The sequence below is a fragment of the Paramisgurnus dabryanus genome, chromosome 6, assembly GCF_030506205.2.
Source record: "Paramisgurnus dabryanus chromosome 6, PD_genome_1.1, whole genome shotgun sequence".
Lineage (NCBI taxonomy): Eukaryota > Metazoa > Chordata > Actinopteri > Cypriniformes > Cobitidae > Paramisgurnus > Paramisgurnus dabryanus.
Genome location: NC_133342.1, coordinates 15,182,866 through 15,254,954, shown reverse-complemented (window position 1 = coordinate 15,254,954; position 72,089 = coordinate 15,182,866). Strand labels below are relative to the sequence as shown.

Below are 72,089 nucleotides of genomic sequence, written 5' to 3'. Positions count from 1 at the left end.
TTCTTCAAAACACTTTGTAAGCTTTTTCAAGAACCACTTGTGATTTCTTTAACAAAAAAAAAAGAGTTTGACTTAATTTAAAATACCTTTCAAACAGGTTTCTGTATAATGTTTGCTGCGTCTCATTTTGTAGTGTCTTTTTTAATAATGTAAAATTTGACTGTTATTCCTTAAGGTGTAAAATACAGTAATTTCTATATTACTTTGCAATTAAACTGTTGATGTGTTTCTATTGCCGTGATATCATGATGGTATTACGAAATTGATTAATTCAGGTAGGACACCACTAGTAGGACTGCCACTGTTTCTTGTATAAGCCCACACTTGCAGGTCACATGTAACGGGGAAAAATTAAATGAACAAATTTAGCACATGGAGTGCGTCACATTTGTTACGTCAATGGCACGATGTGAATCTGAGCAAAGTAGAAGCCAGCAAAGGTAGAAAATGTTTGTTAGCAGATTAGTGTGAAAAGAAATGCAAGTTTATTAAACTTTTTAAAATTGACATAAAGAGCATGCAATGTCAGAAAGCACATTTAACAGCATTGTTTTATGTTACAATGTCTGTGTTTATATGATTCGGGAGCATTAATTCATTTGAGCAATATTCATTACTGTAACGTAGAGCAAGCTACATTTTTGTTAACACTTCAAAGCCCATAATTCTGAGTGTTAAACTTTAAAGTCGTGTGTGCTACAATACCTCCAAAAACTTTCAGTTTGTTAAAAAACAATGTGCTGACACCCACAACACAAAAACTGCAGGGAGGAGAAAACTACATTTTAATATAAACAATATAAAGATTTTTGTTTTAGAACCACAGGATATGTCGCTGGTAGACCAAACAAATAGTCTTTTAAGTCATTATCAACTATCAGGAGCTGCTATCCTAATCTGCTCTTTACTTTAAGATTTTCCACCCTTTATTCAAGGGATGTGACATTTCTGGGCTGTGATTTTTCTCTGAGCTTTATTCATGCTACAGGCGACTGTAGTGAGAATACATCAGCAGCCTGTACATCTCCACAGCTTGACTGACAAGGTTTTCTGCACTTTCTTTGAGGGCCGAGAGAAAAGATAATGAACAAAAACAGAGCAAATGTCACCATAATGTTAAGATCTTGGAATTACTGCCTATGGAGACCTTAGGGGGGGCTTGCATTAGATATGAATGTCATGCGTTTTCTTAATTACTGATTCTATCTCAATCAGATTTGATATCAAAATATTCTTTTGTAAAATAACATTCATGCCACATGCTAGGCATGAATGCAAAATGGACTAGTTAATTTGAATTGATTAGGCTGTGTATATGCTGGGTTAAGGTCATGTCCAACAGAGAAGGTTGAAATTAGGGCTGTCACTTTTGTGAAAAAATCATTTTCGATTTTTAATATATAAGTGTTCATTGAATCGATTGTAAAATCGATTTTCCATGTCTAAAAAAGACGTTTCCATTTTCAACGCCACATAACAGACAAATGTAAAGAGAGCGCCTGAAACGCACAAGTCAGCAATATTTCTTATTCATTGTCATTAAGTTTCGTGCAGAATAAAAAACAGCAACAGTAGTGCAACATTCTCTAAAAAAATATGCAGAGTGGACTGCTGCCATAAATGAAAAACATTACTGAAGGCTTCAACCGGCTGCTTTTATGATTTAGGCAATTCAAAAATTATTTTAAATAATGATTCGATCCATTTCAAACAACTGTTCAAAAATGAAACTTTAAATAGACTTACTTGAAGTTGAGAACATGCTGTGTATTTTTTTATTAAACGTAACCGAAACTTAGGCGGCACTAGGCAGGCATAATGAAATGCGCAAAAAGACTAGAACCATTACAAATTATTGGTCAGGAAAACAAGTCGATCAACATTTTAGGGGTCAAGAGCAGAGCGCTTTTCATTCACTATATGTCCATCTGTTGAGAAGACGCACTCCGACCGCACTGATGTCCCAGGGAAACTCGGGTACTTCGTTACCACTTGCGTATTTCGTACTGCCAATCTTCCATCACAAAAGCGGGTTGTCAGCTCGCAAGGTTGGCACCTTGTCATAACTCATCATCTCCTGTAAGGTCACAATTTCGAAGCTCTCTCGTGTTGCACAGGTTTATTGACGTTGTCCTCCATTTTCTTTGCAAAACACTAGATGCAGCGATTGAAAGCGTGAAACTATAGGTGCGTAAAATTGCTGGGTATTTTATGTCTAGCTTTCGCACACCTACTGCACTTTCGGAATTCTTTATTTTCTTTTTCTGCTTGTTTGTGAGTTTTGATACATCTATATTTTTAACTGTTTAATTCTTTTAAAATTAATAGTGTACATATTTGGTTAAAATCGATTGCCTATTTTCGTTTTCGAAACTTTTTTTGGTTGGTCCGATCGATTGTGCAATCGATTTTCGAACGAAAAGTGACAGCCCTAGTTGAAATGTGTTTCAAGCTCTTCTAGTTAAGCTCAATGCTTTAATAGAGGCGGCACAGTGGCTTAGTGAGTAGCACTGTTGGATTACAGCAAGAAGGTCTCAGAAAAAATGGTACAAGAAGGTACAAAAGTTGTCACTGGGGTGTTAAGGTACATTCACATTATAAGCGACATTCCACAAGACGTTTTTAAGATATTAAATAAATCTTTGATGTCCCCAGAGTACATATGTGAAGTTTTAGCTCAAAATACCATATAGGTAATTTATTGTGGCATGTTAAAATAGACACTTTATGGGTCTGAGCAAAAATGCATCATTTTTGTGGGTATCCCTTTAAATCCAAATGAGCTGCTCAGGTGGGCGGAGTCTCAAGTGCTTGCGCTGTATTTAAGGCATTGCATTCTCTCACGAAAGAAGTTAGTAAGAGATGTTCAGCATTATATATTTGAACAAGTTTAAAAAGTCAATCATCTGTTTTATGCATACTAAATACATGTTTATCAGCAGATGGGGAACATTGTGGAATAAAAATAAAGACTTTAAGGTTTCATGCTGCCAGTGTTTTAAACAGGCACAATGATTTTCAGCATGTTACAACAAAATCCACTTCCACAAACACTCAGAAGTTTACTTTTTGACCAAACCACACGAGCACATTTAAATGATCTGCAATAAAACAACACGTTTAATGCTTAAACTTTAGAGAAACAGATCAAATGACATGTTTAAGTTTATTGTGTACACATATTGAACACATTCACGTTTCTGTCAGTCTCTCACTCTCTATCTTGTGACTCCTCGTATTCATTTGAAACTTCAGAGAAACATTAAACAACATATTTATGCTTATTGTGTATGATAGTGAATACATGTTGTTCGCTCACTCTGTCTCGTGCAGTGCATTAATCCTCGTGTTCATTCATATAAACTTCACAGAAACATATTAAACAACATACTTAAAAGCGAACCGTCGCTTTGCTCTCTCTCTCTCTCTCGTTCGTTCGCTCACTCGCTCTCTCTCACTCACTCACTCGCTCTCTCTCACTCACTTGCTCTCTCTCTCTCTTGCATTAAGGTAAGTCATTCTTTCTCTATGTCTCTCGTACTTGTGAGGCAGCGTCATGGTTGGATAGCGCAGATGAAGGGGCGGTATCATTATAATAAGATCCCCTAACTACGTCATGGGGGGAGCGAAAACCGAATGACCTATATATTCACATGCTTGCAGAGAGAGCCTTACCAAAAGAAAGTTACAGGGTTGCAATTTTTCATTTTTTCTGGGTTGGTAGAAGCTCTGGGGACCCGATTATAGCACTTAAACATGGAAAAGTCTGATTTTGATCATGGAATGTCCCCTTTAAGAATAACTTGTGTATGGATTAACCGGTTCTCGCCATGAATAAATCCATAGATGCTGAAATGCATTAACTCTTTCCCCGCCATTGACGAGATATCTCGTCAATTAAGAGAAAACGCTTCCCCGCCAATGACGAGATTTTCCGTTTTTCTGCAATACCGCTATTATCCACCTTCCGCAACTTTTTAAACCCGGAAGTATTGCCCTATGGCAAGCTGCTGCATGTCCGTGTCTGTTTTAAAGATCGCTCTGAATGGGATCTCTATGAAAAGTCCGTCACAAAAATGGAATTATCTCTGCTTTTTGCTCAAAATATGGTGTTTTTGCAGAAACCTACCCATATTCAAAAGCTGATTGCAAAAGAACCACTAAAGGTAGGATGAAACGTTTTTTTTTTTTTTTTTTTGAAAGCAGAGGGTCTGTTCTTTCATTTGGTATATTGTTATGTTTATATATTTAAAGAAGAACATTTTCTGGAAGGTATTAAACTTTGGTGAAAATCATGAAAAACGCTGGCGCTGGCTGGCAACTTTTAAAAAAAAACGCTGGCGGTGAAAGAGTTAAGAATAAATAAACAAACAATGCATTGATAAAACCAAATTTGAGACATTTAGCCTCTCTACATTCGTCCTCTTTAAAGCACCACTTAAAATTTTAACCTTGAAAAATAAGAAATTAGTTTAATTTATAGGTGCAATTTGGGACTTTTAGGGGCATCTAGCGGTTAGACTGTAAATTGCCAGAAAGCTCAACTCTCCCTTTCGAAACGCATTTGGGTGATTCTCACGAAATCCAGATTTAGAAAATGCCCAGCATCTGAATTTTTTAAAAACCCTTAAAGCCAATTTTTTGCACATAAAAGTCTGATTTTACTATAACCACTATTTTTAGATTAATAAAAAAATATTTAATATAGAATTATTTACATATTTTAGATGATCATTATCAAAAATTATCATTACCACAACATGATATTACATTAAATATATGCATTTACAAACTCATGTTTCGGTAATGAGAACTAAAAAGTTGTCTAGGTACTATGACAAACAAAATTTCAACTTTTATCTGGAGAGAAAAAATAAGAACTGCTTACCTGGTAGCCATCTTGAGTGTCACAGTCAATTATGTCCCTTCCAACTATTTTTTTTGTAAAATGTTAGTTCCTTGACGGCTAAAACAATGATTAAAAATTGTTACGAAGGATGAGAAAATTGGTCTTGGACACATTTATATTCCTTATTATTGTTTACTAATGATCACCAAATACCTCATGTTTCTTTACTGTAAATGTTTATAGAATAACATGCACTGAAGCTTTTTATTGTTTAGATTTTTAATTATAAATATTTTCATGTCAAAGAACCCAAATCCAGTCATGGACACGTTGCGGTAATGAACATTTCCCCTTAAATGTGGAAAAAACAACAAATTGGTTTATATGATGTCATTTGCAATCATGTGCAAAATAGTACATGAAGAGATGTTTGTAACTGTATGCTTCTTATTTTGATGCTCTTACTTTGCATTTACTTTTTATCAAAATGTTTCATGACACCTCATAAGTCCAATTTCGCGAGAATCGCCCATATGGCGCTTTTCCATTGCATTGTACCCCACGGTTTGGGTCGGGTCGGGTCAGCTTACTTTTTGGGGGCTTTTCCACTGGGTGCAGTACGTAGCACCCAATACTTTTTTAAGTACCACCTCGGTTGGGGTTCCAAGCGACCCGAGCTGATACCAAAACGTGATGCGAAAACACTGTAGATCACTGATTGGTCTGAGAGCATCGTCACTAACACATTCGTGACACGCAGGTCGCAAGCCAAAGTGAAGTGAGCTGACATGACCTGACCTGACCCGACCTGACCCGTGGGGTACTATGCAATGGAAAAGCTGCAATAGTGATCTACAGTAGCCGCCACAGGACAAACACGTCATCGTCTGAGACAACGTAGTGATAAAACGCGATCTAGTTTGTCCGTTTAAGGCTACTGTAGAAACATGACAGTGTAAAATGGCGACTTCCATGTAAGGGGACCCGCAGTGTATGTAGATAAAAGCGTCTCATTCTAAGGTAATAAAAACAATACAGTTCATTTTCTAAGGTCTTTATACCCCACTGATGATAGAGGTTTGTGTATTATATTGCATTTCTGTCAAGAGATCCTTCTAAAAGTTACACATCGCACCTTTAACTGAACTTTGAATGTATATATTGATATTGTCTGTTCCTATAGCTCAATGAGTACTGAATGATACGAATGCCAAGATCATAGGTGAAGTTCCCAAGGAGTGCTTGTACTGATAAAATGGCAAAATGTATCTGTTCAATGTTCAGTTTTGCACACATTAAACAAACTAATTTATCTATTTACATTTTTCTCTATTGATGGCCCCAGTTAGGTCAGGTAATAATGGTACTTCATAGTTGAAATGAGTATTATTGATTTCGAAAGTGCATACACACAACAGTCAGAATAGTATTCTGGTGCTGTACTAGCAACCTGTATACTGCTTTATTTACCATTTTTGGCAATTCCATTAAAAAAAGCTTTTATTTTACAGTCACCATTTCATGGCCAGATTCACGGTCTCCAAAACCACACAGCAATGGTGATATAATAGTGTCATGGAAAAATGTTGTGAGAGTGATGGGAATCAAGACAAAAAAGGCAAATAAATCAGGATTGTATCGCTCGCCCAAATATAGGAACACCCCACAGTTATTTAAATGACTTAATAATAGGGACTGACCCTTTCCTTTTAACGGTTTTATTTCGCGTAATTAGCTTATAAAGAATGATCCGCCCGTGGGATTGTGGAAAAATGGCGTATCTGCATTGGAGTCATGTGCAGGGGCCGCCACCCAGAAGGCCTCTCATAAAACCCCTTGCCAAACCGTTATACTGAGAGACGTGATGTGGTGCTGCTAAGAGCACCAATCACAGCCTGGGGTGCCAGTCTGAATGCTGAGCGTCTTAAACGCTACGCATGCACTTTATTGTGCTATTTTCGCCTAATCTTGGTTCAGGAAAATAAAATATCTGTCATTATGGGACATTACAGTGTACTATTAAATTTTCTGGCAGTAGTATTGTGTCTTTCATGTTTTCCTGTATAATCCCAGGCATTCACTTAGTGAAAGTTAATGAACAGTCAATGCATGACTAATGTATTCATGGGAATGAAATTTATGCAAGCTGAACCCATGCCCTGGTAATGCAGGGGATTATTTCATTGGATTATTTCAACAGTGTTGGGGAAGCTACTTTGAAACTGTAGTTAGATAAGCTACTTATCAGAAAAAGTACTGCCAAGCTACCCATCTAAAAAAGTAGTTAGCTACACTATAAATAACTATTAAAAAGTAGCTAGCTACATTAAAACTACTAAGGTTTTTTTACAATGACATTATATTACAAATAATTGTTCATTTCAATCAACAGATCTTGTAAGATACTGGAAAGAAATTCGGCTTGTTAGTTTAATTTGATGTACGCTGCCATCTTGTGGTTAAATCATGGTAATAAGGCAAAAAACACTGACAATTAGAAAGTTTTGGGAAAAAATACATGGGTCAACAACAAAGACTGATGCATAATAAATGTTAGGCCAGATTTTAAAATAATAAATAAATAGCGGGTTTGTAAATATTGATATTATATCCCAAGACTCAGCAGAAATCCAAGCAGTCAGAAATGATGAAAATGTTGCAGATTTTAAACACCAAAAGAAAGTTACAGTTTTAATAAGGAATACATTTTAGGAACAAAAATGTGTGTTATTGTCTTAAATGTTTTTGTTACTGTCCATAAAAGCCCAAAATCATTTTGTACAATGCAAATGTATGGGATTTTTATAAGGTTTTACTGCTAACCAGGCAAAACATTGTACTGTATGTAACTTAGACAAGTAATGTAACACCTTATATCAACAAGCCATGCAATATAAGGTAGCAGTCGCTAATCCAATAGTAAATGTTAAAAAAATGGTCCAAAAAGGTCCTAATTTTTGAGGTACAAATATGTACCTTTGACGTACTAATTTGAGCTAATACCCAATTTAACCCTCAAACGCTCCTCGTTCTCTGTTTACACGTCTGGCCCTTGGGGTCTATATGACCCAAAAATTAAAAGCATAATTGTAAGAAAAATATACATTTTCAATAATACAAATAATATGATTTTTTTTGTTTACTTCTCATCTATACAATAAAGCTGTGTTTTTAAAATATTTGAAGTACTTTTGTAACTGTGTACCACTAAATTCCTCAACTACACCGTTGGCTTGCCTGAAAAATATCAAATTTTTATGTGGCCAACTGCTCAAATCAGTACTTTAGTGATACATTTTGTGAATTTATGTTTATATAAACATTAGAAAGGAAAATAAATATAATTTCAAATAGTAATTTTTTTATAGTTTTTGATGCATTTTGAAATGTCTGTTTTTACAAAATGCCACAGAAATTTGACTGTGTGTGTGTGTGTGTGTGTGTGTGTGTGTGTGTGTGTGCGCGCGCATGTGTGCATGCACACGTGTGTGTGTGTGTGTTTGTATGTGTTGGTGTGAGCATGTGTTTTTTGCATTCCATTTGTGCACAAGAACCAGGCCTTTATTTCTGTGTCAAAATGTTTTGATTTATGCTGGATTTATTGATATTAATTTTTTGATAAATGAAAAAAAAAATTCATTTCCCATTCACTTTCAATTGGGGTCACATTTTTAATCAATGAAATGTTGATTGGGGTCATATAGACCCCAAGGACCGTTTGAGGGTTAAAGAGACTTTGGATCCACCCCAGAGCCTATTCTATTTGTGTTATGCACTCTTTGGTACTTATATGTAGGGGAGAGTGGGGCACAACCTAACGCTTTTTGGCTTTGGGTCTATCATTAAAAAAATATTTAAGTTAGATTAATAATTTTTTACACAATCAACATACACATCTTCGCTACAAATGAACACTTAAAGTTTGTTTGTGGGACGTGGGACCTTACCGTTATCGTACAATTACACCAAAGTGACAGGAGTGCAAACGTTACAACTTACCCCATAGGTGGGGTTAATTATAGCAAACGGAGGGTTTGTTGTAACACCTGCTAGAAATAATTTAATACAATTCTGTCTGTATACTAAAGGTGGATATTGTTTATATATCTGCCTATAATAGATAGATATACGGTACACGCATTTATCCATCCATAATCCTTCATCTAATCATCCTTATATTATGCATCAATGAATATGAAAATATATTTTTGAAAGTGCTGCACAATTAAGACCAAAGAATCATAATTGTCAGTTATTTCCCTTGATATTGTATTAACAGTTATCATTTTGATAAATAGTATTTACATTGTTTTCATTTTATTATCATTGTATACTGGAGGCTTCATTGTAACACTGTGTTACAACTAACCCTGCTGTGTAAAAAAATTATTTCAATCCCAGCTATCAGATGTGTTATGTTTTAGGTGACTTACACACCCAACTCCGAAATAAAAAAAAAATTAAGATTAAGAAATTGACTTTTATGCCTCCAAAACACTCTTTGTTCAATATCTCATCCAAAATACATCAAAACTCTTCACAAATTCACAGGAGATCAACTTCTGGCAGTAAGAGCAAAAGACCAAAAGCACAGATTGGTCAGCCCTGTAGAAATATGTAAAGTAGCTGCGTTACAATTAACCCCGCATTAGTTTGTGCCCCGCTCACCCCTACTTCTGAGGTACTATTATGTACTTTTTAAAGAGTATTTCTGCAGTGACAGCTAGGGACCATTTATTACATTTTTTTTTCTGACAGTCTAGGCAAAGGAATGGGGAACTTCGGTCCTGGAGGGCCGGTGTCCTGCAGAGTTTAGCTCCAACCATAATTAAACACACCTGAAGCAGCCAATTAAGGTCTTGCTAGGCATACTAGAAACTTTTATGCAGGTGTGCTAAGGAAAGATGGAGCTAAACTCTGCAGGACACCGTCTAGGCCCATACTTTCACCATTTGATATATATATAAATGACAATACTACACCACAAGAAAGGATTAATTGGTTTTCTTTATCTGTTGAAACACAAGGCCAGTTTACTGTGTTGTTATACCGATAAACTTTACATTTCAGTGTTTATTGTAATGCATTTAAGTGTTATTGATGAAAACTATAAGTAACCTATTAATTATGCATGCACTGTTAGTAACTTCCTATCTAATCCCACAGAGGACATACTGTTATGTGAAGTGTTACTAAATTCACTGGTAGATTTACTTCACAGTAGTTTATTGTGTTTATCACATTCCAGATTTTTTTAAATAATCATCGCTTCTATGGTGCAAAATTAATCCATTTATTTAAACTACAGTGATTTGGTCAAACTGGCAAAACTGGCATTGAACGCTTTACCTGCACAGCGGGAACTTATTTACCCAAGTTCCTGGATGTAGTCAATGGTGTGGAGGAAGCAGTGGTCCGAAACGAGGGAGTACCTCAGAGGAGCAGCACGGAGAAAGAGCCCATTCAAAGATGGAATGACAAATAGGTGAGTCTGTTTACGTGCACGTTGTTGACACAGGTATGCGTTTGGCTCGGGGGTTTATTGCTGGGTGTTTGGGAATAAATCCACACCTTTTGATAGCTATGGGGTTGTGTAGCACAATACCTATCTGTTTGGTCTATACAGCCAGTTATTTAAAGAGATGCATTACCATACACTCATGCTAAAGTTTAGTATAGAAGCTCCATAGAAAAAGGCCATGTAGCTAAAATAGTTTGTTTTAAAGGGACACTCCACTTTTTTTGAAAATATGCTCATTTTTCCAGCTACCCTAGGGTTAAACATTTGATTCTTACCATTTTGCAATCCATTCAGCTGATCTCCAGGTCTGGCGCTAGCATTTTTAGCATAGCTTAGCATAATTCATTCAATCTGATTAGACTATTGGCATTGCTTTAAAAAATAACCAAAGAGTTTCAATATTTTTCCTATTTAAAACTTGACTCTTCTGTAGTTACATTGTGTACTAAGACCAACTGAAAATTAAAGTTGTGATTTTCTAGGTCGATGTGGCTAGGAACTATACTCTCATTCTGGCGTAATTATCAAGGACTTTGCTTATGTGACATGGCTAGAGCAGGCGTAGTGATATTACGCACTGCCCGAAAATAGTCCCCTTGGTTACTTTCAATGGCAGGGGACTATTTTTGGGCAGTGTGAAATATCACTACGCCTGCTGCAGCCATGTTACAGCAGCAAAGTCCTTGATTATTATGCCAGAATGAGAGTATAGTTCCTAGCCATAGCTGCCTACAAAATCACTTAGTCTTAGTAAACGATGTAACTACAGAAGAGTCAAGTTTTGTGTAGGAAAAATATTGAAACTTTTTGGTTATTTTTTTGTGTGATGCCAATGGTCTAATCAGATTCAATGGATTATGCTAAGCTATGCTAAAAATGCTAGCGCCAGACCCGAATATCAACTGAATGGATTCCAAAATGGTTAAAATCAAATGTTTAACTCTAGAGCAGCTGGAAAATGAACATTTTCAAAAAAAGTTAAATGTCCCTTTAAAGAGCACATATCTTCCGATTCACAAATTTACATTTCCTTTGGTGTGTAAGTGTACATGTAAATGATATGCAAAAGGTACATAACGCAAAGTTAATGATGATGCGAGTTATCGTCTCCAATGTAAATCTCTTTTCTTGGACCACAACAAACACACGGATCGTAGGCAACGGTTTACTTCCTAGGCTTGTTGACGTATACAAGACCGACATTATCACAATTCCTCCCGGAAGTTAACTCTTGTTAGCATTGCATTGTGACCCAATTTTTTTAAACATCTTAAGCAGCGTCACATTTTCGGCTGACATCAGAGGTATTCGGGCCAATCACAATGCACAGATTAGCTGGCTAATCAGGGACACAACGCTTTTCAAATTGATCAGCTTTGTACAAAATCAGTGCGTTTCAGGAACACATTTTATCTAGAGCTACATAAATGGTATGGTATGTGGAAAATACTGTGTTTTTTAACCATAAACCACGCAAACACATTGTATTATACCACACTCTAAGAAACGAAGTGTTAATTTTAACACGTTTTGTGATAAAATATTTAACACTTATGTGTCATTTCATGTTGATTTTGTGTTCAAATAAATAGAAGGGACAACACAAGATGTGTTAAAACAACACAAAGTGTGTTGTCCCTTATAGGGATAGTTCGGCCAAAAATGATATTAAACCCATGATTTACTCACCCCCAAGCTGTCCGAGTTGCATATGTCCATCGTTTTTCAGACAAACACATTTTCGGATATTTTAGAAAATGTTTTAGATCTTTCATTTGATTAAATGTAATCTTACGGGGTCCACGACCTTCAAGTCCAAAAAAAGTGCGTCCATCCTTCACAAATTAAATCCAAACGGCTCCAGGATGATAAACAAAGGTCTTCTGAGGGTAATCCGCACGGTGTTGTTGTAGAAATATCCATAGCCGCCATCTTAGTCGCGTCCGCATTCAGGATGAGAGCTTCCGCAGCCTACGGAGGTTACTCTGCTGCTGCTCTGTGCCCCAGCCCTCCGAATTTGTCATACGTCACTAAGAAAAGTGCGTACACTACGCTAATACTCTCTCCTGAATACAGAGGAGTCTAAGATGGCGGCGCTACCGGAAGGTATTTATTTACGTTAATAAAGTTTTAAATATGGATATTTCTACAACAACACCGCGCGGATTACCCTCAGAAGACCTTTGTTTATCATCCTGGAGCCGTTTGGATTTAATTTGTGAAGGATGGAAGCACTTTTTTGGACTCATCACAATCAACTGAAAGACCTAAAGCATTTTCTAAAATATCCGAAAATGTGTTTGTCTGAAAAACAATGGACATATGCAACTCGGAAAGCTTGGGGGTGAGTAAATCATGGGTTTAATATCATGAACTATCCCTTTAACTATGGGATTTAAATCCTGCCAGGATTCAAAACTGAAAATAAAGCTCTGAAAGGTTGAAATTTAGTGTTCGCAAACTCAAAATCTTACAAAAAAAGTTTTGCAACATCGAAAAATAAAATTTGCAAGCTTGCAAAATTTAAAAAAATAAAAATATATCTGCAAACATTATGTTGTTTTTGAGATTTCCTTTTTCGGAACCGCAACATCTTTTTTACGATGTTGCGCAAACAATTTTTCAGAGTTTCAAATTTGTCAGTGTTCTCCCACTGTATAGTTTGTTTTCCAGGTTTGAAACCTTGTAAATGGTGAACTGAAAACTGGTGTGCAAATAGGTTAAAAAAAGTTTTGAAACTCTGAAAACTGAGGTTTGAAAGGGCTAAACTTATTACATTACATTACATTTGCACTCCTTTGCAGACTATTTTTTCAGAGCTAAGTTTACAACACCCACTTTGCGGAGATACGCCCACAAAGTTGCGAGCTTGCGACTCACATGATTTGTGGCAGCGTTGTCACGCAGCTCTGCTCTGAAACTCTGAAACTCAGACTGAGCGAAAATGAAGCCTCGCAACCTCACAACTTAAAAAAAAAGCGTGGAGGGAGGGCCTTCTGCTCTTGGCCAATGCTTTGCTGTCTGCTGACGTACAGTCCAATCACAAGTCGTGTTTACTGGAAAGGTGGGATTGACCGACTTCTCCGCCAATGACGAAAGCGCACACGATACGCAAACAGATGCACGGCTCTCTGGCCACAAATCGGTCAATTAACGCCACTAAACAAACCAATAAACCAATTTTCTTCAATTTCTTTATTAAATAATCAGATATTAAACATCTGTTTACTCTTGTATTTGTAACTGTGTTGAACTGTGTACCGCTGGTTGCGGTAGCCGAACGGACTGCGTAGCCTACGTGAGCCGCGAAAGCAGCCTGTTAAAGTAACTAAAGGCGTGGGCCCCGACAATACATTTCCGCTCTTTTGTATTATTATTCTAAGGTATGTCCTTTCAATTTGGGAAAACTAATCTATTGCTGATAACCGATGAATTAAAAGGAAATCCGTATTGCTTTAATACATCATTTTACAGCTGAGCTAAGCCTGCTTGCTGTACTGTGGCCATTGTGGATGCGTTTTTGATTGTTAATTAAACATGATTGCCCATACGATTATTTTACTTGTACTGTATACCCTGCACTTGCATGCTAGCCTAGACTATTTTTATAATAGAAAAATCGACCTTATTCTTTTAACCAAAGAAAGGAATGCTGAATGAATGCTTAGGTTCCCTTTTCAAAAGTAGATAGATAGAGATCCAGCCTCTTATGAAGACCTTAGATGAGCCATCACCTGCGGAGAGATGACGCCAGCCAAGACGAGAACTCAAGATGAGCGCGGATCTGGCCCATATAACTGTCATATTAATAGACATCTTTTTAATCACACGGTAATTACTTTAAAATGCACATTAATTCTGGTAACCGTATGGTATATTTTATGTACTGTATAACGGCATCATCTTTTTGGCAAGCCTTAAACATTTAGCGATTTTAACCCTAAAACATAAGGCAAATGCCTCAGTCAAAGTATAAACAGTAAAAAAAAATATTTAAGTAGTTAAATAATTTGTTATTGGGTAGCCTGCGTTTTCATTATTTCGGGTTTGTTTTTGTCAGAATTTGTTCTAATGCATCACATAAATTTACAATAAAAGCAAACGAAAAATCAAGCTTTTATGCTCAAAAAGGGAGGCATAGCATCTAAGTACAGCCACTGGAACACATTAATGTGCCGCTGACAACTGTTAATCATATCACAGTGATGTGACACAACTAAAGACATTATGTTTTGTAATAAAGTAATATGTCATATACAATGTTATAACACCTAAACTACACTGTAAGAAATAATTCAGTGGCTTTATAAATATCACTAAAATAAAAGACTAAAGAAACTTAATAAAATCTCTTAATGTCAGTAGGTGATTTAAGATATATATTAGAAATAATTTGTTGTCTTTTATTTTGGTTTGTCCCCAAATTTAACAGATATTTTTGTGTAAAATGTACAGATATTATTTAGGTTTAGCCTATACATCAAATAAAATAAGATTTTAACTAACACATTATTTCTAATAAATATCCTTATTTATTCTTGTAAAATATGGGGGGGGCAGTGATGCCGGAAAAAAAATAACCACCGCATAATAAGTTTATAGTCCCTTTAAAATTACACCTCATCGCTTTACTTTGAATGTCCGTGCGTGAATGCAGTTCCTGCGCAAGAAAATCTCTCACTTACTGAACCCTGCATGACCATTAGTGAGCATTATTAAAAATGTTGTCTAGACTATTCAATAAAAATATCCATTATTGCTTAACATTTCTGAAGGTGTCCAGTAATTAGCCTGCTTGTTTTGAATGCTTAATAAGCAAACTGCGTCATTTGGTCAAATGGAGGAGTTAATGAGATGTCTCTAAAATACGAAAGCGGATCTCAAAAGAGAAAAGTAGCGAAGTAAAGATGAACGTCAATGAAATTTGTTAGCAAAAATGTCCAAGTTCACGGCATATACAGGTTGAGAAGATGAGGACGAAGATCGTGGGGAAGGGGAAATGTATTTGTTTTCAATGAAAAGGTCGAACATGCGGCTCTTTGTGCATGTGTTGGACGTTATTTATTATCTATAAATATTATTATTATTAGCCTATATATCATATAAATGATAAGAATATAAATATATATTGACACATTAGGCTACTAAATGTGATTTGAAAATGAAAAACAAATTTTTATAGTATATAAGCTAATACGATTATTTCATGTCCATGATGATTTAGCCTCCTTAAAGCCGCTATGAATAGTTTGAAAATAGACCCTGTGACTTCATCACATCAGTAGTATTATTGTGCCTCTGCGTTGTTGCGTCTGTGTTGCTTGCAATCATTTTGCTTCTAAAAAACTACAATTGTCGGCCTGGACCCGCCCAGATTGACAGCTGGCCCGCCCAATCAGAAATGTAAAAATATACTACTCAGTATAGTTAGACATGGATACTACTTCATATGGTGTATTTTATCTATTGCATGTTATGTTAAAAACAGTAAAATTATAAGTAAGCCTGATAACTATTTAAAAACTATTATAAAGAAGTTGAATGTTGCGTTACATTATGGTTCTAATGAGAAAAATATTCCCGAGCAGCTTTCAGAAATGATCACTTTGAGAACTTTTTTTGCAAGCAAGTGGAAAACGTATTTTGAATAACAACACGTTATCAATATGTGCTGCGCCCTTTCCGCTCAATTACATAAACACACAAAAAATATGACAGCGGGGTAAAAAAATAGAAAGAAAAGATCTGATCACAGTGATGTTGTTTGATATAGCCTACCAGCTCTCTAACTCAGCACTATAAGTCACAGCACGTTTATTGCTACACTTTATACAATATAGCCTATTGCTTTTAAGCAACAAATAGCCTATCATAACAACCTATAAGCCTATTGTGTAATTGAGACATTAATTTAAGAAATGCATTAAAAGCAGAAAGACGTAGGCTGCGGAAATATAGCGGGTTCACTTCAATCCACACCACATACGTTCTTGGTTTGCTTCTTATTTATTAAATCAAGGCAATTGTTTGATTAAACATTGATTAATATTAAGATACAATTTATACAAAACGAAATTCACTTTAAAGAAAGTCTTTCTACAAAACAAACCTATGCAGGGCTACAAAAATGTATCTGGGCCCTGCCCGTCGGGCGGAGGAAAAAATATTGTAATGTGTTTGCATTCTCTCAGATTTAGTTAGGTAATTATATTGTATGTAATTCGGTGTCATCTTGTTAGTCATTACTATCCCTACTAACAAGGGAAACTGTCAGGAAATGAAGTGAAAGCATAATTAAACCCATTATTCCTTTCGTGTTCACGTCTGATATGCGCGCTCCTCGGCTCCGCTCTTCACGAGTAGGCTACCCGCTTGCTCTTATGCTCATCAAAAAGTATATTAAATGTTTATTTATTTGTCATTTCGTTTAACCTCAGAGTCAAACATTATTCTAGCAATTCCCTTTTTCTTTCTTTATTTAGTAAGTTAAATATGTGAGAACGAAAATATATTTTTAGTGATTTGCATGAAGAGAATATGATGTTAGCTTCATTTTAAGCATTTAGTAGCTTAATTTATTTAAACAGTTTTAATAGGCTATTTTAAAAAGTATTAGGTTTTTTGTGTTCATTTATATTTCTTGTCACTGTGTGCAGGTTCGTTTTTGTAGGCTATGACACCCCAATAATTTGTTTTTACCAAAAAGGCTTAATGTCATATAGTATATCAATAATGTCAAAAATGTGACGTGCAGTTCGGGTGTGTGTGTATGCTGTTTAAATTAGTGTTCTCACCAATACGCTTGTGATTCCTGAAGTTATGACGAATTTTATAGACTTGTTATAGTTTCTTATTCAAAAGTGACACCCATAGATTCAGGCCCACCCGGACTTAATCCATGCCCACCCATATGTCACGTTCTGCATCCGCCACTGGTACACAGTATAAGTAAAATAATCGTATGGGCAATCATGTTTAATTAACAATCAAAAACGGATCCACAATGGCCACAGTACAGCAAGCAGGCTTAGCTCAGCTGTTAAATGATGTATTAAAGCAATACGGATTTCCTTTTAATTCATCGGTTATCAGCAACAGATTAGTTTTCCCAAATTGAAAGGACATACCTTAGAATAATAATACAAAAGAGCGGAAATGTATTGTCGGGGCTCACGCCTTTAGCTACTTTAACGGGCTGCTTTCGCGGCTCACGTACGCAGTCCGTTCGGCTACCGCAACCAGCGGTACACAGTTCAACACAGTTACAAATACAAGAGTAAACAGATGTTTAAAATCTTATTATGTAATAAAGAAATTGAAGAAAATTGGTTTATTGGTTTGTTTAGTGGCGTTAATTGACAGATTTGTGGCCAGAGAGCCGTGCATCTGTTTGCGTATCGTGTGCGCTTTCGTCATTGGCGGAGAAGTCGGTCAATCCCACCTTTCCAGTAAACACGACTTGTGATTGGACTGTACGTCAGCAGACAGCAAAGCATTGGCCAAGAGCAGAAGGCCCTCCCTCCACGCTTTTTTTAAGTTGTGAGGTTGCGAGGCTTCATTTTCGCTCAGTCTGAGTTTCAGAGTTTCAGAGCAGAGCTGCGTGACAACGCTGCCACAAATCACGTGAGTCGCAAGCTCGCAACTTTGTGGGCGTATCTCCGCAACGTGGGTGTTGTAAACTTAGCTCTGAAAAAATAGTCTGCAAAGGAGTGCAAATGTAATGTAATGTAATAAGTTTAGCCCTTTCAAACCTCAGTTTTCAGAGTTTCAAAACTTTTTTTAACCTATTTGCACACCAGTTTTCAGTTCACCATTTACAAGGTTTCAAACCTGGAAAACAAACTATACAGTGGGAGAACACTGACAAATTTGAAACTCTGAAAAATTGTTTGCGCAACATCGTAAAAAAGATGTTGCGGTTCCGAAAAAGGAAATCTCAAAAACAACATAATGTTTGCAGATATATTTTTATTTTTTTAAATTTTGCAAGCTTGCAAATCTTATTTTTCGATGTTGCAAAACTTTTTTTGTAAGATTTTGAGTTTGCGAACACTAAATTTCAACCTTTCAGAGCTCTATTTTCAGTTTTGAATCCTGGCAGGATTTAAATCCCATATTTAACTAAACACAAGATGCGTTATTTTAACACATTCATTTTAAGAGTGCACAAAATAACATTGTTTTTCTAAGCAATTAAATAGGTGCTCTTTTATAATTTTTTATTATTTTAATTATCAAAACAAAAAAATTTATTTATAATATAAACAATACCACAGTGTCTCATATCATTACAATTTCATAAAATGTATTCTTAGCAAATAATATACAGAAGACATTTTAAACAGTGCTATAGCAACTATATACTGTATTGAACTCACTATTGGATTTATTTCAGTAGGCTACATACCAAATATAGTTCAAATAGATTTGCTCTCAGCCACAACATAACATCTGTTTAAAATTTTTAAATCTTTGTTTCGGCAAACAAAACTACCTCATGTCTGTTTGTAGTGACTGAACTGATATAAATCTAAGGTCAATCTGATAGAATGTGATGATCAGAAAACTCATTTTCATTGATTTATTGCATAAATCACATACACAAAACAACATAATGCAGTCAGAACTATGTTCAATAAGTATGTAAAGGTTGAAAACAAACCTGAAACATTGTCTGTTTTCTATACAAGAACTTAAATTAAATAAATGAAACCCTCATCATTTTTGGTTCCATTTTAGAGTATGATGTTGCTAAGCTAGCAATGCTATACCCTAACAAACCTAAAACACGTATTACACACAAATATAATGTAAAACAATCAAGTTTTTTTTATTAAATTAGGCCATTCGGTTACGTTTAAATATTTAAAAGTGATAATAGTTTCATCATATATTCACTATTATGTAATTTAAACATCAACTGTATGAGTTTCTTTTAAAGAAGAACATTGATACAGCTTTATCATACAATTAAAGGGATCAGGGCCTGAGTTGGGCTCTTTATATGTTTTATTAAGAAAATTGTGTGGTAAAAACTACTGTAATGTTACTTCTAGCCTTGATGACATCAACTACAAGGAAACTATATATTTTTTAAAGCTATGGTTAATTTAAATTGTTTGATGTGAGTTTTAATCGGTACTGTGATTATTGGGGATAGATTTTGATAAGCCTAGGGGCTTTCCCTATCCTTTTTCAAATGATGTGAGCTTTTTGTTAATTTGATATTTATTTGTGTGTTGTAATTTACTTTTCCTTTTTCTCAGTTCGATATAAATAAATAAATAAATCATACAGAAATGATTGTAAACTATCATACACTGATGAATCATGCGCAATAACATCCATTTCGAAGTGCTGTAAGCAGGATCGTTTTCAATCTCGCGTTGACTTTAAAACTTTATACCGCTTTCCCGGTCAAACATCCCTTGCCTGAAATCTCATAAAGCAACACAAGCTGCTTTTTGTTTCTTAATGTAAATAAGGCGTTTTTCATCATTTCCAATCCTGGATGATATTTTTGTCTTGTGGTACTTTTGCACTCATTACAGCCTTCGGCTTGCCAGCGTCCCTCAGGATTCTGGGAAGATGAAATAGTGCGCCATTTCAAGAGGTGTACACTGCTTCAGCCACAGGTTTAAATTAAGCGTGATTGGGAAGGGAGGCCTCAAACCTCAAACCAGGAAACAGAATAACTCATGAAGCCCTGTATGAATGCAAAGGCTGATACGGTAAACGTAAACAAGAGGAAAGATGGCCAATGCGAGGTCAACTTATGGCAAACATATCGCTTGTGGCGGTGTACAATGAGCAGTGCTTTTTTAAGCACGGGGGGCTTGTTTTGGTTTAACTTTTCATCCTGGTTTCACACCGCGGCACACAAATCAAATATTAATGAGCAAAGTGCGTCAGGAAAGAAGGCAGGAAAGTTTGTTTCCAGTTTAGGGAGCCAAAACGAGAATGGAAAATCTTGTTGGTTTACCTGTATAATTACTTAAACTGTTTTAAACAAGCAAGGTCTCTCTTAGTAGTACAACCAGTCAATTTTCTTCAAAGTACATTGTATTAATTTAACATCAGATGAGAACTTCTGAATGTTGCAAACTCACCTTGCTGTAAAAAGTAACATCGCTTTATCTCCCGTGACCTCTCAATGCTTGTTGGGTTGATGGAGTCTTGATGTTTGAGTGACATAAAAACAAGACTTGAGTGTCCACCCAATACCAGTTTTGTCCTTAAGGGATCCCTGTATTCGAGCAAAGAGCCTCTTTGAGGTCGATCATCAAAAGAGAGGTTTCCGCCAAACTAAGTCCCCTGCTCATGCTTTCTGTGGGCTTGCTGGAAGCTCTGTTTGGCTTGGTCCATCATGTCCTTGTAGAATTGCAGGCCCTCTTTCTTTTCCTTCAAGGTGTTCCTCAGGGTGTTTCTTAAGGTCTCGTTCTCCTCCAGTTGCAGTGCCAGTCTGCAGGAGCAAGAAAACATGCCTGCATATAGTTACTGGTCTGGAACAGGCAACTTATTTACCCAAATGTCTATAGAGATTTAAAAACGGTTTAAATCATAAAGATATGTTTATAGTTACTTAGCATACTTAGGGTGTATGAAAAAGATTTGGCAAGAAACAAATTTAAAGTACCGGGCTCTGAGTTCATTAAGTTGAGCGTCATGATTGACATCTGTGGGGCTTCTGGGAAACAGGCCTTCCTGTCTCTCAGGGAGACTCAGAGAGCTGCCAGAGCTTCCTAAGTACATAGAAGATAATTCAATTCATTAGACTTTATTCAATAATAAGACTGGATTCAAAACAATACAAATATGAATAAACATTTGAAAACCACAGGAGGCAAGTATTCAATCTAAAATCAGAACCTGTTCTACTCCGATTAGTTGCAGGCCGACTTGATTCTTTCCTCGAGTCCAGTTTGGCTTTCTCCAGCTGCTGTTCCAGCACGACCGAACGCTGCCATTCTTGTCTGAGTTTCTGCTCGGCTTCTTCACACTGGCGCTTCAACTCTTCTTCCCTACGACACAAATTCAAACAATCACTACAATGATAGTCCGGCTTCACTCAATATGATTGCCGGTTGCTTGCCAGGATATTGCTACTGTATGTGATTGGTGTGTAAGGTATTATGGGTGATTTGTTGTAAACATTGAAAATTTTATTACAAATATTAAATAATAGAACTATATGGATTCAGAGCAGTTCAGAAGAAAAGCATAATGCAAAAGAAAGAAACATATTATTTAAATTACCTATGTATATTTTTATGTATGTAAGTTTTAAAACAGTGTAATGTTTACTATGATCTTAAAAATCTTTTAATTGAAATTACTTTTTGTAAATAAAAAATACCTGTGCCAAACATATTTATTGAATAAATCGTTTATTAGAAAAACTAATTTTTAGGGCTGGGCAAAGATTAATCGTGATTAATCGCATACAAAATAAAGGTAGATTTTCGCATAGTATGTGTGCGCTGTGTCTAATTATTATATATATTTAAACACACTGACATACATGTATATATTTTACATTTGTTCTATTTATGTATAATTTATATAAAACTCCTTCAATATTCTTAAAAAATCATCCTAAGGTGAAACTTCGAGTATGGTTTTGCAATTTCTATGCAAAAGGTGACTGAGTTTTGATTCGTTTTGGATGCTTTTAGTCATATATATTTACATGCATACATACATACACACACTATATTACCAAAAGTTTTGGGACACCCCTCCAAATCATTGAATTCAGGTGTTATAATCACTTCCAGTGAAAGGAACTCTTAATGCTTCATCATACCAAGATATTTTGGACAATTTCTTTTTCATTTAAATTTAACGTTGTGGGAACAGTTTAGGGATGGCTGAATAAAGACATGGACGAGCGAGGAACTTGACTGGCCTGCATGGAGTCCTGACCTCAACCCAATAGAAAATCTTTGGGATGAATTAGGACGGAGACTATAAGCGAGGTCAAACATCAGTGTCTGACCTTGCAAATGTGCATTAAGGAAAATTAAATATTGATTTAAAGTATTTTATTAACACACTATTTTGTTTAAGCATATTTAAATACAATGCCGGATATGTTAATAAAAGACATATATATTTTATTTTTTTGTATATTTAACTGTACCTGTCAAAATGATTTGCAGCATCCTGGTTACTCTGTGTTAATAGTTTTGAGCAGTAGTTATATTAAAAGAATATTAAAATATTAAAAGAACTGGAATGTTGTGACTGGCCAATCAGAATCTAGCATTTTAGAGAGCAGTGTAATAAATCTATTATATATTTAGGATATATACATATTATATTTAAAAAAGTTATTAAATCAATTCCTAAAATGTTTTGTGCCAAAAAGGGCCAAAAAATATATTTGCTAATATATTTTGAAATATGTTTACAAAAATATATTTTTTACCAATATATTTTTTTGATTTTAAATATATTTAAAAAAAATATATTTAGCCCTCCATATATTTTAATCCAAAGAAATATATTCATGTCAAAATGAAAGAAAAACTTATGTATATGTATATAATGTATATATTTTCTAGAAACTAAATATATTTCCAAATTCAAAAATATATTAAATTAAGCATTACTTTCTACAAAATGTATTTAGCATATATTAAAAATATATTTTTGGCCAGAGAAAGTTTTTTTGCAGTATGGGTTGGTCAGCAGGTGTAAATGACCAACTGTTTATAAAATAAACAATGCAAATAATACAAAAATCTCTGAATGGCTAACTGCCTCCCAGCAATTTTTTTTTAAAACATTTGTCAGCATAACCGTCCAAACTTTCCTCAGCAATGTTGTTCAGTACACTGAAGGTGCTCTAAGAGAGAGAGGCATCTGTCTGCCACTAGAGGGACCCCTGTACAATTTAATTCACAACCTGAACAGAAAATAAGAACCCAGCCGGGAATACATTTCCCAACGGGTCTTTAAAAGAACAAACATGCTTAATATATCCTACTAGTAAAAAAACATACATTTATCCCATCTATTGACTAATGTTACTACAAGCAAAGTACACAGGGAGAAATAGAGCACATATACACTATGTTGTATTACTATTTTTTTCTGTTCTACCTGTTCTGTAACATCTTGGTCAGCTCCAGCAGTCTGTCTCGCTCCACACTGGCAGCTTGATAGAGAGCCTTAAACTCTGAACACTGAGCCTGGAGTGACGGGACTTTAACAGCACAGTCTGAACAGCTGGGAATGACAACAGGAAATTATGATCAAATACATAGATAACAAGAATAATGGAGAGTCCTCTCTACAAGTAGCCACACACAAATGCGATAAATATACTGTATAAACTATCCGTGAGATGGGTGTAAATACCTGGTACGGTTTGACTCCCTGCTGCTCTCTTGTTGTGATGTTAAAAATCTGCTGTTAGGACCAATCTTACCATCTGAGTCACCTGCCTCCTGCTTCTGCACCAGATACATAACACATATGTAAGCATGTGAAAAAAAGAACACATCTTATATTATCTGGAATTAGACGTGTCGTACCTTGATGGCCAGTTGTTGGATCTCCTGCTCCAGCTCTCTGACCTTCTTCTCTTTTTCTGACACCATGTGTTTGAGCTGCTGGATGAGGGAATTGTGCTTCTGGGTCTCACTGTGCAGTTGTCTCTCCAGGCCCTGCTGGAGCTCCTCACGCTGCGACCCTTTCTGACTCAGATGACCCAGCATGGCCTGCCACTGTGTCTGCTGCTTCTGTTAGAGGAGGGTCGGGTCAGAAGTAACATAAGCCCCCTATCTGCTTTAGACTCATCGCTGGTTAAAATATAACATTTAGATTTAAACGTTAAATGGGACATATCACGAAAAATCTGACTTTATCTCCATGTTTAAGTGCTATATTTGGGTCCCCAGTGCTTCTATCAACCTAAAAAATGTGAAAAAGATCAACCCAGTAGCTTAGTTTTGGTAAACTATTTTCTGCAAGCATGTGGAAAAAATTGAAATTTGGCTCCCCTTGTGATGTCAGAAGGGGATAATACTGCCCCTTAATCTGCACTAACCAACCACAGCACTGTCATTTAGTTCAGAGATCAGAGATCAGCTCATTTGCATTTTAAAGGACACACCAAAAATAGATAAATGATCTATCTATGTGATATTTTGAGCTAAAACTTCATACTCTGGGGACACCAAAGATTAATTTGACATCTTAAAAAAGTCTTGTGAAATGTCCCCTTTAATGGATTTGGAGTCAGTATGTTTTTATCAATACGGCCTTCCCAGGGATTCAAACTGATCAACACAATGCACTATCAATTGAGCAACAGGAATATTTTATACAGATAAGCTACGTGTATGTATGTATTCATTTGTATGTAAGGGGGCGTGCACACCAAAGCTTTTATCGCGGCCGACATATTTTTTCAATTGTTTTCAATGGAAGCTCTGCGTTTTTCAAAAAAAGCCAGCAGCTAGCGTTTTTCCACGCTGAAAACCAGCGCTCTGCGTTTTTTTCCGCGCTAAGCGCTGAGAGTTGAAAAATATTTAACTTTGGGTGAGAAACTCAGCTCATCAGTTCTCACATGGCCATCCAATCACAGTGGAGGAGGGGCGGGACAAATATCACAACAACCAACCGGCACATCGTACAAGGACTGATAAACAAAGAAGAGGTATCACAGCAACCAAAGAACTCAGCTGAGTAACCAACTAGCATTTGGCATCCTCCGAGCGTTTTCAGCCGCATTTAAAAGCTTTGGTGTGCACACCCCCTTACTCTTTTAGAGTTAGAAGATCCTAAACTATGTTATCGGTAAGACTCTGTTACCAGTAAGGTATCAACCAGCTCGTCATCATGTCTGCCTTTCTCCAGTAGGGTAGAGATCTGGGATTTCAGAGTTTTGACCTCTGTGCTCAACACTTTGTTTCTGGCTTTGGAGCCCTCAAGTTTCTTCTTTATATCTGAGTGCTCTTCAAGAAGAACTTCATAGTCCATGGTGAGCTTCTGCAAAGTTACATTGCCATTAGTGTTATTTTTAGGGTTTCGGTTTGATCTTAAAATTTTCCACTATTTGAAATATATACTAAGTTATGAAATTAATTAATATTTACGACCTCCAATGTCTCCTTCCGCTCTTTCTCTATATTACGGATGTGGCTGAAGTTTCTGTCTTGTGTCTTCTGCAGACCGCCCAGTCCGATGATGTCCTCCTCCAGGCCGAGGTCCTCGAGCTGTTTCCTGTGAGACGACTGACTCAGTTGTTGCTCCAGGTCTCGCACCTTGAATGTGTTAGATGTTTAATAGTGCCATTCAAGTGGCCTTGGTTTACATTTTTAAAGACTGAAAGCTGATTGGCACAGATATAAATGAATGACAAAAATCACTGTATACAAATCAAATAAACAGAAAGTGTTATACAGACTCTATTCTGAAGGGCCAGGATCTGTTGGGAACGACCTCTCCAGCCTCCTGGATTATACAATATCTGCTGAATGTTCACTTCTTCACCCACCTCACAGCTCAATACCTGAAACAATAACAGTTTAAATGAGATCATGGTAAACAGCTGACATTATTGACAATCAGTGGCGGCTCGTGAGTGCTCATCTGAGGGGCGCAAGTGTTCGAAGTGTCATGTGTGTTGCTTGCGTTTTCAAAATATGTGTTTTTGCATCATGTACACCATGTGCATCAGGTGTTTTGTCAAAATAAGTGCCTGCTGCAGACGCGTCAAAACAGTTTGTGATAAAAGAGACGCTCACGTTCACAAAATACACGAAAGACACTTCCTTAACAGTAAACTCTGATTACGCATGAGATTATGTGAGTATCTGGCAAACACGAGTGTCTCGTTTATCATAAACCCTTTAGACGCGTCTGCAGCAGGCACTTATTTTGACATGTGATGCACACAAGATCTCTCGACGCACAGAACACATATTTCTGAAATAAGGAACCACACACATGATGGGCTACACTGTACATGTTGTGACGAACTTTGCATCGAGCACCCTCGAAAAAAGAAGTCACCAGCCGACACTGTCGACAATATTTGTACGTTGTCCACAAACCTTGTGAGCCATTTTTAATTCTTGCTTAAGAGATTGGATTTGGTTACGATACTCGGATGTTTTCAGTTGGGAGGCAGATAGCTTCTCCTGTAGCGATTTTACCACCGGACTATTCTGCATAAAAGACACATCAAAACCACAGTATTATTTACTGTCAAAGCGGTTATTTAGGTTATTTATCAGTCAAAGGGGTTCAAAATTATAAGGGCACTAACCCCACACCAAAATGCATAACTATCAGTGCATTACATAACATAATTTCAAATCAAGGGGCATCTGCAAGTGTAAATACTGTAAATAAATTGATATATTGCTATAGAGTGACATTTTAAGTGTTTTAATACATTCCATTTACATCTATGCCTTTGGCATTTATCCAAAGCAATTTCATTACAAGGTATACATTTTATCAACTACAGATGAGCATGAAATAAATAAATATTACTTCATCCACAGTCCGTGAGGCCTTCTTCTGGTTTGTCTTCTGTCCAGGATTAAGTAACAATGTGGCCTGAATCTAATAAATTAAAAAATATATATTACTACATGAATAAAGTATTGCATAATGTATATTCTTGAATGCCAGCCAACAAGGAAAATGCTGCATGTTGTCCCACTGTGCACAAAAAATATATATATTTTAAATTAAAAAGGAAATTGCTGTTTTTTTACCTCTTTCTCTAGTTCTTTGACTCTGTTGTTTGCTAATTTTATTTTTGTTTTCCCTCGTTCCATTTCGGCAGATAATTCACGATTCTTTTTGGACAGTTCCACAATTTTGGTTGCTGCAGCCTCTCCTGCCAGACCGGCGGTGCCTTCAATAAATTGAAAATGAATGTCTTGCTTTTCGATATAACCGATTGATGTTAACCACTCAACCATAACAGTTATATAGCGGTTACCTGCTAAAGCTAACCTGTCCTCTTCTCTCTTCTTCTTCAGGTGTTTAATCTCAAAGTCTTTCTCACTCAGCAGTTTATAGAGTCTGCCGTTCTCATCTCTCAGCTCCCTCAGCTGATCATGCAACTGCTCGTTTTCATTCTGCATCAACCTGAATGAAACAACAGAGACTTTTCAATATAATTGATATAGAAAGAGATAACGATCAAAAAATGCTTCTGATACTTTGGGTTTTTTTCTGATGAGCATGACGTCAGATACATACTGTACAGTACATGCAGAACGTATGCATACAGTACTATGCAAATGTTTACCAAAGTAAATGATAGATTATTTGTAGATTTATTTTGCTTTGGTATGTCAGTAAGAATATAGATTACCACGCATGCATTAAATCTGTTATAGTACCCTATTACATACATATAATACACTATATAATATGATGTTATTATATAAATTTCCCATATTTTAAATATCCATTGTACGACAAGGCTGTGCATTTACTCCGTCACCTTGCATTGAAGTGATCAATCATGCCATCATCTTCTTCTGTCAGGTTTATATTGTCCAAATCATTTAAGCTTGTATTGTCCCTGTCCACCTCCTTTCTCATCTCCAGTCTCTTTTGGACACGTTGTACTTGTTGCTCTTGCAGAGCCTGGAACTGAAGCCTCAGGTTCTCCTTTATTTGATCACTGTCACCATCCATTACTGGGTAATCAAAGACAACATAACACATCTGACTAAAACCATGTGTAAACTATTGAAGTTGTAGATAAGACAAAGCAGGCATGCTTTAAAGCAGTGTTTTCAAAATAAACATCACCATGATCAAAAAAAAAGGTATTAAAATCAACACCAGGTAATATTTCGTTAACAAACATTCAGCATACAAACTATTAAATATGTTCTGTTTGAGATCACTGACGTATACGTCAGGCAAGACTAGTTTAGAACTGAACACACTTACCGGGAGTTTTCAAAGATTCCTGTAAACCAAATTAACAAATACTAGTGTACATTTCATAAAAATATAAACAAAGGAAAGACAGAAAACTGTTATTTGTGATTTAAAAGATATGGGTTGTTACGCTGGCCGTGTTTAGACAAGCGTTTCCCGTCCATTTGTAGGCGCCATCGTCTCCATGGTAACGCGTTTCCAGGAAGTAAATGCAGAGGTGAGCGTGATCAAAGTCCCTCATAATATTGGTTGAGACCGAGAATCGCTGTACTGAACCGTGTTACTCTTATAATTGTCTTTGAAATGAGGACATTCTGAATTTTTTGGTTATCAAATAGTTGATAAAAATTGAAAGTATGAGGACCTTGCACAAAATATACTTCTGACGTTGACGTTAGAGAACAATACAGTGGAAACTATTGTGAAAGTTAGTCAGTTTACTGTCAGATAATAAAGGGATAGTTTAGCCTAAATTTTTATTTTATTATTATTTATTAACCCTCTTTGTTCTTCAGAGCCCAAATGTTAATTTTTAAGAAGTGTTGCCTCTCTTTTCAGTGAACGCGTGTGTTCCACAAGAAGATATGGCTCGTGTTTCAGTAAAGCAAACATCCCTGAAGTAGTAAATGTCTTCAGGACACTTAAAATATGACACAAACAAGTAAGTGGAGTTATTTACAATTTTTTTTTACAAGTGCACACTTAAGTAGCTGTCTTGAAAGATTATGTCCAGCAGTTTATCAATGGTGCATCACCATCTGATGTGTAACATGTTCCCCACCATTTAGCCATGGGCATGATTGATATGTCAAACCACACTGCTTGTTCAGAAGGACTATTATCTAAGTAATCTGATTTACAAGCAATGGGCCAAAATTCCAAGCCATATATGGAGTCCTTGAAGTGGAAATCCATACAGATTTGGAATGACGCAAATAGCAGAATTTCTATTTTTGGGTCAAATTCCTTAGGTCGAAGGTCACCAAACCTGTGGAGTGCTCAGGGCCCTTTAGGGACAAGATTGAGAAGCAAACAGAAACAACATAGTAGTATAAAAAAACAGAAGAATGTTTATTTGAATTGCTTCTTTTTATTCACAAATATAAACAAAGTGGTAGCTGAGATACTCAAAATATATTTACTCTAAAAAGAACATTTTGTGAATTTTATTTGAAATATGTAAGCATAAGGTGCAATATTTAGTTACACTTTCAAAACAAAAAATAACACTCTGCTCACTCATCCTCACCTCACACAAACAAAATGAAACAAATGTAAAACAGTTGGCATGAACCTTTTTTTTTTTTAAAGCAACACTAAATCTGCAAAGACCATGTACCATTAATCATTTAGAAATAGTGAGGTCCCCACATTATGTCTTGTGCACCATTTTCTTACTATACCTACCTAAAAATACATGACCAAGTCTGTGAAAACCCAGTGTAAAGTCATTTATGGTGATTTACTGTTTTGTACATAAAGTCACCCTAGATAATGTAAAAGAACATTCTGTCAACATATATAACTTCCATATCGTCCGAGTAAGGTCATGTCAAAGATTGAAATTAATGTGAATTTAATGAGTGAAATCAATTAGATTATAAGACTTTAGACTGGATTTCAAAGACAGGGTCACAAAATGTAAAGGCATTAAAGCCACACCTCTTTTTTTTTAAAACAAGGGCAAGGCATAATAACAAGGCAACAACCATAAGCCTTTTATATCCCATACTCATCCAAAAGCTTTCAAAGACAAAGCAACCATTTTATACCATCAGTTTTTAAGGACATTTAGTTAGATGAGCAGTAGTTTGGATTAATTATTTAAAATGGCTGACCTTTACTTTTCCATCACAAACAAGGTTTACATTTAAAAGTAATATTAAATAATGTTGTCCTCAAACATACCAGACAACATAAACGTGAAATCTAACCTCATATGTTTATCGTTGTTTAAATAAGAAAAACAAATCCTAAATTATTTGAGCAATAAATACAAAGAGACACCTTAATATGAGGTGGTTAATGTGTGCGTGTACATCACAGTCTTTACTTTTTTTCTAATGCCTTTTGCTCTAACGCTCTCTGGGCCTGAGCAGGCTTCAGAACGTAGTCTCTGTACATAGTGTAGATAACTCCTGCAAATAAAACACACAAAGTAATGCACTTCAAAAGCAATTTCTCTGCCCTGATGTGTATGTATTTGTTAATAGAGGCTAAATGCGATCCTGACAACATCAGATCTTACCCAAAGTCATGGCTCCCACCACAAACCCTTGAGCAGCCACACGCATGTGAATTAGGTGAACTGACATCTTCGTATCACCTCTGTTCTTCAGTTTGTACAGCCTGTATGCCACAATGCCAAAGAATCCAGCCATCCCTTCAAAGACAGCACAAGTTTCCATTACCAATTATATTGCTTTCAAGTTTAGAAAAAATACGAGCTAAACTAAAAACGTTTGTCAGTATTTAGTGTCCTTGTTAGAGGTCTGATAAAGTTTGTATGCTCCATGTCACCTATTACATTTCTATTTTCTATAATTGGTTTATACAGTAATATGCTTTTTAGGGATCAACCGAAAACATACTTTATTTGAATACATATTGTTTACATCTGAACCACACAACAAGCAATGGATAATATTGATTTAACTTTAATTATAATTATAAAAATTTATGTTATACCTGCAGGGACAAATGGATTCTCTTTCGCTTTCCTAAGCAGCTTGGATTCATTGTCATCGTAATCCACTGTGCTCATCTTGAAAAACTGGAAGACAATCAATATTATAAAATAACTAGATGTCAGAAATCTCACAATATACTAGCTATGAACAAATATTAATATATACACATCATAATTTAACACAGGACAATGTTATATATATACTTTAAAGTTTAATGACATTTCTGGCAAAAAAAAAATATTTAGACATTTTGGAAATCAGAAAAAGCTTTATAAAATATTATATAATAAAACTGACAAATGATTTAGAGTCGGCTAATTTTTTTGTTCTTTGAATCACACTTAGCAAAGTCATACGTCATGTTACATGAAGGTCAAACTATTTTATATGACGCATCTAGAAAGTGAACTCTCTAGTATATAACGATATGCGTGTTACTAATTTGTTAAAACAACCCTTTTCACAAAGAAATCAGACAATTTAAAGGTTTAATAGCGACTATTACTGTCGAGTTAGCAGCATCAGCTTGACTCCCAAAACACCGTCAGTTTGTCTACAATTACAGTCGCTGTCTATTAAACAAACACGTTTTACTGTTATATTAGTAATAAGCAAAGCAATATCATCTCCAGACATTGTTATTTATATGTAAAAAAAATTACACAATTACCTGATTCTGGTAGCTTTCCGCTAACTGGTGCGCAGCTGTATCGGTTCCTGCCGGTTTTTGCAAGAATGCGTGCTCAAGCAAGGGAACAGAGTGATGTAACACAGCCTTACGTCACAATGACGCACCTATTCAGCGATCCGGTATTACAAAATAAAGGTCTTCGTTTATTACTGCTCGAAAAAGCTGTTAAATAAAACAACTATGAAAAACATTTTATACTACCAAAAAAAATATTTTTGTCATTCAAATAAATATAACTAATAAACAAGTTTATTAATCATTCTGAAATATACAGTGTCCATTTAGTGCTGTTATCATTTTATTGTATTTTATTTTGAAGTGCAAATTGGCTCTCCAAAATGTTTCCTGCACTGTGACCTATGACTGTGACGTACTTGTCTTGATCACGTGTGAATGTACGTGATTGCGTGACAGAAAAAAAAAGAAAAAAAAACGTGATTGCGTGCCATGACTGAGAAGGAAATGTACTATACAGTGTCTGCACCTGACTCGTAAACAATGACAGAGAGTAATTTAAATCAATCTTTCCCTCTCTCTCTCTCTCTCACACACACACACACACACACACACACACACACACACACACACACACACACACACGCACCCAAATCCCGGTGCACGTACGCGTTTACACATGTATTTTATACCCCGCTAACACCCAAGCTTAGTTTATTTTTATTTGAACATACTTATTTGGGGTCAATTAAGGTTACAGAAAATTAGGATTTTTAAGCATGTACAACGTTTGAACAATTTATTTGGATTAATTACTGTATGTGATGAAGCACAGTATGTGAGAAGAAATTATCATTTTTTTTAGTCATGCACTTAATTTGCATGGGGCACGCAGCCTACCTTAATGGGGCTAGTAATATTATCTAAATTCAAAATCAAAAATATTTAACCACTAAGTAAGATATTTTTTGAGTATTAAAATACTCCTTAATAACAACTTGCAAGATGTACTTTCTACTTATTTTAAAGAGTCTAGACTGCTAATGTGATTTCTGCAGTAATTTGGACCCAATCCTGCAGTTATTTAATGATTAAAAAGTTTCCCATTTGATTCTCAGCCTTAATGAACTCCCCAAAGTGTCAGTAAAAGACTTTAAACCTGTTAAATAGAGTTTACTCAGAGAATCCAAACTGGACAAACGCCACCAAACAGATTTTTTTATTATTTTAAAATTAATATAATAAGTAATATATTCCACAATAAACTGTAACACTTAGATTTGTCGCTAGATGGCGTTTAAACAGCTTCAGGCTATTAAAGGAAAAAACGAAACATATTGTGTAACATGTGCGATTAAATTATCACTCAGACGCAGTGATACATTTAATACAATGCATTAATACAATTTGGCTAAATATCCACATATTTCTATAATTAAATGGCATTTAGCCAAATATGTAGAAATGCAAACTCATGATGATATTGAAAAGCAGAGACAGTCACGTGCGATCTGGTTAGTTTAGTTCATATTGCTTTTCACAACGTACTATACTTACTTTATTTTAAAGGTCAGTGTTAAAGGACAATGATAAAAGACTAATGTAAAAGCTGATGCATCAGGAAAAGTACAGGAAAATGTTTTTAATGAAATATTTTAGCTCTTCTGTTCTATCTTGATTGTGTTGCTTTGACTTCTTCATGTCTTTTGAATTTCTAAAAAAAATAGTGAACTATTTTTCAAGTTTTAAAATGTTATTATGGGGGCTTATGTTGAATATTTAAAAACTTTTATAAAATATAAGCAGTTGGTTGATGGTGAGAGGGGTGAAAGAGTGGTGTTTGCAGTACTAGTCCAGGCATGTAAGTCGAGACTGACACCTGGTGGACTCTTTTATTATCTGAATGTGCAATAAAATACAGGCGTGTCACACCTTACAGGCAAACCTGCTCTGCACACTTCTCTTAACAGAATTTTTGTCAAATTGTTGTATGTCTGTTTTTCTTTAGCTACATCAATCACAACAATTTCTGATGAACCCAACACCAGAAAGGAGTTATTACAATGTAAGACACTTTGAAAAGATAAAAACTTATGTCCACTACATGGAGAAAAATATTAACACACATAGCTCAAATGAATTAAATCATTCTACACTGTTAACCCTAAGTATGAAACTTGCATAAATATTATAAAATAGTGGTTAAATTCTGTATAAAAAGCTGAAAGAATATTAGGTCTTCCATTCGTATATTTTTAAACCAAAAATGAAAGTGAAGCTGCGTCATCACACACAATAGATCAACCAGAGATTCTAAATAACACTGTTATATTTAGAGCAAAACATATTACAGTCTGAAAAGATTAAATACATTTTGAAAATGAGTTATGTAATATTTAATGACTGTGAGATGCATGAAAATATCTTTTATCTAAGTTTTATCTTTTATCATGCCAGCTTTAATATAATGTTTGTCACCAAAATAACATGCCACACATTATTTAAAACCAGCAGTGAGAAAGAACGAGAAGTAAAAATGATTGACAGAAAGAAAGTAAATCAAGTCAGTAAATACACTGTGGAGGAAACAGTCATTTAAAGTGCACCTATTTCATTGCTAAAAAAGATTTCATGTGTTTTTTGGCCGTTCACACATTCTAAATGTGATCGGATTTGGACTGACTAGATACTCACAATTTTAATCAGCTTCTACTTAAGTTAAATTAGAGGTTTACTTGAAGTAGCATGTTGCATACCGAAATTAGGTAGTCTTATAGTTTGATCATTAAATACAATCAGTTGTAAAGCAGGATTAAACCTTGTATGTGGGCCATTCACATTCCTGTTTTTAGAGATTAAAAGCTTAAAGTGCAACTTGCAGGTTCCATTTTCTGTGAGATAAATATATAACCTTGTATGAAAGTACCATATGAAAATTAAATGCGAAAGCAAAAAAACATTTACAATACTCTAAGCGCATAAATTTAGTAAAAAAGGTGAAATTTCTAAGACCGCTCTCAAATTCCCTGTTTTTTTTAACAACGCGTCATATTACGTAGTCAGAGGCGTTCGTCTGACAGGCTCTATTGGCTCAGTGCTACGGTTGTATTAAGCAAAAGCAGTCGCAAATTGATGTGATTCTTCGTAGTTTCAATTTAGCATCGTCATGGTTAATAATTGTGTTAGTGGAGGTTTTACAAACTCCAGCCTGTCAGGACAATGAGTCTACAGGTTTCTTTTGAAGAATAAAGACCGCGCTATCTTCCGTGTCTGGGTGTGTTTAGCGCAGCACGAGGAAAGAGACGAGAGACGCGACTTCACTTCAGCATGTGCTTCAGAAAAACGCGGTGGTGTATAGCGTTCACATTTGATCGGAGGATTATCATCCCGGCAATATGATGGAGTTAAACATTGGATGCCGAAGCAAGAACCACGTGAGGCCTGTGTTTTTGCCACCGCGAGGAAACATGAATCGATCACGGTCCGTCTGAGATGCAGCTCGAAGATAACGTGAACTATGCACAGTAAGTCTTGTTTTTTTAACATTTGCTAACTACCAAATCATTTAACAATGATTTCATTCAAGTTTCTTATAAATAAGGAAATCAACTAACTGATAACCTTAGTTTGCAAATAGTATAACCATCAAATCGAGTTACATCTTTGTTTGCATAGCTAATTCGTAATTCGTTTTTTGTCATGTGGTGTGTTCATGTATGTAACCAAGAAGTGACATGCTGTTATACAATTATATAAAGGTGAATCTGTTTTAATTCTAGTTGTCCAGCTACAGATTAAGATGCTTAGTATGATTAATCATCCTCTGTTGTCATGGATGAACCTGGTGATGTGTTATGGAGGAGGAAAAAACAAAAAAGACTCATCTGATGAGAAACCACTGCAAGAATCTCATCCTGTTCACACAAGTAAGACTTATTCATGTCTATCAAAATCAAAAATAATGTTTTTTCTTTTTATTCAGGGCTGTTGGCAAGTTCATTGTTTGCTAAAGCCAGCTGATGTCTGTTGTACCATAACCTGTATTTTTTGTTTTATATGCTATGGTATAGTAAATTTCTGCTTTTTATATACATCTCTTAGGTCTGTGCAGCATGCATGTATCAGCATTTTTTGTGACCAGTGACTTCTCTTCTGAGGGGCGTGAATTCCAAATATGTGTTTGTTGTGACGTGTGTGAACCATGTGCATCATGCCTCTTGTCACAATACGTGCCTGCTGCACACGCGTTGAAAAGGTTTATGATAAAAGAAGCACTCATGTTCACAAAATACTCGCAAGACACTAACTTGACACTAAACTGTGATTACACAGGAGATTAAGTGAGTATCAGGCAAACGTGAGCGTATCTTTTATCATAAACCCTTTACATGCGTGTGCAGCAGATTTTGACATCACGTGTGATGCACATAAGTTTACATGACGAGCTGAACACATATTTTGAAATGACAAGCAACACACATGACGAGCTCAATGCATGTGACCAGCTTCGCAACGTGTGCCCTCGAAAAAAAGTCACCGGCCGACACTGACCCAGATCATCAAGATGTTAAAGCTGTTTGGGCTTCAGAGCATCTTGTCAGCACCTTCTTCCACCATGTACACAATTTCTACCATCGTGAAGGCGTGGCAGAATGAGAGATTTGCAGTAAGCGGTTGTTTTTTGTTAAAAGATTGTAAATGTTTGAACAATAGCATTGTATATCGCTTTCAAAAAATAATATAAAACTGACTCATCACCAAAACCATCAAAACCACTTTGACTATAATTTTTTTATCAGAACTGTATTACTTTGGTGTACACTGTTAACAGGGACAAATAAATTTAATCTATTTAAATATTCTGTTCTGGAATACTCCAGGTCACCACAGGCTCTACGAGAATGCAGCACTGTCCTGTCTTCCACTACACCTGCTCCCCTCTCCAGAGCCATCCAGAGGATCAACAAGGATGAAGCTGTTGGGATCTATTAATCACAGCATTCACAATTTAACACATTATTATAAGACCCGCACATATGATGGAAAGATACTGAATTTTTTTTAAATGTTTTTAAATGGGTCAGATTGTATATCTTTCTTTCGGTGCTACATAAATAAAACTAAATCGAATTACAAATGCAGATCTACTTTGTATATATCTGATCTAAACTTCATAAACCAGTTTTTATACGGTAAGACAATTTGTGATTATTGTTTATTGATTGTCACAAAATGGGGCTATTCAAACCATTTATAAAGTCCTCCTTCCTCTGGAACCTGTCCTCGAATGGCTGACACATGCAGGTAAGGGCGCCTGCACAGAGTTCCTTAGACGCCCATCGGATAACTTGCCTATGCTGTATTTAGTGGTATTGTCTGGAGATGGGAAAACTATTAATATTGTTAATTTGAATATTGACTAGTGCCAGCAAAAATTGTGACTTAGTCATGACCTATAGGCAACTTGTAATGAAAACAAATTCATTAAGATTGTTTTAAAACAAATTTATTAAGATTGTTTTAACATTCAAATCTTTAGTTTACTGTTCATTTATACATGCATATTAAATAAATTACTAATAAATAATCTCTGCCATAAACATACTCATTTCTACTGGCCTGGCCTGTAGCACATATGGGTTCAGACAGCTCACCTCTCCTGCGGTGATGAGCAACATCTGTATCACGTAACGTAAGTGTGGATGGATATTAACATTTACATTTAGTCATATAAGTTATTAACATAATTTATAAGCATTAAAAAGACGTAAAGTATCAATACTATCTTTGCTATTGCATGATATATGATAATAATCTGTACAATCTTGTGATCTGAGCACAGTATTACATCTCGCCAGATCACTGATCTCACCCAGACATCTGTCCTTTTCTCCTCACATAACACTTCAATTTGTCTCCTCTGATCATTCTGTTTAATCCTGACCAGTCCCTGCACTCTTGGCTGCATAGCAAACTCATAATTGTATGGCTGTAGTTCGCCATACGAGTATGAATAAACATTTACTCGTTCCTCAGCGTCCGAAGAACTGTCATTGCGATCCATCTTGCGCCTCTCGTGATGTCACTTCCGGTTTGGCGGTTTTTAGAGGCGGGTCTAAAATTTTCTTACAAAAATGACCCCAGAAGCCTAATTAGTGCATTTTGAAAAATATATTTTTTTTTATCTATTTCCTACAGTATTTTTCTGTACTTTGAGTGAATGGGTGGTTTAACTTACAAGTTGCTCTTTAAACAAGAATCTCTAGTTTTCATTCTTCCTGTTATGTCACTTTTTTAATACTCAAGTAAAATTTAAATGTGGTACTTTTTTACTTTTACTCAAGTATGATTCTGGCCAGATACTTTTACTTATAATTGAGTAAAATTTACACTCAGTACTTGTACTTTCACTTGAGTAAAATTTTTGAGTAGCCGACTTTTTACACCTCTTTCTGTTTTCTGTCTGAGAGAAAATCTCCCTTTGGGGTGAACTTTGCATCTTTGTGCTCAAATAGCAACATGCCCTACTTAATAAAGTTGAAAATGTTAAGAAAACACCTTTAAGCTCCTCTGAGTTTGCTTTGACATATTTACTCCTTCATATTTAAGTCTCAAGTAACTATTTCACAGAAATCTTTTTGTCTTAGGAAAGTTTCTTTCTTCATATGGTTAATACTTTAAATTTAGTCAAACTACTCTGGCAGTTATACAGAAAGTAAAGAAATTGCTTCTTAGCGCATACCACCTTTTTTGTTTAATTTACTCTTGCATACTAAAGCAAAGGAGCTCTTGAATCTCGTACATTTCCGGAAATATAAACAGCTTATGCAGAAGAAATATGAAGAGGAGGATGTGGATTTATTTCCTATACTAGATGTTTTCCTGCTCCTCCCAAATGGAGTGTGAAGCAAATTTCCTCTGTTGTGGTGATAACATAAGAGCTCACTTTTAAACATTGCTCTACTGCGTCATTGTTTTTGAGTCAAAAGCTCAAGATGTGTTTCTGCATACTAAAATTTTCCACATTCAGAGATTGACTGTTTACAGGCGTTTCTCGGAGATCCTTACAGGGAGTTTCCTTAATATTAGCCTATGGAAATATCTAGCCTCATAATGCCATTCTTGTGTGGAAGGACATTCTTAAGAGAAAAGGAAATAGTTTTGCTTTATTAACAACAATCTCTTAAAACCTGTGGACTCGTTTTAAATCATGGATGCCTATTATGAGGATTACTACAATGCAGAGGAAGTTGAGGAATATGAACCTTGCAAGAAAACCCATATCAAGGACTTCAGCAATGTTTTTCTGCCTATATTCTACTCCATCACCTGCATACTGAGCTTAACTGCCAATTTAACCCTTTTAATGACTTTCATAAGATATAAGACTCTAAGGAAAATGTTTCCCGTGAACATGGTCATCTCGGATACTCTTTTTACATTGACACTTCCCTTCTGGGCAGTGTATGCTGGCTATGAATGGATCTTTGGTTATTATAGCTGCAAAGCAATCACATTGGGTTATATGGCCAGTTTGTATAGCAGCAATCTTTTTGTTGCTTGCCTGGGCTTGGAGAGATTTTTAGACATCGTTTGCGTCTCGTCAACCAACAGGATATTCAGAAGTCCAAAGAGGAACACAGTCATGTGCATTTTGGTGTGGTTTCTCTCCATTTTGGCTGCAGGAAGTCACGCTCATTTTGTTGAGACTCAAGAGCTTAATAAGCAGAACCTCTGCACTTATCACTTCAGAGATGAGCTTGGCTGGAAAATCTACATACGATTTCAAATGAACATTCTTGGCTTTGTCGTGCCATTCCTATTGCTGCTGTTTTGTTCTATCAGACTTCCGTTTGTTGCGAGCAAGAGGACAACATTCCAAAGATTTATGCCTTCAAGATGTGAGACTGGATTCACGGTCATGTTTTTTTTCCTCTGGTGCCCCTACAGCATTGTCATATTTTTGCATGCTTTGCAAGACCTTCACATATTTCAGGCATGTAACATTAACATACACTTCGATGTTGCTGTTCACGTGACGGAATGCATTGCTTTTATGCACGTTGTTGTAAATCCTCTCTTGTATATTTTTTTTAACAAAAAAATCAAGAGACGGCTGCAAGGTGCCTGCAAAACTACAGGGGAGAATTTGCTAGAAGAATCCAACAGTTCATCAGTTGTGTCAGGCCTGAATGGAAATTTTGAGCTGGGGTCAGTTCAGAGATTTTCGGTTAATGACCGAAACAGCTCTAGCGTTGAACGGCCCGGAAATTTCATACCTTTATAAGTACTTTACTTTTGTTATTTTTCCATGAATTTATTATACCACCATATCTGTTGCTAAATTTGCATATCTTTTTCATGTTATAGTTTGCATAAATAATATATACTTTTAAAATATATTTTATCAGGCACATACTTCGTTGTAACTTTTGTATGTGTTTTTATTTGTATGCTACTATATAAGCTTTTCAAATATATTTGGGTGTGCCCATGCATTCATATAAATCGTGTGACTTTTGTGCTTGTAGTTGTGTTGTTTATTTTAAGAAAAAATAGTATTTATTTTATTTTAAAATGATTTATCAGATTTTTTGTAAATAATGGTGTATTTGTTAATATTAGTATAAAGATTATAGTTTTTCATAATTAATTAATGTTTGTTAATGTAAATTTTGTCAATACATTTGTTCCACATGGTGCATCAACTAATGTTACCAGACACAACTTTTGATTTTAAAAAGTTTTAAATTTGTTTTATTAAATATGTTTAAATTAATAAATGATGTAGAATTATTATTTATTGTTAGTTCATGTTAGCTAATGCATTAACTAATGTTAACAAATACAACCTTATTGTAAAGTAAACTAATATTACTAATACTAAATATTTACGTTTGCTAATATAAATATTTTTTTAAATAAATAACACAACTACACGTTTTATCAAATGTTTTAATGTAATTTTAATATAATGTTAACGTTTGGTTGTGACTGCAATTTATGTTATTTTACAAAAGTCACATAATTTAATATACTTGTAAAAATATGTAAAAATGTGCTCTTACTTAAAAAAGCTATATAAACAATACAAAAACAATATAAACGTATACCTAATTGCAAATACATTTATCAAAGCACATTGAAAGTGAAAGTGTGCATACATGTATCACAATGGTGACAAATATTAGAGATATCACATAACACAAAGTTCTGTGTCAAAATAAAACATTGATAAGCATTTAGCAAAATATGTTCCATCTTGTTTTTTTTATAATCTTTTAATATTAGTTTTAAATGAAACTGAAATACAGTTTGTTTCTAAATTAACAATCTTTTCTGGCCAGAAGATGGCAGCATAACTTCTGACCTTGTTATATTTTGTCAGATAATACTGCACAATTTATATTTCAGATCAGTGGTGTTGTGATTGTGACTTGCCAAATTGCAGTAGGAGTAAACCAAACAAACCCACATACACCCATTTCAACACAACCAGGCCTGTTTTATGCTTTAAAGGCGCAGCAGAAGCATTCTTTAGATTCACTGATACAAATGATTTAATGTCCTGTGACATACTACTCAATGTAATCAATGTCTTCAATAAACATTTAAAACCAAAACCAATACCAAACATTTTAATTGCTCTTTAAATATCCTGTTTATTTCATGTGTTTACTGTGTTTGCCTCTGCACCACTAACGTGGTAAATGCCGAAAATGACCTTATTCTTGATAAAACAACAAAAATGGAACTACAAGATATATGTTTTAATAAAACTGCCTGGTAAGACTGCTAAATCCTATTTGTGGTCATTAAAAAGCTATTTTTGTCAGCCCTACAAAAAATGACCTATGCAAGATTGCATTGTGTTAGTGCTTAAAGGAGGCTTTATTGTACACCTCAAATGGGAATAAATGCCATGCAAGGGATAGTTCACCTTAAAATAATTTTTTTTTATAAATCATCATTTTCTCATCCTCATGTTGTTCAAAACCTGTATGAATTTCTTTTTTCTGATGAACAAAAAAGAAGATATTTTGAGAAATGATGGTAAACACACAGCATATAGTGACCATTGACTTCCATAGTAAGAAAAAAATATTTTGGAAGTATTGTGATAAATGATGAAGAAAATATTTTGATAAATGATGGTAAAAGCACACAGTTGACGGTACCCATTAAATTCCATCATATTTTTTTATTCCTACTATGGAAGTCAATGGTCACTATTTGTTGTGTGTTTACCATCATTTCTCAAAATATCTTCTTTTGTGTTCATCAGAAAAAACAAATACATACAGGTTTAGAACAACATGAGGATGAGTAAATGATGACAAAATTTTAATTTTAAGGTGAAGTATCCCTTTAAAATAAGGAACTGTAATTTGCACCACAGTCTGTTCAAAATAAATAAAAAGTAACATCTGGGTTTTGTTGCTTTTCTCATTGTACAAACTAGTACAGAACCATTACCCCCAAACCAAGCTCTTTACTGAACCTTGAACTTTGCGTACCGCTACACCCCTATTTATTTCAAGATATAGTTAGTTTGTTCAGGCATCAAGATGTCATAGTGGAGCGTCTGTTATCATGGTTTAAAGGTCAGCTGAGACGTATTCACTGTCACACTAACTACAAAGATGCAAATATTGACATGGCTAAAATTGCACAAAACATTCAAGTTAATAAGTGGTGAAAACTCTGTTACTCTGACAGACCTCAATTTCAGACCATCAGATGTGAAGCTCAGATATGTTAAATATGGTGAAAATTAAAGTTATGTCTGACTCTGTACCGATCAATAATTTTGTAATAACTTTGTTGAAATGAAATCCATAAAACTACGGTTCCCTGACTTTTTTTTTAAATTTATGTACATTTTATTCTAACATTTTTTTTTTTAATTACAAAATACAAAATCTACCTTGAATGGCCATTACATTCAAATTGACCATAAATAATGCAATGTATCTCTCAGTGCTTTTTCCGCCGTTGAAGATGCATGGGACTGTTGCTTAAAATCAAATTTGTTTTATTTTATTAAAAAAATCGACAGAGTATTAATCTACTTCAAATCTGTACTTAGTTACAATAGCAGGTTGATGAACTAATAAATTTTCACATTCATTGAAATTTCAGTTTCACGTCAAATTGTTTATTCTTTGTCCTAACTTAACAGAAGGTAAACAGTCTATAGTCTATGTCTACTGTATCATTTCATTTGTGTTCTTGTAAACATTACAAAATGCCATGACAAAGTTAATTGTGTACGTTGCATTATTTCATAACATTGTTCGTTATAATGTCACTATACATGATTATTGCTATTTATCATAATAGTTTGCAAATTGTGCATGTTTACACTATTTACAACCTCTAGGCTTATTTTTTGTCCTGATTATTATGTGACATATTGACAACTGTTGTCATGATAATCGCATGACATACTACAAGCAAGCGCAACAACATACAACATAGACCGCAAACAAGTTTACAAATAAGAGATTTACTTACTAGTCCATCAACAAGATCGCCAGATCAGCATCCCATCCAGTGCGGTCTATTACCTCACGCCAACGAGTAAAAACCGGACCGAGTGGGACTCTTGTCCGGTTCCTAACACGGTTAGATTCTCTTTTCCTTTTCCTACTCCCTTCCAAACGCGCTTTGGTAACTTTTAAATTGTTTACCATCACGTCTCAAATTCGCGCGAGCAGTTGATGTTATAGGCTTGATCAACTTCATGCAGCGCTGCAAGAACCGACAGCCGGATGATGTCAAAGTGCCGTCTTGGATCATTCTCACGGTACTTTGACGTCATCCGGCGGTCCGTTCTTGCAGCGCCACACGAAGTCGAACAAGCCTAACGTGTGTGAAGTCGTTGCTGTAAAGCAAGTCGTGATTCTCGCGAGATTTTTCAGGGGCGGTTCTCTCAAGCTTGCATTGCTGGTTTTGCTAGCGCGTCCTCCCCGAGCTTCAACAGGAGGATGATTCGCCCTACTATGACTTTGTTTACCACCGAAATAACTTTGAAGCTGTTATATTAAGGTAAAATAACTGCATAGTGTGTCTTTAAACTGTAAAAATGCAGCAAGTATGGCTTCTGTGGTAGTCAAGGCCTGTTAACTGGATGGAAATCTCCCCTTAAAGGGATAGTTCGGCCAAAAATGATATTAAACCCATGATTTACTCACCCCCAAGCCGTCCGATATGCATATGTCCATCATTTTTCAAACTAACACATTTTCAGTTATTTTAGAAAATGTTTTAGATCTTTCAGTTAATCAAATGTAAAGTTATGGGGTCCACGACTTTCAAGTCCAAAAAATGTTCATCCATCATTCACAAAAGAACCCATCCTTCATGGCTCCACAATGATAAACAAAAGCCTTCTGAGGGTAATCCGCACAGTTTTGTTGTAGAAATATCCATATTTAAAACTTTATAAATGAAAATAGCTAGCTTCCAGTATTGACGTCATCTTAGACTCCTCTGTATTCAGAAGAGAGAATCAGCGTAGTGTACGCACTTTTCTAAGTAACGTATGACAAATTTGGAGGGCACAGAGCAGCAGCACAGAATCCTCCGTCAACTGCCTACGCTCTCATCTTGAATATGGATGCAACCAAGATGGCGGCGTTACCAGAAGCTAGCTAGTACCAGAAGTTTTAAATATGAATATTTCTACAACACCACCACGCAGATTATCCTCAGAAGGCCTTTGTTTATCATCGTGGAGCCATTTGGAATTATTTTATGAAGGATGGATGCAAATTTTTTGGACTTAAAGGATGTGGAGCCCATAACTTTATATTTGATTAACTGTAAGATCTAAAACATTTTCTAAAATAACTGAAAATGTGTTCATCTGAAAAATGATGGACATACTGTATGCATCTCGAACGGCTTGGGGTGTGTAAATCATGGGTTTAATATCATTTTTGAATTAGTGCAACTTAATGCAGCAGTAAAGTTATGTAAAGTGTCTAGTGCAGGGTAAGGTTGAATAGTGCAAAATTCATTAGTCTGTTAGTCTTTGCGTGACTGCCTTCGCCCATGTGAATACGTGAGCTCATTCCTGATGGCAGTGGCTTTTGGTCTGCACCGCAAAACATACGTGTGTTATATGGCAGGAAGGTGGGGGGTCCCAATAATGAAGTTTTTATTATCTGTTAAAGGGCTTTCTCGTATAAGACAGAGCAGCCCCCACACCAGACAGTGATGAAGTTGGCCAATACACATCTTTAAAAGTTTACAAGAGCTGGGATTTCCATCCCAGCTCTCTTAAGTTAGGTCCACACCAATAGATTTTTAAAATCTTATCAGCTTTTCAATATTATGAGAGACCACAAACATGATGAAAAATCAACGATTTAGCCCTTTTGTTTCTATAGTGTGTGGAGTGCCACTATGTGGTAATGACAGCAGACCACGCACTATCAGATTAACTTCACAAACAATGCGAGTCTCCAATGAGAACACAGGAAATCTTCCGGAGGTCTATCGTGGCCAAAATGTGACTTCACAGTAAACAAACATGGCGATCAACGGGCATAAAGAAATGGCATTAATACAATGGCTTGTTTTTTTACATCCCTGATGTCCATCTCACTTTGGACTGTGCCTGCTGCGCAAAGACTGTAGTTGTTATGGTTTCGTCTTTAATCAGCTCGCTTTGGTTGGGTATCGTTTCATTGCAAGGTCAAAAAACACTGTAATTTTCTCCAAATATAAATTAAATAGTACCCCATATCTCAGAGATCCCCAAACAATTTGTGTAAAGCCATTCAAAGATTCAGTCTGCCTAAACCCCACTTTTGGTAGCCTGCTCTGATCTGATTGGTCAACTGACACAGTTGTGATTGTTTTTTCTGCACAGCAAACAATAGTGCAACATAATAAATAATAGTAATAAAAATTATGACAGACACTATTTTTTACAAAATAAACACATAACGTAATAATCATACGTATAGGTTGTGGTAAGGAGACGAATGTTGGTCCAAATAAAGTGGGTACTGAACCATCTTTCATGGCCAAACGTTTAGCAAATTCCACCTTGAAAAAGTAATTTCAACCACGAAGATGATTGGGACATTATATATTGTCGAAAGAGGGAAAAATCTGCACAAATTTAGCTCGATTATCTTTTGGTGTGTACTGGGCTTTAAGTCTTCTTAAGAATTGTAGGAGGAGGTGTTTACGGACCATGAAACGCTGATTAATGTATGTGTCTAATTTAATGCCGTGTGCTATTACCACATCCTTATCACTAATATTATATTATTATATTATAATTTAGTGAGATATTATTTACTGTCGAATGATAGTCCCTCCAAAAATGTACACATTAAAATCGGATGCAAATGTTTGGCACATGTAAACACATGCATATATTTTTAAATGAAATAATGCACGTAAATGCAGCTATTGAAAGCCATTTGTTGAGGGCTGGTCATTTGGCAATTGGCAATGCACCAAGGTATCCTTTATTGCAACACCAAAACCATGTCTAACATTTGCAATGAGATTTATTTCTTATCTCAGTGATAAGAATAAGCTTGATTCATTCCCTTCTTGAGTGAAAATCACTACATTGAATTACACTCAATTTTTTAGCTGCAGTCATTGAACATTAGACAGACTATGCAGACTATTTTATGTAAATCCTTATTATTACAGTTCTTTAAAATTGCTTACACACCTGCTTAAATTGCTCAGATACTTGAGGCTTACTAAATATGCAATGTGCAAGTGCTTTACATTTGTCATATAAGTGTGCATGTAGTTTAGCATGTTTAATTGATTAATTGTTTCAGTGTTGTGTGAAGAGTTATTATGCAAAAACACGTTTTTTAAAATATGTATAATAGAAATAGCATTGAATTTTTGGCAAGAGATGTTTGATGTTTTGCATGTATGTTTTATGGTTTGGTGTGTAGAGTTTCAAAAACTGTGTGTTAGCATTAAAAAAGCACAGGTTTATGGAGACCTTAAACTTGCCATGAACTTAAAATCTAAAAAGGTAACTTTTATACTTTTCACAGTCTTTTCTTTCGTAAATATATATTTTTTAATGCCTCTGCAATCACAAACACATTTACCTCATTACTGAGTCATATCCTAGCTCTGCATTAGAAGTCTTGTGATGTGGGGTGGGACTTAAGTTGCCTAGAAATAGGAATTAGGTGCCGAAAGCAGCCACAAGAATCCCAAAAGAGGAACATGGGTTACCTCTTTCAAATCCTGCTCGCTCTGTTCATTTCTATCATCGGCGGCCTTTACCTGCTGGGGGCTTTTCGTCGCAGACGGCCCGGAGAACCGCCTTTAGACAAAGGCCCATTTCCCTGGCTTGGCCATGTGCTGGAATTCAGGAGAGACACAGTAAAATTCCTACAGAGAATGAAAGAAAAGCATGGTGATATATTCACGGTGCAGCTTGGAGGCTTTTATTTTACTTTCATCACAGATCCACTTTCCTTTGGCTCAGTGATCAAAGAGGCAAGAGCAAAGCTGGACTTTTCTAAGTTTTCACATGTTCTGGTTAGAAGAGTATTTGGTTATCATTCAATGACAGATGAACACAAGGCTAACCAGGCTATAAGCAACAAACATCTTATGGGAGATGGCCTGGTTGTCATGACTGAAGCTATGATGAAAAATCTCCAGAATTTGATGCTCCACAGTGTCGGATCTGGAGATGAAAAGGCATGGCAAGAAACAGGACTCTTTGCTTACAGCTACAACATTGTCTTTCGTGCTGGCTATCTTGCTCTGTTTGGTAATGAGTCACCCAAAGGAGCAGGATCTTTAGAAAAAGCTAAGGAAATTGACCGGGAACAATCGGACAAACTTTTTTGGGAGTTCAGAAAATATGACCGTCTCTTTCCCAGGCTGACTTACGGTGTCCTGGGACCGAGTGAAAAGATGGAGGCAGAGCGTTTAAAGAAATGGTTTTGGAACATGCTTTCAGTGCAGAAGATTTTGAGCACCAAAGACAATATCAGCGGCTGGGTACAAGACCAACTGCAAATCAGGGCTGAAAACGGCATGTCTGAGTCCATGCGTGATCGATTCATGTTTGTGCTTCTGTGGGCATCTCAGGGAAACACAGGCTCGGCCACCTTCTGGCTGCTTTTGTATCTGATGAAGCACCCTGATGCTATGAAAAATGTCAAGAAAGAAGTCGAGGAGGTTTTGCGAGAAACTGGGCAAGAGGTGAAGCACGGTGGACCATTGATTGACCTGACCAGAGATATGCTCCTCAAAACTCCCATCCTAGACAGTGCAGTAGAAGAGACTCTCCGTCTAACAGCTGCCTCTATCCTTATAAGAGGCGTTCAGGAGGATACGACCATCAACATGGCCAATGGACAACAATACATTGTCCGTGAGGGTGATAGAGTAGCAATGTTTCCCTACACTGTCATTCACATTGATCCAGAGATTCATCCAGATCCCCACACCTTCAAATACGACCGTTTTCTCACAGCAGATGGAAACAAAAAAACTGAATTCTACAAGGGCGGAAAGAAACTCAAGTACTACAACATGCCCTGGGGTGCAGGAAACAGCATGTGTCCGGGGAGATTCTTTGCCACAAATGAGCTCAAGCAGTTTGTTTTTCTCATGTTGACATACTTTGACTTCGAGCTGAAAAACCCAGATGAAGAAATTCCAGGTATTGATATCAGAAGGTGGGGTTTTGGCTCCATGCAACCAACTAAAGAAGTTCAGTTTAGATACAGACTCAGATTTTAAAACATCTTTTAAGCATGATGTCAGATCCTGACAAGAACTCAGCTTGGGTGCCCTGGGCAACGAGGACATCTAAACAGAAATCTCCACACCACAAAAAATATTCTCAGGAATCAGAACCTTCTATACATTACAGTGGACATCCCACAGAGACACATTTGGTTTTTCAAACATCACACCACACCTTCATGCCTACTTGCTGCTATATGCCCCCCACCTTCTTCCTCTAAACTCAGAGTTCCCCAAAACTCACCCATAAACTGTATTTGAAATGCTAGATTATACTGTACATGCACAAAGAATCTGAATTTGGTTTGTTTGATATCATTTGAAATGTCTCAGTGCAAGTGGTACAATGGTCTCACTCATACTGTATTACAACAGAATTCAATGTTAAAATGTAACAATAAATTAAACAAACTTCACTCAATGTTGAAACACACCTCTTACCTTAGACATGTAAACCAATCTCCCACTGTATGATTAAGGTGCAGCCCCTTGATTGCAAAACCCAATCACTACCATATTCCTATCATTATTACAATGCTCTGTTCTCTCTGGATATTTAAGGAAAGTCTTTAGACACAGCATCAAGTATTTTTATTTTACTTGAGAAATCTTCAGCCAGATCTCCTACACCAAAGATTTCCAACACGTTGATAGCGATCGACTGGTCGATCTTTAAAGCTTCACCCATAGATCCCGCAAGTAAGAGAAAAAACGTAGGTCAAGAAAACAAATCAATGCTTACCCCATTGGCAGATTTTTTTGCTTGTTTTATGCACAAAATTACTTAAATTTGATATGTTTGGTCTAAAAACTAGACATATTTTCTTGGGTTGTTTTGCTCATCAAGAAGAGGCATCTTAATTTAAGAATTTTTAGATATTTTTACTGAAAACAAGACAAAAATACAATTTATTTTTTTGAAAATCATGTTTTGCAGTGTAACACAAAATATCTGCCTATGGGGTGAGAAAAAAATCTTAAAAAAAAGTTTACTTTTTTCTTAAACACTTAAATTCAAGCTAAATTTTCTCACCCCAATGGCAGATATTTTGTGTTACACTGCAAAAAAATTATTTAAGAAAAAAAATATTTTTGTCTTGTTTTCAGTAAAAATATCTATAAATTCTTAAATTAAGATGCTCTTTCTTGATGAGCAAAACAACCCAAGAAAAAAAGTTGAGTTTTTAGACCAAAAATATCTAATTTAAGTGATTTTGTGCTAAAACAAGCAAAAAAATCTGCCAATGGGGTGAGCAAAAAAATCTTACATTTTACTTAAACTTAATATTTTTGTCTAAAAACTAAACTTATTTTCTTGGGTCACTTTGCTCATCGAGAAAATACATCTTGATTTAAGAATTTGTAGACATTTCAACTGAAAACAAGACACAAATACTAAGCAAGAAAGTAATTTTGTGCAGTGCTTTGTATTTTAATTTTAAAGAATTTAAAACCACTTATTTATAGATGGGGTTTAACAAACGTCAAGCATCCCAGATGTCCCCAAAGGAAAATGTTGACAGTTTATCTCACTACAAAAAAACGTGTAGCTAGGCCGCTCTGTACGGAGCCCCTAAGGGGACATGGAGAAAAAATTAAATAAAGTTTAGTTTCATGTGCTCACGTGAAACATTCATGTGCTCACACGAAACCTTCATGTGCAGAATTTTTTTTTAAAGGAACTATCGCTTCCTATCGCGTCAGTCACACGTCCTTGCTAAATACAAAAAGCCTTTTAGTGATGCCGATATGGTGAAGGAAGCCTTTCTCGAGGCAGCGGATATCCTTTTTGACGGCTTTAAAAATAAAACAGAGATCGTGAAGGCCATTAAAGATGTGCAACTCTCCCGCAATACTACAACAAAGCGATTTGAGAGAATGGCTGTAGATGTGGATGAGCAACTGAAGAAGGATATTGACGCGTGTGAGTGCTTTTCCCTCCAATTTGACGAGTCGACTGATATGGTGGATGTGGCACAATTGTGTGTTTTCATCAGGATGGTTTTTGTAGACATGAGCGCAAAGGAAGAGCTACTCACAATTTTGCCATTAAAAGGACACACCAGAGGTGAGGATATTTTTAATGCTTTTATGGGATTTGTTAGCGATACTAAACTGCCGCTCTTTAAGCTGATCTCCATCACAACTGATGGGGCACCTGCAATGATGGGCCGCACCAGTGGGTTCATTGCACTGTGCAAAGAAAGTGAATCTTTCCCAGCTATCCTTAATTATCATTGTATAATTCACCAGCAAGCGTTATGGAAAGATTTTAAATGTGAAAGAAGTGATGGATATTGAGATGAAGATTGTGTGTTCAGTTCGGGAGTCTGCAGAGAAGGCTTTTCCGTGCTCACTTGGAGGAGAATGATGCTGAGCACACAGACCTTCTGCTTCACACGGATGTTAGGTGGTTACGCAGAGGTAGATTTTTAGCCAGATTCACAGAGTTATTGCCTGAAATCAAAGACTTTCTGAAGCTTTCAAAACATGTGGATTACCATACAAAGCTAGAGGACCACGAGTGGCTTTTAGATTTATCTTTCCTCACTGATCTCACTGGCGAGCTCAATGATTTGAATTTAGAGTTGCAGGGTAAGGATAAAGATGTAGTCAACATGATGAGTTCAGTGAAGACATTTAAAAGCAAGCTACAGCTGATGTCAGGCAGGCTGCAGCGTGGTAACCTGCGCAACTTCCCCCACATGCAAGCAGAACTACAACGTCAAGGTAAAGGTGTGACACAGCTTGACAGTGCACGTTATGAGGAGCATGTTCAGAACATCTCGGCAGAGTTTGAGAGGCGTTTTACTGACTTTGCATCCATCGAGCCTGTAGCCAGCTATGTGTGTTATCCATTTGGTGCAAGTATTGATGTTGGTGACATTGCCGCCAAAATCAAATCACTTTTCGACTTGAAAAGCTCCGATCTTGAGGTTCTGACATTGCAAAATGACACTGAAATCAAAGCAAGATCAACATCCGCTCAACCTGGAGAGCATGTGGTGTTCTGGAATCTACTGGCGGAGGAGAAGTATCCCAATCTTAGAAGATGTGCCTTGAACCTGACAGCTCTTTTTGGATCGACTTATTTGTGCGAGTCTGATTTCTCGCACATGAAAATCATCAAGTCCAAGTACAGATCAACAATGACTGATGACCACCTTGCAGCCTGCCTACGCCTTGCAACCAGCTCCTACACTCCTGACTACGATAAGCTATCCTTCTTCTCCCAGTGCGAGGTCTCCCACTAAGGTAGAAAGTGATTTACTTTTTTTTTTTTTTACTCAGAGCTACCTGTTTTGTATCTAGTTTATTTTTCTGTTTGGTTCATAATAAAGTCAGTTATGACTATTGCTCAACATACAGATTGGCGTGTTTGTGCATGTGTGTGTGTGTGTGTGTGTGTGTGTGTGTCTGTGTGTGTGTGTGTGCATGAGTGTGAGGAGAGAGAGAGAGAGGAATTTATGTGTGTGTGTGTGTGTTTGAGAGAGGGAGGGTTTGTGTTGTGATGTAGTTGTGTGACAACAAGAAAAAGTGTTGTGAGGTAACTGCAGGCCGGAAACAGGCCGGAAACATTGTGTTGTGGGTTTGCTATGTTGACACTGGACTGGTAGGTCTCGGGAGGTTGGCTACTTGAAAAGTAGATCTTGGGTCACAAAAGGTTGGGCACCCCTGGTCTATAGGGATTGTTTCCCTTTTGGAGCCAGTCTCTAGTGGCCAGTCAATGAATTGCAGTTTAAATCACTTCCGTATTGGCTTTATCAGGGAGATCGGAAGGTTGCCCCTCGGTTTAGACATTTGTAACTGTATTGTAATAAAAAAATTGTGGGCAGAACAGTGGTCTTTTTTGTTATTAAAAAGGTAATTTAAACATAGGCCTAATTGTTAATATTTTTAAATGTTGTGATTTTTAAAATGTAGCCTAGTTTGTGACAGCATCAATACTATGGCAGCATATTTTAGCATTATCTAACATGCACGCCGGTGTAATTATACAGTAATTAAGTAATCAGAGAATATTTTTTACCAAAATATTGAACCATATTTATATTTTTATCAACCCCTGATGATAGAGTGCTCATGTTTTCTATTTTAGCCAAGGGACATGCCTGCATTATGGATGTGACAATAAAGGACACAACTCTTTGAAGCAGCTCTTTACACCTTCTAACGTCTCATAATCGTTCCTCATTTATGTCCAAGAGGCTCAATAATAATCTTTTACATATTAATCCTTTATTTTTTCATATTTAAAACCGCCTGTGAGCTGCTGCGCATCCATCTGTGTGATAAGCAAACTCATGTTGCCGTCCCGTTTATAGGCGCATATTACTAACACGCTCATTAAATAACAAAAACAATATGGCGGCATTGACTTTAGACCAGGTTTTAGTTGGTCCATGTCCATTGTCCATTTTAGTCGCATCAAAATAGCACCAATATTTTGACAAAACACGATGCACATGGTTCACATGACGTAACAAACCATATTTTGAAAACAAGAGCAACACACATGACACTCCGAACAAATATTTTGAATTTGCTCCCTTCAGTAGACTGCTGTACACATTGTTTTTTATAAGTAAATGACTTCTCAAGTTGGCTACATAAATGTATACAACTCTATTTTGTGAATTATGAATTAACTGTGCCATATTAATACACTCTAAAAACAAACAGGGCTATATAGCACCAAAAGTGGTTCTTTGCTCGTAATCATAGAAGAACCGTTTTTAGTGCCATATAGCACCGGTGAAGCACCAGTGAAGTACCTGTGTAGAACCATATAGTGCTATGTAGAACCATATGTGGTGCTATATGGCCCCTATTTGGTTCTACACAGGTGCTTCACCGGTGCTATATGGCACTAAAAACGGTTCTTCTATGATTACGAGCAAAGAACCACTTTTGGTGCTATATAGCACCGTTTGTTTTTAGAACTGTTCCTTTAAAACAACAACAGGCTTCATAAAGTTAGCCAGAACAATATCATCTGAATAGTTCTGTACAGTTTTGTTCAAAACATTAAAATAAAACACCAACGAAAAATAAAGCATCAACAAACCATAGTAAACTGCAAGCTACTGCTACCACACCATCTAAACATCTAAAACCCCGCTGTCACTGCCGTTGTGCCACTGGCTGTGTCCGAAAGCTCTAAATTAAATTGAATCTTGAGATAACCAAGGCTGTGAATAATCCATATACTGTATGGTTTCAGGGGAAACGAAGGCCAGCTGCAGGTGAAGGAGCCTACGAATTGTGGAAACCATGGTCTTATAACAGCAACCATGTTTTTTTAGCTGTAGTAAAACCATGGTTAATTTTCGTAAGGAAATACTGCTGAAGAGACCTCGAGTGGATGGGAGCTAATATAAATAGCGTTTGCCAACAGCTGTTTTTTATGGTTGGCTGGAAATTTTTTGGGTGGGGGAAGCAGTGGGAAAAATCTGCAAATCTACTAGTGCCCCGTAGACCCGGACTTCCAATTCAAATTCCTTAAACACATGTGCTTCCTAGGGGTCATTCAATAACAAAAGAAAATACTTGTAAACAAGAATGCAAAGTTTAAGGTCATGGTGAATATTATTCTAATATATATTAACAGTGTTTTCTGCTACAATCTTTTAATTGAAATGTTTAAATGTAACTGCAATACAGTTTGTTTCTGAATATATTTTCTGGCCAGAAGATGGCATCATAACTCCTTACATTGTAATATTTTGTCAGATACTGTACCATTTGTATGTTCAGGTCAAGTGGTGTAAATTACAAAGGGAGTTAACCAAACAAACCTACAATATTCCATGTCAATTATCAGGCCTGTTTTAAAGGCCCATCAGGGGTGTATTCCAGAAAGCAGGTTTAACTTACCATCAGCGAAACTCTGAAGTTTTTGTTGATTAACTTAAACCTGCTTACCATGCTGCATTTACCACCTTGAGTGTGCATTATTTGGCCCATCGTCAATTATTCCTTACATATTTAAAAAAAACATGTTTCCTCAAAACTCAATTTATCTTTTGTCTGCTATGCGATTTTAATTTCTGCTGTAAGCAGTTCAGAGAGGCTTCTACAGTGATCCTATCTTAAAGATAACACAAGCCTTGACCCTTTACCTAAAGGATAAAAATGACTGTGTAAGAAGCACAATCGAACAATTACTCAATGTCTTCAATAAACATTTAAAACTACATTTTAGTTTTAACACTTTGCAACAGCTTGTTTTTTGATTAGTCAGTGTGTGTGTGTTTGTGTAATTGTCATTTAAAGCAAATTACAGTTTAGTAATGCAAAAGCTGAGGTACATTTTTAATTAGTCAAGCAACTTTTTTTGCAAATTCACCTCATTGTTGGGCCACTAACTTAAACTTACTAAATATTTAACTAGAGTTGTGACGTTTTTAAAATACTGTAGCTTTTCCAGTATTTAACTCTTTGCTAACTGTTTTGCATGTTTAAATGTTTTTTGCACTACACAAATTTTTCAAGCTTGACTAGTTTAACTACTTTAAATTATTAGTAACATCCACAATACCTTGCTAAAGCTTTAAGGTAGCTTCATCATCACTATATGATTTGATTATTTTATCTATTTACGGAGCCCCAATACGCAAGAAAATAAAAATATTCAACCGGATGCACACTCACCACAGTGATGCCATTACAAAGTGTACTTCCATTAAAACTGGGGTTTGAGTCGTCAGTGCTGTTTATGCTGGTCTTTTAAAGTTAAATTTCACTACACTCTTTGAATATCCTGTTTATTTCACATGTTTACTGTGTTTGCCTCTGCACCACTAACGTGGAGAAATGTTATTTTCTCACTGTATACAGTACTTGTAAGTGGCAAAAATGACCTGATTCTTGATAAAACAACAAAAACTGAACTACAAGATATATATGTTTTAATAAAACTCACTCATAAGACTGCTTAATCCTTTTGGTGGCAATTTAAAGGTTGAAAAAATGTATCAGCATTCAAAAAATGATCTATGCAAGAGTGCATTATGTTAGTGCTTAATACATTAAAGGAGACTTTATCTTATGACTAAATGCAGCTAAAAGGAACTGTAATTTGCACCACTGTCTGTTCAAAATAAATGAAAAGTAACATTTGGGATTTGTTGCTTTTCCCATTGTACAAACAAACACATACTGAGCCATTACCCCCAAACCGAGCTTTGTACCAAACCTTGACCTATGCGTACTGCTACACCCCTATTAGTTTGTTTGAATAGACATCAAGATGTCAGAGTGGCGCATCTGTTATCACAGTTTAAAGGTCAGCTGAGACGTATTCAACAGAACTACACAGAATTCAAAGCTTATAAATATGAAGAAACTTTAGAAAACCCTGTTACTCTGAAATACCTCAATTTCAGACCATTATGGTGTTTAAATAATGGTTAATATGGTAAAAACTAAACTTATATCTGTACAGGTATCTGTGTGATCTATTTATGCACTCTTCGAACGAATGTGTTAAAAACAACACATTAGTGTTGATTCTGGGACAACACACATAATTCGTTGCCCCATAATTCGTTGATAGGAGTGCCTGTGCAAAGAGTCTATCTGACCAGATTGTTAAGAAATCAGACTGTCTTTGATAAAAACTGTTCATTAGTCTGTTGGTCTTTGAATGACTGCCTTCGTCCAGAATGTAGAAGACCGGTCATCATGTCATGTGTACGTAAGCTCATTCCTGATGGTAGTGGCTTACCTTCTGCCCCGCAAAACATAAGTGTGTTATATGGCAGGAAGGTGGGTCCCAATAATGCAGTTTATACTATCTGTTGAATGCTTTCCTGTTTAAGAGCAGCCCCCACACCAGACAGTGATGAATTTGGCCAATACACTTTCAAGGAGACATTTTTAGAAGTTTACAAGGATAGGGGTTTCCAGCCCAGCTCTCTTAAGTCTTCTTGGGAAATGTAGGAGGAGGTGTTTACGGACCATGAAACACTGATTAAGATATATGTGTCTACGAATGTAATGCTGTGTGCTATTTCCCCATCCTCATTGCTAGTATATATAAGGATGTGAGCAGCTATATGCCACCTGAAGTGGTAACAGGCAGCACTTGGTTGTTAGGCACCCTCTCCTAACATGGGCTGTTTCTCAATTCCAAGAACGCAAAGAACGGACTTGCGTTCTTGTGGAGATCGGTCTTGCCAGGTGACCTTGGAAGAACAAACTCAGAAGGGCACGAGAACACAGAGCGCACCTGTGAGAATTGAGATGTGTGCAATCTTCCCGTTGGTCACCTGACCTCCGCCATTGTTTCGCCGCACTGACTTCTGGGGCGTAAAGCGACTTCAGTGTGCAAATCTACACTCGATGCATCCTTGATATCAAGAACACATCCGGGTATTTTCATGTGTCCTCTGTGCTTGCATTCTTGAGAATTTAAATTGAACTACGATGGTTAATGATGACGTAGAGCGAGGACACAAGGATGCAAGATCGCTGAAGAACGCATATTGAGAAACAGCCATGGTCCAGTCTGTTAGTTCAAATCAGTCCTGTAAACCTTTGCCCTTTCCACACAGACATTACGGAAAATGCATATGGGATTTGGTTCATTCACACTGCCAATGATTTTTCGTAATCTGTGTGGGTTCCTTAATCATTTACACAGATACCTAAAAAATTCCGTAAAGGTACGTGACGTGTTTAAAGTCTTGCACTTGGTAGTTTTTTTTTGTTTTAGTGATTGTTTTCTCCCATCAGCAGCGGTTGGTGGTAGAAAACGTAGCATAGAGATGTGATCGGAGCAGAAGAGTTGGGTCCAGGTCACAATGTTAACCTAGATCGGGGTGGCGAATGTCGGTCCTGGAGAGCCGCAGTCCTGCAGAGTTTAGCTTAAACCCTGATTGAACCTCACTTTCCTGTAGCTTTCTAGTAACTCTTTAGACCTTGGTTAGCCTGTTCAGGTGTGTTTGATTAGAGCTGGAGCTAAACTCTGAAGGACTGCGGCTCTCCAGGATGGACGTTCGCCACCCCTGACCTAGATCATGCTTTACTTTCCAGAAATTACAAAGGTCAGTAGTCTTTTCAAATGTAGATAAAAACTCTCAGTGGTTTTGTAGGGGTCATCCAGTATCATTATCTAAAATACTTGTAGCAATAATGCGAAGGTCAAGGTCTATGAAACTTGATATATCTCGAGTGCTGACACTTGCAAATCTTAGAATACAAATGAGGTCAAGTGGGTTGTTTCAGCGTAAATGCTGGGTTGTTTTAACCCATAGTTGGAAAACAAACCACTATGGGTTGAAACAACCCTGCTTTTTTACAGTGCATCTGTGAATCTGCAATATATTCTTATCAGCTTTATTTTTTATTTTGAAATGTTAGTGAAAATGTATTTTGATCCAAATGAACGGTAGAGTTGTGTAATAATTATTTTAATGCCTATTTTTTGTATGTTTAAATAGATGCTAAAACATACAATGTAGACATATTTACAACATTTAAACGTAGCATTATTACGTTTTTTACAGCTAAAAAACGTAAAACATTTACGTATCTTTCATTCCATAAAGATTGCTGTATAATTTTCCTTTAACCATGTTACCACCTTAACCCTACCCCCAAACCTTACCCTAAACCCTAAACATATCTGTCCGTTACGTTGCATAATATAAAAAGAATACGTAATGTATTCTTTTTATATTATGCAACGTAACGGACAGATATGTTTAGGAGCATTTTAGTAACAATATAGCATTCAAAAGATATTTTAAGCCACCAGAGTCCTAGGCAAAACAGTTTATTAAAATAATTTAATGTTACTGTTACAAAAAGCATAACAGACAGACAAGTGTAATCACTTGGTCACTTAGTGATGGGCGATTTCGAAGCACGCTTCATGAGTCTTTGAAATATTTACGAATCTTTTGTTTCGAATCATTGGTTCGGAGCTTATTACGTCATAACTGTTTCGAAACTCGATTTACGACTGCATAAAAATCCTTCCTTGGAATATTGCGTTACAAAACAAAACAGTGTGTAAACCGATCGCATTTCTAGTTTATGTTAATTAGCTTATAGACGGTTTCATCGGACGCACGTGATTCACGTCTGGATCCGAACTTTACTTCCGGTTTTGTTTTTTTAATGGTCTGACTAGTTGCTAAACTGATCTCTTGAACAAATGCCTCGTCTAAAATAACAAATGTTTTGGTTTCCTAGGTAATCAATGTGTTGTTGTTTTTTTGCTTGTTATATAAATAAACTACGTTTAAAGTACTTTGTTGTTATTTATTATTAGCGGAGTTTACCGGAAGTTACGTGCGGACCGCGACAGCCGCTTGTTTATGTAGTTATTGCTGAAACCGTCTATACGGGCTACGTTAATTTAAACAGCTTATAAGGACTGACTTCGTGTTAGAATCATAACATAAAACAGGGAACGTAAATCACCTTGTGTTTTTTTAAACTGGGGTGAACAGAGCGAAGACTTTACAGTGGAAAGAAAACTGCATTGTATTGCTCCAGCGTCACATTGTGTAAACTGCATTTATAGTAAGGAAGTGCAAATAATGCAGATATCATAGGAAATAGCAGTAAATACACACACCTTGTTCTCTTCTGAAGTTCACGCGCACTGTGAGACCGTGGATTGAAGACGGCGCTAAAACGCAGAGTAAAGACGGGGCGGAGCTAAGAGGGCTCAGCTTAAGGGGGTTGCGTGTGCGGCACAGTCCTTGGCTGGGGCCCTCAAAAGTTCATGGGCCCTAAGAATCGTCCTAACTTCCCCCCCCTTACGGCGCCCCTGTAGAGAGGCGTTCTGATGACGTAGATGCCGTGCGACAGTGCGCTCGGTAGACCAGAGAGTTGGAATGGAGTCGCCAGACTGAGAGAAAACAAACTTTCTGTGGCTGCTTCTATGGATGTAGCGGGGTCTGTGTTGAAGTTTCAGTTGTTTAATGGCTGAGATATATATTGGACTGCTGTTATTTCTCAAACTAAGCAGTTGCGGGATGGAGTATTTCAGCGTCATGTCGCTTTTGCGAGGAGACCCGAAAATGTTGTCCAGGCTGTCGGCAGGTGGCTACTCGCCAGCCGGGGAGATGTCACCCTGTCCAACGAGGACCAACTTAGCAGTGAAGTATTGTTCGTTATTGACGATATTTGGCGTAGATGTCGACGAGCAACATCAAAGCCACAGGGTCAGCAAACAGTAGTAAAAATGAGATAAAAACAGCTCAAAATAAAGTAAAGCCAACGTTGCACGGGGAGGATTGGCAGCAACATCAGGTACGACACAAAAATCCATAAATCCAAATATTCCATTCAGAATGACATTTCTTAAGACATTTTCTAAAGGGAGAAGCGGCAACAGACTTCCCTGTTCCACTCTCCCCTTCCTCATTTGCACCATTCAACTGTCTTAGCATGTAACTGTTCTCCAGACATGTTTGCTTAATAGCTGATCACATGATTCTTCTAGACATTATCTAATGTTTATCAGGTGACTAACGTTTCCTTTCTGTGTCCTATATAATGTATAATAAATTTGGTCTATGTTTGAACGGCATTTGTTGTCAGTGTCTTTCATAGCCCCTGATATATATCAGAACTCTCTGCTGCTCATCTCAGACCTCATCTAACCACCTAAGTACCGAAATCTAAAGAAAATCACATACCTCTAGAACTGCTTAGAATTAGATTCTAACAACTGTACAGTTGGGTTAAGTGTATCAGACTCACAATACCAGCCTGTTGTTTATATACTGCTCTGTTAACGTTACATTCTACCATATCCTGTGTATATCCTGTTTATATACTTTGTACACTGTCTTCACAAACACACTATTACAAAGCCATGAATGTTATTTCCACTGTGTACTGTTATAAAAATCAAAATAAATCAATTATTTAAGCTTATTCCTAGTCCAGGTTAAATGGCAAAACTGTGTTACAATTATAATTGCAAATCAAATTTTATTGATATTTGGTTCTGCATTTTTCATTAGTAAGCCAGCAAAGTATCTTATTCGTCTATGTGTGTGCATGTGTGTCTAGATTTGTAAATGTCTGCTGGATGCGACAAATTTGGTATTTGCTTTGGTTAGTGTTTAACTTTTTAGCACACATGGGCATATAAACTAAAAGTATTCCGATTCTTTAATTTTCTTATGGAATGTATTAAGTGTAAATTTTTTGTTATTTTGGTAATGTCACATTATTTATTCTGCATACCAATTATTATTTAAAAAATATATTACAAACAATACATTACAAACATATCCTCAGTTTCCCTCAGCAGCTCAAGAATATTACACAGATGAGAATATGTTCATAATCCAACACAAGTATAGAAAAGTGTATTGTTATTTAGTGAGATATTATAGACTGTTGGATGAAAATGTACACATGTAAATCACATGCAAATGTTTGGCACAACAGAAATAATGCAAGTAAATGCAGCTATTGAAAGACATTTGTTGAGGGCTGGTCATTTGGCAATATGCAATGAATCAAAGTAACCTTTATTACACCACCAAAACCATGTCTAACTTCTGCAATGAGATTTCTCTTATCTCTGTGATAAGAATAACCTTGATCCTTTCCCTTCTTGAGCGAAAACCACTACATTGCATTACACTGAATTGTTAAATTGCAGTCATTGAACATTAGACAAGACTATACTTGGTGTTTCTTTTTCACCAATATAGTATGTAATGTTAGCATTAAGCACAGTTTGATGGAGACCCTAAACTTGCCATAAACTTAAAATCTAAAGTAGTCATTATTTTATACTTTGTCTTTTCCTTTGTAAATATAAATATGTTTCAATGTGGTAAATAGTGACAAATAATAATAGGTGTGTCTAAACTTTTGACAGCAATGTATTTGCAAAACATGTTAAATGCCTCTGCAATCACAAACACCTCAATACTGAGTCATATCCTAACTCTGCACTAAAAGTCATGTGATGTGGGTGGAGCTTAAGCTGCCTAGAAAAGAAAATTAAAACCAGACGCTAAAGCAGCCACAAGAACGGCAGAAGAGGAACATGGGTTACCTCCTTCAAATCCTGCTCGCTCTGTTCATTTCTGTCATCGGGGGCCTCTACCTGCTGGGGGCTTTTCGTCGCAGACGGCCCGGAGAACCTCCTCTAGACAAAGGCCCATTTCCCTGGCTTGGCCATGTGCTGGAATTCAGGAAAGACACAGCAAAATTCCTACAGAGAATGAAAGAAAAGCATGGTGATATATTCACGGTGCAGCTTGGAGGCTTTTATTTTACTTTCATCACAGATCCACTTTCCTTCGGCTCAGTGGTTAAAGAAGCAAGAGCAAAGCTGGACTTTACTAAGTTTGCAGAGGTACTGGTTGCAAGAGTATTTGGTTATCATTCAATGACAGATGAACACAAGGCTCTCCAGACATCAAGCACCAAACATCTCATGGGAGATGGCCTGGTTGTCATGACTCAAGCCATGATGAAAAATCTCCAGAATTTGATGCTCCACAGTGTCGGATCTGGAGATGAAAAGGCATGGCAAGAAACAGGACTCTTTGCTTACAGCTACAACATTGTCTTTCGTGCTGGCTATCTTGCGCTGTTTGGTAATGAGTCACCCAAAGGAGCAGGATCTTTAGAAAAAGCTAAGGAAATTGACCGGGAACACTCAGACGAACTTTTTTGGGAGTTCAGAAAATATGACCAGCTCTTTCCCAACCTGGCTTACGGTGTCCTGGGACCGAGTGAAAAGATGGAGGCAGAGCGTTTAAAGAAATTGTTTTGGAACATGCTTTCAGTGAAGAAGATGAGCACCAAAGACAATATCAGTGGCTGGGTGCAGGACCAACTGCAGATCAGGGCTGAAAACGGCATGTCTGAGTCCATGCGTGATCGCTACATGTTTTTGCTTCTGTGGGCATCACAAGGAAACACGGGCCCGGCCGCCTTCTGGCTGCTTTTGTATCTGATGAAGCACCCTGATGCTATGAAAAATGTCAAGAAAGAAGTCGAGGAGGTTTTACGAGAAACTGGGCAAGAGGTGAAACACGGTGGACCATTGATTGACCTGACCAGAGATATGCTCCTCAAAACTCCCATCCTAGACAGTGCAGTAGAAGAGACGCTCCGTCTAACAGCTGCCCCTGTCCTTACAAGAGCCGTTCTTCAGGATATGACCATCAACATGGCCAACGGACAACAATACAACGTTCGTGAGGGTGATAGAGTAGCGGTTTTTCCCTACACTGCCATTCACATTGATCCAGAGATTCATCCAGATCCCCACACCTTCAAATACGACCGTTTTCTCACAGCAGATGGAAACAAAAAAACTGAATTCTACAAGGGCGGAAAGAAACTCAAGTACTACAACATGCCCTGGGGAGCAGGAACCACCATGTGTCCCGGGAGATTCTTTGCCACAAATGAGCTCAAGCAGTTTGTTTTTCTCATGTTGACATACTTTGACTTTGAGCTGAAAAACCCAGATGAAGAGATTCCAGGTATTGATATCAGAAGGTGGGGGTTTGGCTCCATGCAACCAACTAAAGAAGTTCAATTCAGATACAGACTCAGATTTTAAAACTTCATCATATTAAAAAAAGACATCATATGAACTGATTTCATTTTTAATTCATGAAAGATGGCTTTCCACGTATATATTATCCTGTGCATTTGAACTTTGAGGTTGCTGGAGAAAAGTTATTGTGATCTCTATTATTATTGTGTCCTCTATTACAATGTCCTCTAATACTCCAAAGTGATGTTTTTACAAAATCTCACAGAGAACATGAGTTTGTGTCTTTTGTGTTACATAAAGAATATAACTATGTGATAACAGACTAAACAAACTGTACTCCGAATATATACTATATGCCCTAGGCTACTCTGTAGATCATTATCTTGTTTTAACATACCATATATAATGTGCTTTTGCCCATGTGTTATTTAAGAGACAAAGTAGAATCTAGATAAACTTCTTAAACTCTCTAAATTTCTAAAATACTTACAGTGTGCTTTCTGGGGGTCATTCAGTAACATTAACTAAAATAAAATACTTGTAAACAAGAATGCAAAGTTCAAGGTCAGGGTGAATATTATTTCCAATGTATACCAGTATACAAATTATCCTGAAGATTACTGACTGGGCAGAAAAATAAGTGTATTTTAATTTCACAGAGGAGTGTAAGTAATATTTAAGAAACATTTGATGTTTGCCATAAATGGAGTGACTATTTACACTAATAGAGTGTCATAGCTTTCCTTATTGGCAAATACTATTTATTTACATTAGCTCCCCCCACAAATATCTGATTGGATCATGACGTGTTGAAATCGATAGCTTCAGTGGTGCCATATGGCAGATGAGCATATGACTCCTGCAACTGGCTTTTGACACAATGTCCCTGGTTTCAATCTGCCGACCTCACTCTTTTCCCTTTTCCTATCACATATCACATAGAAAAGCATTTATTTTCAATAAAAAAATTAAGAAAATGTTGACTTGTGTAGTCTGTAATGCTATTTTGACTTAGTGTACAGCTGCTGCCTTAAATAAATGTTAAACTGTTTAAGCTCATGGACACATAAATAGACTCATCTGTTTCATTTACTAATGCATGTCAAGTTATGGTTTTGTATTGTGAGCTACATATTGTTTAAAAACTAAAAAAAAGGTTATAGAAACATTTTTATAAAAATCATTTTTATCTAATAGGTTTATACCTATACATCTTTAAAAATAACAACTAATACGTAGTGATAATACTTAACTTTTAAAACAATAAACAACAGTATTAGCAGTGGGACAAAAGTTACAAGTGTTGTTATAGTTTGGAATGCAAATGTTATCACCGCTCGGAGAAAATAGTTTTGTTATCCCTACATTGACTGAAAGACGATCAATGTCACAAATCGCTGACGTAGTATGCAAAAGCCAATGAACCTTAGAAATGATTCAAACAAGCACTGACAATTATAGCCCACATGTTGTTTGTGCAACACGAATGTTTTTCCACTGTATACCATTATAAAAATCAATATAAATCAATAGTTTAAGCTTATTTTTAGTCCAGGTTAAATGGTGTTACAATTATAATTGCAAATCAAATTTAATTAGGGGCCAAGCACCGAAGGTTATAATTGGTGATCCATTTGATCTATGAAAAATACTTAGTACCCATGATTGCTCTCATCATGTTTATTGTTTTTAATACCTTACATTAAGACTCCACCCATTACAGTAGCGGCCATTTTGAAATGTACAGTATTTCGTTTTTTTTCGCTGGTAAATCGCAGGCATTGAGATTTTGAGGTCCTGGGTTTGAATCCCATGTTTGGGAGTGCTTCATCTGTTGTATGATGTTTGTTGTGTCTTGGGTGCTTGCTGTGCCGTAGGTGCTTGGCCCCGCATCACTGCGTGCAGTTATATTGGATATTTGGTTCTGCATTTTTCATAAGTAAGCCACCAAAGTATCTTATTCGTCTATGTGAGTGCATGTGTGTCTAGATTTGTAAATGTCTGCTGGATGCGACACATTTGGTATTTGCTTTGGTTAGTGTTTAACTTTTTAGCACACATATGCACATACTAAAAGCATTCAGATTTTTTTATTTTCTTAAGGAATGTATTAAGTGTAAATTTCAATAAATTGGGTTATTTTGTTAATGTTACATTATTTATTCTGCATAATAATTATTATTTAAAAAATATTTTAAACAATTTCATTGTAATACATTACAAACATATCCTCAGTTTCCCTCAGCTGCTGTAGGAATATTACACAGATGAGAATATGTTCATAATCCAACACACAGAGGCACACCTTGTCAACAGGCAAGGCAGGCAACTGCTTGGAGCCCCGAGCCACTAGAGGGCCCCCGAGTTTGTTTCTCGGATGGCCAGCTACACCCGGTAGATGAACATAGATACTCAACATGACTGCATATCAAAATTCCGATTGGATGGAATGTTGATTGACATTGGCTTATCCCAGTCAAAATCCAACCCAGGTGGATAACTTGCCAGTTTCGAAAATGAACGTAGCGAATGGGTGACGTTGTATCGTTCAGTCTTGCTGTCGCAGTTGATCCGCACGGATCACGACCCACGGTTTGGCTTGCATGTGATTGCCAGATTAATACGCAAATTTAAATAGGAAAAGTTTATCATTTGCACGTGTTTCAAAGGCTTGCAAATGCTAACACTCAAGTGATTTAAAACAATTTAACCGCAAAAAGGCGCTAAAGTGAGCAGCCCTTTGTACCCACATGTGGTTTAATGTGTCCGGTCCGAACCAGTCAGGTACGTGCCCAAGTGTAAATCTTTTGTGCCCCGGTGTAAATCTCAAGTTTAAATTTTAGCAGTTAACTAGTGCAATCCTTTACAAAGACAATCGTGGAAAAAACGGATCTATATGCAATGTAGTTACCAATTTAAGCTTGTAAAAGCGACGAAGCAGTCGCAATGACGCGAAAACATGACGAGACTAAAGGAAGTTTCTAAATAACAATGCAAATCTTATTTTGACTCGATCATTATTGGCTTCTGTATATGGACATCAGAAATGTTTTGTGCAAAGCAGGGAAATGGAAGAAGAAAGGAGAAATGATGAGTTGCCGAGTTCAGACTGCGTGATTTTCAAACTAGTCGGGTCACCTGTGGTTTCACACTGCGTGATTATCTGGGGTAGCGTTCAGTCGCTGCTGTTTCAGACTGCATGATGGATTGGCGACAGGTGTTTTCATACTGCATGACTTTACCGTAAGGAGAATCGCAGATAACTTTGTCCCGGTCCGCAAACTGCGTCTCACAACCAAACGCACGCGAGAAGTGACGCGAAGGAAACAACGCGAGGTCACGAGTGCAAGACCGGAGCTCTCACGTGAGACTGGGATTATTATTAAAAATAGTAGCTCGCAAGAAGCTTACCATACAAATTGCATGTGCGCTCATTTGCAGCAGAAAGAAGAAGAAATAAAGATTATGAAGGTGGAAATGTTTTGAGAGACTCCTCCCCGAACTTCCAGCTGCCCTGTATGTTGCTTTCTCATTGGCTGTACAGTAGGTCATCGCCGATGTTATTGTCAGTCAAAACACATTTCACACGGCATGATTTTGAATCGCCGACCGGTCCAGATATTTAGCATGCCAAATATCTCACGGGTGTCTGCGACTCGTCGACGATTCTCTCAGAACGCGTCTTTTATCAATCACACTGTGTGATTGTCACTCGCATGCACGAGCTTCGATTTGCCTGTGATTTCGGGCATTTGTCGGCGATTTCTCAAAACCTGTCGGCAAGTCAAAATCAGGGCTAAAATCGTGCAGTCTGAACTCGGCATAAGGGAGGTAAGACAAACTACATCCTCCTCACCCAAGTCTAAAGAATTGCATTGTTGCTGAGAAAATCAACAGATGTATGTGTTATACTGTTCTGTATTTTCAGATATGAAATTAATATTTAGTTTACTAATATTAAACTCTAGGACACTAACTTACATAACAGTTAGCAGTAACTATGACTGAGATTATTTAGTATAGCAGTCATAAAATGACTGGTTTCTTAAAACATTCTTGTAAAAATAAGTTATTAATCATTGCTATCATTGTATAATGTAGAAAATATTTCTCTGCTGTCATTATTTCCAAACATGTTATGCCATTTATGCATCCAAACATGTTAATAATGTTAGGTATGATGAAGATTACACTTGTATATAAGTATCTTTCGCAATAACTGTGGCACTGTAGAATAGTGGGTTAAGCAAAGGACATTGTATAGAAGTTTTGCACACTTCTTGCACACAGGGAATTTTCTGCTTGGGACCCCCATAGACCCTAGAATCGCCTTTGCCAACACAAGTATAGAAAAGTGTATTGTTATTTAGTGAGATATTATTGACTGTCAGATGAAAATGTACACATGTAAATCACATGCAAATGTTTGGCACAACTGAAATAATGCAAGTAAATGTAGTAGCTATTGAAAGACATTTGTTGAGGGCTGGTCATTTGGCAATATGCAATGAATCAAAGTAACCTTTATTACACCACCAAAACCACCATGTCTAACTTCTGCAATGAGATTTCTTTGATCTCTGTGATAAAAATAACCTTGATCCTTTCCCTTCTTGAGCGAAAACCACTACATTTTATACACTAATTTGTTAAGTTAGCACATAGTTATATTCTTTATGTCACACAAAAGACACACACCCATGTTCTCTGTGAGATTTGTTAAGTCATTGAACATTAGACAAGACTATACTGGTGTTACTTTTTCACCAATATAGTATGTAATGTTAGCATTAAGCACAGTTTGATGGAGACCCTAAACTTGCCATAAACTTGAAATCTAAAGTAGTCATTATTTTATACTTTGTCTTTTCCTTTGTAAATACAAATATTTTTAATGTGGTAAATAGTGACAAATAATAATAGGTGTGTCTAAACTTTTGACCGCAATGTATTTGCAAAACAAGTTAAATACCTCTGCAATCACAAACACCTCATTACTGAGTCATATCCTAACTCTGCACTAGAAGTCATGTGATGTGGGTGGAGCTTAAGCTGCCTAGAAAAGAAAATTAAAACCAGACGCTAAAGCAGCCACAAGAAAGGCAGAAGAGGAACATGGGTTACCTCCTTCAAATCCTGCTCGCTCTCTTCATTTCTGTCATCGGCGGCCTCTACCTGCTGGGGGCTTTTCGTCGCAGACGGCCCGGAGAACCTCCTTTAGACAAAGGCCCATTTCCCTGGCTTGGCCATGTGCTGGAATTCAGGAAAGACACAGCAAAATTCCTACAGAGAATGAAAGAAAAGCATGGTGATATATTCACAGTGCAGCTTGGAGGCTTTTATTTTACTTTCATCACAGATCCACTTTCCTTCGGCTCAGTGGTTAAAGAAGCAAGAGCAAAGCTGGACTTTACTAAGTTTGCAGAGGTACTGGTTAGAAGAGTATTTGGTTATCATTCAATGACAGATGAACACAAGGCTCTCCAGACATCAAGCACCAAACATCTCATGGGAGATGGCCTGGTTGTCATGACTCAAGCCATGATGAAAAATCTCCAGAATTTGATGCTCCACAGTGTCGGATCTGGAGATGACAAGGCATGGCAAGAAACAGGTCTCTTTTCTTACAGCTACAACATTGTCTTTCGTGCTGGCTATCTTGCTCTGTTTGGTAATGAGTCACCCAAAGGTGCAGGATCTTTAGAAAAAGCTAAGGAAATTGACCGGGAACACTCGGACGAACTTTTCTGGGAGTTCAGAAAATATGACCGGCTCTTTCCTAACCTGGCTTACGGTGTCCTGGGGCCCAGTGAGAAGATGGAGGCAGAGCGTTTAAAGAAATTGTTTTGGAACATGCTTTCAGTGAAGAAGATGAGCACCAAAGACAATATCAGCTGCTGGGTGCAGGACCAACTGCAGATCAGGGCTGAAAACGGCATGTCTGAGTTCATGCGTGATCGTCACATGTTTCTTCTTCTGTGGGCATCTCAGGGAAACACCGGCCCATCTGCCTTCTGGCTGCTTTTGTATCTGATGAAGCACCCTGATGCCATGAAAAATGTCAAGAAAGAAGTCGAGGAGGTTTTGCGAGAAACTGGGCAAGAGGTGAAACACGGTGGACCATTGATTGACCTGACCAGAGATATGCTCCTCAAAACTCCCATCCTAGACAGTGCAGTAGAAGAGACTCTCCGTCTAACAGCTGCCCCTGTCCTTACAAGAGCCGTTCTTCAGGATATGACCATCAACATGGCCAATGGACAACAATACAACGTTCGTGAGGGTGATAGAGTAGCAATGTTTCCCTACACTGCCATTCACATTGATCCAGAGATTCATCCAGATCCCCACACCTTCAAATACGACCGTTTTCTCACAGCAGATGGAAACAAAAAAACTGAATTCTACAAAGGTGGAAAGAAACTCAAGTACTACAACATGCCCTGGGGTGCAGGAAACAGCATGTGTCCCGGGAGATTCTTTGCCACAAATGAGCTCAAGCAGTTTGTTTTTCTCATGTTGACATACTTTGACTTTGAGCTGAAAAACCCAGATGAAGAGATTCCAGATATTGATATCAGAAGGTGGGGGTTTGGCTCCATGCAACCAACTAAAGAAGTTCAGTTCAGATACAGACTCAGATTTTAAAACTATATTTTCATTTCATTTTTAATTCATGAAAGTTGGCTTTCCACTTATATATTATCCTGTGCATTTGAACTTTGAGGTTGCTGGATAAAAGTTATTGTGATCTCTATTATTATTGTGTCCTCTATTACATGTCCTCTAATACTCCAAAGTGATGTTTTCACAAAATCTCACAGAGAACATGAGTGTGTGTCTTTTGTGTTACATAAAGAATATAACTATGTGATAACAGATGTAAAAAAACTGTACTGGGAATATATGTCTGCATACTCTGTAGATCCTTATCTTGTTTTAACATACCATACAGTATATATTGTGCTTTTGCCCATGTGCTATTTAAGAGACCAAATAGAATCTCATGCATAAAATAAAGATACACTTCTTTGTAAATTTCCAAAACAATGTGCTTTCTGGGGGTCATTTAGTAACATTAACTAAAAGAAAATACTTGTAAACAAGAATGCAAAGTTCAAGGTCAGGGTGAATATTATTTCCGATGTATACCAGTATACAAATTATCCTGAAGATTACTGACTGGGCAGAAAAATAAGTGTATTTTAATTTCACAGAAGAGGTTAAGTAATATTTTTTTTAAAATTAAGTTTGCCCTAAATGGAGTGACTATTCACACTAATATAGTGTCATAGTTCCCCTTATTGGCAAATACTATTAACACTAGTTCACCCACGAATTTGTGATTGCAGCACTAAAGTTTAAAAATGACGTGTTGAAATCAATAGCTTCAGTGGTGCCATAGCAGAAGAGCATATGACTCCTGCAACTTGCTTTTGACACAATGTCCCTGGTTTCAATCTGCCAACCTCGCTCTTTTCCCTTTTCCCATCACATAGAAAAGCATTTATTATCAATAAAAAATAATGAAAATGTGAAAAAGTGCCTAATGTGTGTTTATTAAGAATTAAATTATTTATTGGGTATGGTTAGGGTTTAGGTGTAGGGAGAGTTTTTATGCTCCCAATAATGCCCCATTAATAATTTTAATAAATATAATCATTTACACTCTGTGTTATTATTGCATTCTGTTAATCTACAAAAAATACTGAGGTGCAAATAGTATCTTTCTTTTTACACTTATTGTAAATTTAATTATTTTATTTAGTTGATTACCTACTGTAACCTGTAACTGATTACCTGCTGATATTGCCACTTAGTGTAAATAAAAAAAGTTTTTATTAGTTTTTATTATTTTTGTGTAAATTTTTTTGTGTAAATGGCATCTATAGCTATGCACACTACATATATATATATATTTGCACTGTATATATATATATATATATATATATATATATATATATATATATATATATATATATATATATATATATATATATATATATATATATATATATATATATATATATATATATATATATATATATATATATATATATATATATAGTTGTTTTAACACTTGTTTTCAAGTCTGAATGACAACTACACAAGCTTAGTTTTGGTTAAGGTAAAATGAGAGATAAATAAACAAATGATAAGACTTTGATACAACAAATCTGTTTACATTTGTTACAGTTAAACATTTGTATTCACAAATATTAATTGCTCTGCGGTTAAGGACTCAGCCTTCGTTTTTACATACAAGTTCCCCAGCCTTAGAAAAAAGTATCTCACAAGGCACACGTGTTGCTGGCATGCACAGATAACAGAGGACAATGTGCTCTGAGTAAAATTTCTTTGAGGTATTTTTTAACTTCCACGGTGGCAGTGGCGGCTCATGACTGCTCATCCGAGGGGCGCCAATTCAAAATAAGTGTTTTGAGTGTCATGTGTGTGGTTTCCTTTTCCAAAATATATGTTCTGCGTGTCGAGAGATCCTGTGTGCATCAAGTGTTTTGTCAAAATAAGTGCCTGCTACACGCACATCAAAACCGTTTATGATAAAAGAGACGCTCACGTTCACAAAACACATGCTTAACAGTAAACTCTGATTATGCATGAGATTATGAGAGTATCTGGCAAACGCGAGTGTCTACACACAGTATCAGGCACTTATTTTGAAAGACACGTGATGCACACAGGATCTCTCGATGAGCAGAGCACATATTTTGAAACAAGGAACCACACACATGACGGGCTACATACATGTTGTGACGAACTTCGCATCGAGCGCCCTCAGAAAAAGAAATCACCGGCCCCCACTGCACGGTGGCATTAGCTGTAGCACTGTGTATTGTGTGGGTTTCACATAAAGGATTATTAAAATGTTCCCAAAAATTGTCATGGGATTCTGCAGGTGTAAATGATGATGGACCTGCTGTTGACATTTTGTGGCTATGAATAAACATGCAAAAGCAATTAGTTACACAGCCTAAACTGTTGACATATGAGTATGTTACATAATTTTTCAGATGATACTGAAATTAAATGAAGACTTCCAGGGCTTTGGCAGGATTTTCAAAAGCCACATTTCTGAACCTTGGGTCTGGCTGTGTAGCCACTCTGAACACTCTCCACATCTGGAGTGCAGACCTTCTTGCAGGTGTGAGCTTGTTGAAAAC

The 72,089-nt window shown here is 36.5% G+C and overlaps 6 protein-coding genes across 9 annotated transcripts; 4 read left to right on the top strand and 2 right to left on the bottom strand.

The window, feature by feature from the left end:
* Window positions 1-18,544: 18,544 nt before the first annotated feature.
* Window positions 18,545-68,112, bottom strand: ccdc13 (coiled-coil domain containing 13). 4 transcript variants are annotated; one of them, XM_073814932.1, is made up of 15 exons: window positions 68,032-68,112; window positions 27,850-28,048; window positions 27,340-27,488; window positions 27,110-27,252; window positions 26,883-26,954; window positions 26,438-26,551; window positions 25,789-25,893; window positions 25,481-25,645; window positions 25,194-25,370; window positions 23,912-24,118; window positions 23,736-23,830; window positions 23,478-23,603; window positions 21,240-21,391; window positions 21,007-21,112; window positions 18,545-20,832 (listed from the first exon to the last, which is right to left on the bottom strand). In XM_073814932.1, the coding sequence occupies exons 2-15, from the start codon at window positions 28,044-28,046 to the stop codon at window positions 20,676-20,678; spliced, it is 1,965 nt and encodes a 654-aa protein (XP_073671033.1). In that variant the 5' UTR covers window positions 28,047-28,048; window positions 68,032-68,112; the 3' UTR covers window positions 18,545-20,675. The 4 variants fall into 4 exon arrangements, with proteins under 4 accessions (XP_073671033.1, XP_073671031.1, XP_073671030.1 ...); XM_073814930.1 differs by lacking the exon at window positions 68,032-68,112 and adding an exon at window positions 61,447-61,543; XM_073814929.1 differs by lacking the exon at window positions 68,032-68,112 and adding an exon at window positions 46,872-47,011.
* On the bottom strand, window positions 29,346-31,809 carry higd1a (HIG1 hypoxia inducible domain family, member 1A). Its single transcript, XM_065267856.1, has 4 exons — window positions 31,659-31,809; window positions 30,987-31,071; window positions 30,547-30,681; window positions 29,346-30,436 (listed from the first exon to the last, which is right to left on the bottom strand). The coding sequence occupies exons 2-4, from the start codon at window positions 31,060-31,062 to the stop codon at window positions 30,348-30,350; spliced, it is 300 nt and encodes a 99-aa protein (XP_065123928.1). The 5' UTR covers window positions 31,063-31,071; window positions 31,659-31,809; the 3' UTR covers window positions 29,346-30,347.
* On the top strand, window positions 33,884-41,634 carry LOC135749243 (atypical chemokine receptor 2). The gene is made up of 4 exons (XM_073814928.1): window positions 33,884-35,158; window positions 35,414-35,560; window positions 35,736-36,300; window positions 36,515-41,634. The coding sequence occupies exon 4, from the start codon at window positions 38,845-38,847 to the stop codon at window positions 39,919-39,921; it is 1,077 nt and encodes a 358-aa protein (XP_073671029.1). The 5' UTR covers window positions 33,884-35,158; window positions 35,414-35,560; window positions 35,736-36,300; window positions 36,515-38,844; the 3' UTR covers window positions 39,922-41,634.
* LOC135749279 (5-beta-cholestane-3-alpha,7-alpha-diol 12-alpha-hydroxylase-like) lies at window positions 46,863-48,772 on the top strand. Its single transcript, XM_065267822.2, has one exon. The coding sequence runs from the start codon at window positions 46,863-46,865 to the stop codon at window positions 48,396-48,398; it is 1,536 nt and encodes a 511-aa protein (XP_065123894.1). The 3' UTR covers window positions 48,399-48,772.
* Window positions 61,354-63,884, top strand: LOC135749284 (5-beta-cholestane-3-alpha,7-alpha-diol 12-alpha-hydroxylase-like). The gene has a single exon (XM_065267834.2). The coding sequence runs from the start codon at window positions 61,438-61,440 to the stop codon at window positions 62,968-62,970; it is 1,533 nt and encodes a 510-aa protein (XP_065123906.1). The 5' UTR covers window positions 61,354-61,437; the 3' UTR covers window positions 62,971-63,884.
* LOC135749288 (5-beta-cholestane-3-alpha,7-alpha-diol 12-alpha-hydroxylase-like) lies at window positions 67,949-69,957 on the top strand. Its single transcript, XM_065267845.2, has one exon. The coding sequence runs from the start codon at window positions 68,023-68,025 to the stop codon at window positions 69,553-69,555; it is 1,533 nt and encodes a 510-aa protein (XP_065123917.1). The 5' UTR covers window positions 67,949-68,022; the 3' UTR covers window positions 69,556-69,957.
* The last annotated feature ends 2,132 nt before the right edge of the window (window positions 69,958-72,089 follow it).

Coding starts and splice junctions, on each gene's coding strand:
- LOC135749288 (XM_065267845.2), top strand. CDS start 68,023: ATGGGTTACCTCCTTCAAATCCTGCTCGCTCTCTTCATTTCTGTCATC.
- ccdc13 (XM_073814932.1), bottom strand. CDS start 28,046: ATGGATGGTGACAGTGATCAAATAAAGGAGAACCTGAGGCTTCAGTTC. Junction 26,955..27,109: donor TCAAAGAACTAGAGAAAGAG/GTAAAAAAACAG, acceptor TTAATTTATTAG/ATTCAGGCCACATTGTTACT. Junction 25,371..25,480: donor AGCGGAAGGAGACATTGGAG/GTCGTAAATATT, acceptor GTAACTTTGCAG/AAGCTCACCATGGACTATGA.
- LOC135749243 (XM_073814928.1), top strand. CDS start 38,845: ATGGATGCCTATTATGAGGATTACTACAATGCAGAGGAAGTTGAGGAA.
- LOC135749284 (XM_065267834.2), top strand. CDS start 61,438: ATGGGTTACCTCCTTCAAATCCTGCTCGCTCTGTTCATTTCTGTCATC.
- LOC135749279 (XM_065267822.2), top strand. CDS start 46,863: ATGGGTTACCTCTTTCAAATCCTGCTCGCTCTGTTCATTTCTATCATC.
- higd1a (XM_065267856.1), bottom strand. CDS start 31,062: ATGAGCACAGTGGATTACGATGACAATGAATCCAAGCTGCTTAGGAAA. Junction 30,682..30,986: donor GAATCCATTTGTCCCTGCAG/GTATAACATAAA, acceptor CTGTCTTTGAAG/GGATGGCTGGATTCTTTGGC. Junction 30,437..30,546: donor GGTGGGAGCCATGACTTTGG/GTAAGATCTGAT, acceptor TTTTATTTGCAG/GAGTTATCTACACTATGTAC.